The sequence below is a fragment of the Gossypium hirsutum genome, chromosome D13, assembly GCF_007990345.1.
Source record: "Gossypium hirsutum isolate 1008001.06 chromosome D13, Gossypium_hirsutum_v2.1, whole genome shotgun sequence".
Lineage (NCBI taxonomy): Eukaryota > Viridiplantae > Streptophyta > Magnoliopsida > Malvales > Malvaceae > Gossypium > Gossypium hirsutum.
Window position 1 is genome coordinate 57,607,462 of NC_053449.1, and position 58,264 is coordinate 57,665,725.

General features: G+C 34.0%; 4 protein-coding genes and 2 pseudogenes across 18 annotated transcripts; all 6 read left to right on the plus strand.

Moving 5' to 3' along the window:
• Positions 1–1,323: 1,323 nt before the first annotated feature.
• Positions 1,324–4,760, plus strand: LOC107919897 (cysteine synthase). Of its 6 annotated transcripts, XM_041109263.1 has the most exons (10): positions 1,340–1,535; positions 1,757–1,838; positions 1,935–2,044; positions 2,159–2,216; positions 2,565–2,828; positions 2,907–3,044; positions 3,139–3,190; positions 3,292–3,371; positions 3,785–3,844; positions 4,626–4,760. In XM_041109263.1, exons 2-10 carry the CDS (start codon positions 1,800–1,802, stop codon positions 4,665–4,667), a joined length of 843 nt encoding a protein of 280 aa, XP_040965197.1. In that variant the 5' UTR covers positions 1,340–1,535; positions 1,757–1,799; the 3' UTR covers positions 4,668–4,760. The 6 variants fall into 6 exon arrangements, 5 of the variants coding, with proteins under 5 accessions (XP_040965198.1, XP_040965201.1, XP_040965202.1 ...); XM_041109264.1 differs by having other exon boundaries at positions 1,324–1,838; positions 3,139–3,178; XM_041109266.1 differs by lacking the exons at positions 3,785–3,844; positions 4,626–4,760 and adding an exon at positions 3,519–3,625 and having other exon boundaries at positions 1,342–1,535.
• On the plus strand, positions 4,640–6,036 carry LOC107919899 (putative inactive cysteine synthase 2; annotated as a pseudogene).
• Positions 6,037–14,585: 8,549 nt separating this feature from the next.
• LOC107919896 (bifunctional L-3-cyanoalanine synthase/cysteine synthase D1) lies at positions 14,586–21,865 on the plus strand. 9 transcript variants are annotated; one of them, XR_005923080.1, is made up of 11 exons: positions 14,586–14,671; positions 14,768–14,877; positions 14,992–15,049; positions 15,398–15,661; positions 15,740–15,877; positions 15,972–16,023; positions 16,125–16,204; positions 16,355–16,461; positions 16,621–16,680; positions 16,776–16,856; positions 17,076–17,144. XR_005923080.1 is itself a non-coding variant. In XM_041109261.1 (10 exons), the coding sequence occupies exons 1-10, from the start codon at positions 14,633–14,635 to the stop codon at positions 17,163–17,165; spliced, it is 972 nt and encodes a 323-aa protein (XP_040965195.1). In that variant the 5' UTR covers positions 14,586–14,632; the 3' UTR covers positions 17,166–17,384. The 9 variants fall into 9 exon arrangements, 3 of the variants coding, with proteins under 3 accessions (XP_040965195.1, XP_040965194.1, XP_040965196.1); XR_005923081.1 differs by lacking the exon at positions 16,355–16,461 and having other exon boundaries at positions 15,967–16,023; XR_005923078.1 differs by lacking the exon at positions 15,972–16,023 and having other exon boundaries at positions 16,070–16,204.
• Positions 21,745–29,723, plus strand: LOC107919068 (bifunctional L-3-cyanoalanine synthase/cysteine synthase D1-like; annotated as a pseudogene).
• Positions 29,724–31,226: 1,503 nt separating this feature from the next.
• LOC107920261 (WD repeat-containing protein 48) lies at positions 31,227–39,754 on the plus strand. Of its 2 annotated transcripts, none has more exons than XM_016849876.2 (18): positions 31,227–31,336; positions 32,261–32,419; positions 32,763–32,828; positions 32,950–33,039; positions 33,221–33,526; positions 33,681–33,778; positions 34,258–34,293; positions 34,395–34,515; positions 35,456–35,692; positions 36,104–36,199; positions 36,287–36,352; positions 36,497–36,535; positions 36,629–36,763; positions 36,877–37,238; positions 37,615–37,708; positions 38,239–38,427; positions 38,650–38,770; positions 39,164–39,754. In XM_016849876.2, the coding sequence occupies exons 1-17, from the start codon at positions 31,238–31,240 to the stop codon at positions 38,746–38,748; spliced, it is 2,292 nt and encodes a 763-aa protein (XP_016705365.1). In that variant the 5' UTR covers positions 31,227–31,237; the 3' UTR covers positions 38,749–38,770; positions 39,164–39,754. The 2 variants fall into 2 exon arrangements, with proteins under 2 accessions (XP_016705365.1, XP_016705364.1); XM_016849875.2 differs by having other exon boundaries at positions 39,263–39,754.
• A 2,384-nt stretch (positions 39,755–42,138) lies between these two features.
• On the plus strand, positions 42,139–43,448 carry LOC107920715 (uncharacterized). Its single transcript, XM_016850542.2, has one exon. It carries the CDS (start codon positions 42,249–42,251, stop codon positions 43,236–43,238), a length of 990 nt encoding a protein of 329 aa, XP_016706031.1. The 5' UTR covers positions 42,139–42,248; the 3' UTR covers positions 43,239–43,448.
• Positions 43,449–58,264: the final 14,816 nt, after the last annotated feature.

The window sequence follows — 58,264 nt, forward strand, 5'->3', positions numbered from 1 at the left end:
TCAAATGAATTTAAGTTGAAGTTGAATTGGTTTGTTAACATTTTGTTACCATACCAAAAGTCATATTCGGATAGATGGAATTGGATTATTAGGTTTATATAAAAATTGATAGATTATGTTTAAAACGTCATATCATATATATTAAGTAAAAAGTCGATTAAGTCTTAGCTTAGTTGACATCGATATTATTGTCCGTGTAGAAGGATATGAGTTCAAGCATATTGAAGCACATTTATTCTCCTATTTAAGGGTCGGGGAGGGATTATGGGTAATTTTAGGCAATGATTCAAAAAAATATATTAAGCAAAAAGGGTTAATATAATTTTTAGCCCCTGAATTTTGTAACTAGGTTAACTTTTGTGCTTGTATTTTTTTTCCTGCACTAGGTCCTTAAACTTGGATTCTATCAAAATTTGATGATGTGATACTCAAATTGCGGTATTGATATATGACATAATATCAGAATGTCATGTCATCAATTTTTACTTTTATTAAAAGTGAGTAGTTCTAGGCATTGTATCAAAAATAAAATTAAGCAAAAATGGTTAATATAATTTTTAGTCCTTGAATTCGGTAACTATGTTCACTTTTGCACTTGCATTCTTTTGTGCATTAGGTCCATTTTGGTCCTTAAGCTTGGATTCCATCAAAATTTGATGATGTGGTACTCAAATTATGGTATAGATGTGACATAACCTCAGAATGTCATGCCATCAATTTTTACTTTTATCAAAAGTTTAGAGATGAAAATGAACCCAAATACCAAATTCAGATACCAAAATGAACTTAAAAATAGTACATATACTAAAATAGACCTATTATGGACTAAATGTTAAATTTACTCTAAACAACATAGAGGTTGAGTAATAGAACTCAATTTCCATGTCCAATATGCAACTTGGCTTGTACTATTGACTTGAAACAAATTTTATTATTTTATTAAGAAAGTGGGCAGACAAAGCAAACCGATGAGGATGCCAAGCAAGCCATTCACATAAATTGGAATGTAATCCTTTTAAAATGTATTTTTAACTTTAGGAATTTAATCCTTTTATTTTTCAGATTTTAAAATGTAATTGTAATTGTAATTGTTAATATAATTAAAATTTATTTATTATATTTATTAGTGTGATATTTTGAAATAAAAAATTAAACTTACATGATAATAAAAAATAACACTGTAATGAATTTAAATTTAATAAAATAATTTTAAAAATATTAATAATTTAATTTAATTTAATTTAATTTTAAAATCTGAAAAATAATTTTTTGTTACTCAATTCTATGAAAAGGATTGCAGTCTGCTAAGCTTGACTTTGAGAATTTGACCATAGTAAAGTAAAGCAAGAATATAAGCAGAAGTTGCTTACTTCAGAGCAAAGTGTGATGGAGTTGTGTAATATCAATGCATAATTGGTCTTCTTGTTCCTTGTTGAAACATCCAAAGGCTTAACCGCTGTTTTCCTTGTTTTTATTATATACTATTTGCTTTTATTAAAAAGTTGTCTTTTTATTTATTGTTGAATTATCCAAAGGTTCCCTCTCCTCCACCCACTATTTATTTTGATATTTGATTCTTTGACATTTTTGGGTGTTTTTTTTATTTTCTGTTTTCCGTTACCTGTTTGATTGAAGAACTTGGGAAACAAGTCTTTCTTGTTATCTCATCTGGTTGTTTATGCCCTTTATAAATAATTTCAGAAGCTTGGATTTTGCACTAAGAACCACTTGTTGTTTTCCTTTTGTTAAATTGCAGGGTCTTTTTGATTAAATTGAGGAAATTCAGTTTGGAATCGTTCATGGAGGGCAAATGTGCAATCAAGAAAGATGTTACTGAAGTAATGTTTCTTCTTCTCAGTCATTTAATACTGTTGGTGTTTTAAGCCATTAATGTACTGCAAACTTGTTTTTAATCTCCTTTTGGGTTTATGCAGTTAATAGGTAATACCCCTATGGTATATCTGAACCATATCGTCGATGGCTGCGGTGCTCGAATTGCTGCCAAGCTCGAGCTGATGGAACCTTGCTCCAGTGTTAAAGACAGGCATATGCTCTGTTTTTTTCATTTGCTTTTTTGATTTTGTACATTGTTCACAGCATCCTGGAGAAGTGTTGCCTGCAAATCAACACCTTTGGTCATTGTTTTATCTATGTGCAGGATTGCATACAGTATGATTAAAGATTCAGAAGATAAGGGCTTGATTACACCAGGGAAGGTATGGTTCCATCTTTCGGATTAATGCATATGAAGTGATTGTTTGATAACCTAACCAGGAAGAAATATAGATCCTATGATCTAATATAGTATGGTCTATTTTTCTGTTTTGCTTAGTATGGTACCTTATTCGGTTTACCGTTCGGGTTAATGCGTATGAAGTGATGATAACCTAACCGAGAAGGAAGTGTAGATCTGAGAACACTTAAATTTAAGATTGTTTCGTAAGATTTTGTTATCATGATATCTTCTGCAGTTTTGCTTCAGTTGACTTTTGATCCAATGAGGGGTATTTAAGCTAACAGATTTCTCATTTGTTCTGCTTATGTTGAAATAATATTGGTTAAAGAGTGTCCTTATCGAGCCTACCGGTGGTAATACCGGCATTGGATTGGCTTTCATTGGAGCAGCTAGGGGTTATAGAGTTATTGTCACTATGCCAGCTTCTGTGAGCATTGAGAGGAGAATCGTTCTTCGAGCTTTTGGAGCTGAAGTATGCCTCACAAACCCAGCCAAGGGCTTTAAGGGGGTATTAGACAAGGCTGACGAGATACTGAAGAACACACCTAACAGTTACATGCTACGGCAATTCGCAAACCCTGCCAATCCTCAGGTAGCATCTTTACTGTTGTAACATTTCTATTGTTTCATCAGGTGATGTTTAAAAGAAGTAACGAATTCTTTGTTTAAGATTCATTACGAAACCACCGGTCCAGAGATATGGAAAGACTCGGAAGGGAAAGTTGATGTACTGGTTGCAGGCATAGGGACTGGTGGTACAGTAACAGGTGCAGGGAGATTCCTCAAAGAGAAAAACTCAGAGATCAAGGTTTGTTCCCCATTCGAGACCGAAATTTAGACAAGGAGCCTATGTCCTTGTTGTTATATTCATAAGAGCATATTCTTCTTTTGTCAAAGTATAGGTATATGGGGTAGAACCTGTTGAAACTGCAGTCCTGAATGGTGGAAAACCTGGTAAATTTTCAAGTCACTTTCATCCTTTTTTATGTGGTTCGTGCTATATCTGGTACTTGACTATTTCCTTCATTGCATCGCCTGTGTGATGCATGTCAAAGGCTCTCATCTGATCCAAGGAATTGGTGCTGGTATCATCCCTGATGTTTTGGATGTTGGCCTTCTTGATGAAGTTGTCCAGGTAAGTCTCAAAGCATGTTCAATATTTCAAACAGCTCTTGGAAACTTGCAATTGGTTCGATTTCTGAAAAATTAATGAACTTTCGTTGTTGTCACAAGGATAGTACTTGTTTCCCTTCTAATAAACCGTTTTCCTTTGCCATGCAAGCATCAATCGTCTGATCCATTGATTATCCTGTATGATGGCCATGGTAGCTTCCAAGAAACAGTCCAATGAAACTTTGCACATCAATCACCCGATCCATTGATTCTCCTGTATGATGACTATAGTAGTTCCTAGAAACAGTTCAATGAACCGTCGCAATCGCTTCGGTTTCTGAAAAATTAATGATTTTTTCATTTCTGTCATGATAACAGTACCATTGATTCTCCTGTATGTTGACCATAGTACTTATTGCTGTTCTAACTTCTTAGGTATCTAGTGAAGAAGCCATTCAAACTGCTAAACAGATAGCCTTGAAAGAAGGTTTACTGGTATTTTGATTCTTTAATTTTTTCAAAGTATTCATGTTTGACATATTTGGATATGAGTATGACTATATGATGATATAATCCTCTAAATTTGTGAAAAATCTTTGGAAAGAAAAAAACCCTTTGTAAGATACCCATATTGGATACTCACTTGGAGTCTGAATTTGGGTAAGGTAGGATATGCTTGGATTTAGGTGTGGTTTCCGAAGATTGGTATGTTCAATTTCATTTAAGTTATCTTATGAATTTGAAAGGCATTTGGAGGTTGATATCAATATGCTCATGTGTCAAAATATTCAAGCAAAGTAAAAAAGAAAATGTTTTCCACATCAGTAGGCAAGCGCATACACTGTTGACTAGAACCATGGAAATACATTACGTTATTTTAAGAATGTAGGTAGAAATACGATTCTTTGTAACCTAGTGAACGAAAACAATTAAATAACAAAATATAATAAAATAATATAATATATTCTTACGTTTTTCTAAGCTTATCTTGAGACTTTAACCATACTAAAACAAGAATATAGTTTAAAGTTGCTTACTTCAAGGAAAGGTGTGATGGGGTAGGTGTAATTCATTGATTAGTGAGGTATCAGTGAAGTGGCCACTTTACATGTTCTTATATGTAATCTTTTTTTATTTTTGTCTTCTTGTTTATTGTTGGAATATCCAAAGGTATCACCACCAACTATTGATTTATTCTTTGATTTTTTTACATTCTTGGGTGTTTTCTATTTCCTTTTTCTCATCACATGTTTGATTGATTCTTCTGTTTCCACAGCTTGGGGAACAAGTATTTCTTGCCTATTTCTTGGTTATCTGAGCCGGTTTATGCCCTTTATAAACAGTTCAGAAGCTTGCGTTTTGCAATAAGAAAACCTTGTTTTCCTTTGTTAAATTGCGGAGATTCTGAGAATCCGCCATGGAGGACAAATATGCAATCAAGAAAGATGTTACTGAAGTAATGTTTCTTTTCTCAATCATTTAATTGTTGTTGATATTGCCATTAGTCTTCTGCAACTTGTTTTAATCTCATCGTGGCTTATGCAGTTAATAGGTAACACGCCTATGGTATATCTGAACAATATCGTCGATGGTTGCGGAGCTCGAATTGCTGCCAAGCTTGAACTGATGGAACCTTGCTCCAGTGTTAAAGACAGGCATAAACTTCATTTACATTTGATTTTTACCTTCTTCACAGCATCTTGCGAACTGTTACCTGCAGAATAATGCCTTTGTTCATTGTTTATCGATCCCCAGGATTCCATACAGTTTATGATTAAAGATGCAGAAGATAAGGGATTGATTACACCCGGGAAGGTATGGTACCGTATTCGAAGATGCTTTGCTCAGTTTAGCTTCCCGGTTAATGCATATGAAGTGATTGTTTGATACCTAACCAGGATGAAATATAGACCCAAGAACAGTTAAAACTTCAGATTGTTTTGGAAGACTATCGTAATATCTTCTGCAGTTTTGCGTCAATTGACTTTTGATCAAATGAGGGCAATTTTCCACATGCAATGGTCCAGACACGGAACATTTAAGCTAACAAATTTCCCGTTTCTTCTGCATATATTGAAATAATATCGGCTATAGAGTGTTCTCATCGACACTACCAGTGTAATACCGGCATTGCAATGGCTTTCATTGGGGCAGCCAGGGGTTATAAAGTTATTGTCACAATGCCAGCTTATATGAGCATCGAGAGGAGAATCGTTCTTCGAGCTTTTGGAGCTGAGGTACGACTCACAGACCCAGCCAAGGGCTTTAAAGGGCCATTAGACAAGGCTTTGGAGATACTAAAGAACACACGTAATGGTTACATGCTTCGGCAATTTGAAAACCCTTCCAATCCAAAGGTAATATCTTTATTGTTATAACATTTCCAGTGTTTCATCAGGTGATGTTTAAACGAAGTAATGAATTCTTTGTTTAAGATCCATTACGAAACCACTGGTCCAGAGATATGGAAAGACTCAAAAGGGAAAGTTGATGTATTGGTTGCTGGAATAGGGACTGGTGGGACGGTAACAGGTGCAGGGAGATTCCTCAAAGAGAAAAACTCAAAGATCAATTGTTCCCCATTTGAGACCCAAATTCAGACAAGGAGCCAATGTCCTTGTTGTTATGCTAATAAGAACGTATTCTTCTTTTGTCAACATATAGGTATATGGCGTGGAACCCGTTGAAAGTGCAGTCTTAAATGGTGGAAATCCCGGTAAAGTTTCAGGTCACTTTCACCCTTTGTTCTGTGATTCGTGCGATATCAAGTACTTAATTATTTCCTTCATTACATTACCTGTGCTTTGCATGTCAAAGGCCCTCATCTGATCCAAGGAATTGGTGCTGGTATCATCCCTGATGTTTTGGATGTTGGCCTCCTTGATGAAGTTGTCCAGGTAAGTCTCAATAGCATCACATTCGAATTCATTTGTCGAAGTTTCTGAATGTTTTATGTTTCATTTATATTATCTAATCACATAATATTTTATTTTATTTTATCTTATCTAATCACTTAATTAATATTTATAATAAATTAATCTTTATTTAAATAGTACAATTAGTGTAAACTTGACATTAGAAACTAATTGTTTATAAATTATTCATTAAGAAACGCAACTCATAACTATTCTTTGCAATCTACTTAAATAAAAACAATTAAATAACAAAATATAATAATTGTAATTGTTAAAATATACTATTAGTCCTTTTACTTTTTACAAATTTAAAATTTAATTATTATACTTTTACTTTTAAAAATTTAATCTTTTTATTTTTCAGATTTTAAAATGTAGATTCAATTTTAGTATGGTTAAATTTATTCATTAAATTTGTTGGTGTAACATTTTGAAATAAAAAAAAATTGTATTCATTAAGTAATTTAAAAAAATTAACGTTGTAAAAAAACTACATTTAACAAAATAATTTTAAAAGTATTAATAATTAGACTTAATTTTAAAATTTAAAGAATAAAGTAATTAAAATTTTTAAAATAAAAATATAAAAATTAAATTCTAAATTTACCAAAAATATGGAATATTTTAACATAATATAATATACATTTACAGTCTGCTAAGCTTGACTTTAGAATTTGACCATAGTAAAGTAAAGCAAGAATATAAGCAAAAGTTGCTTACTTAAGTGTGATGGGAGTTGGTGTAATATCAATGCATAATTGTTCTTGTTCCTTGTTGAAACATCCAAAGGCTTAACCGCTGTTTTACTTGTTTTTACGGGGAATATAGCCTTATTATTATTATTATTATTGAAATGGGCCAAGTAAAAAATTAATTACCGGAATGACTTATTTCCCCGAAACCGTATTCACGTCACCGCATTGTTAGGTGGCGAAGTAGAAAAACGCTTCCTTAAGGAAGCGTTTTGCCCGTGCCTCCTGCTAGGATTAGGGTTTAGGGTTTAGGGTTAAGGTTTTGGGGGTTTTAGGTTTAGATTTTTAAAGAAAAAAATTAAATAAATAAGGGATTAGGGTTCAGAGTTTCTTAATTAAATTAATTATAAATTTTTCAAAATTAGATGTTTTGTGTTTATGGTTTTTTTTAAAAATCAATTAAATTAGGGTTTAGAGTTACTTGAGTAAATTAATTAAAAAAAATTTAAAAAATTAGATTAGGGTTTAGTGTTAAGAGTTTTTAAGGAAAAATTAAATAAATTAAGGTTTAGGGTTACTTGAGTAAATTAATTATAAATTTTAAAAAAATAGATTAGGGTTTAATGTTTAGGGTTTTTAAGGAAAAACTCAAATAAATTAGGGTGTGTGGTTTAGAGTTACTTAATTAAATTATTTGTTAATTTAAAAAAGTTCTCATGTAGACGCTCTTTTGCTACAATAGCTCCTTAAAAAATAATTTCGAGAAGACGTTTCTGAGCAAATAGTGTCAAAAACGCTTTAAGCAGTATGCATTGTCAGCAAAAGTACTGAAAGAAGCTCCCACGTGGACGCGCTTTTGCTACAGTAGCTCCTGAAAAAATAATTTCGAGTAGACGTTTCTAAGCAAATAGTGTTAAAAACGCTTTAAGTATGATGCATTGTCAGCAAAAGTACTGAAAGAAGCTCCCACGTGGACGCGCTTTTGCTACAGTAGCTCTTGAAAAAAAAATTTTGAGTAGACGTTTCTGAGCAAATAGTGTCAAAAACGCTTTAAGCAAGATACTTTGTCAGCAAAAGTATTGAAAGAATCTCTCATGCGGCGCGCTTTTTCTACAGTAGCTTCTGTTTGGCCTGAGGCTATAAATGAGGCAGAATTTTTTCTCAGATTGCATAAGCTACAGGAAAAAAATTTAGAGAGGCTAAGAATGATAGAAATTGAAGATGAGTGAACGTATTAGTGCTGTTATTTACTATGATAGTGAGGTTCGTCACACCGAGAATGGTGTTATTTTTTTATCGGAGAATACAGTGAGACTGGTCTTTAACCAGAACATAGATTTGACAGAACTTCGTAAAAGAATTAGGCGTAAAATATTCGGAACGACGCCAACAAAAGTTCTGTCTATTACGTATCGGTTTTGTTCTTCTGTTGATCCAGTGACATACGACTCGTTCGACATAAAAAGTGATCGTAGCTTGGAGGTAATGGTGCAGACTCATCTCGCTAGTGGAACACCCTATATTGAGTTATATGTACAATTTACATCGCCAAATGATGCACTTGCGACTGCTGTTCGAGAGGTATACACGACCCCTGCTCGACAGTCGGTTAGTGGGTTACAAAACACGGAACAACCCATGTTTGGTAGCGGTATGAAATACGTAACCCTTGCACAACACTTTGTCAGTGGATGGGACATGCACCTCGGTGGGTCGATGTTTGATGTTGGAAATACGTACTGGGGAACGGTATCAACTTCTAGTGGTTGGCAATTTACATTCAATTGGGGACGTTATGAAACGCCCAGAAGAAAGGATGATGTACTCCCAATGAAATCCACTGGTGAGGGGACCTCGTACGTTGCAGATGATGGTGGGTTATAAGATGACTCCGATGTGGATCCACCTCGAAAGCCAGGTCCCGATGGTGCAGAAGTTGCATTATTTTCAGAACCGGAGCCTATTTCAATCGAACCTGAAGATGTTAAAGGAGGTTTAGATGAAGAAGAAGATCCACGATTCAGGGCATACTCACCTCTAGCCTACATGCATAATGTCGATCTATCTGCAGATGATGTGTTAGAGTTTCCAGATCTACCACACAGGTTACGTGATCGTACAAGTTCGCTACTGGATTCAGGTGAATTTGAAGTTGGTAATAAGTTTTTCAACAAGAATAGTTTTATTGGTGCATTGAAACAACATAGCATCAATAACGGCGTTAACTACCTCGTGGTTAAATCTAAAGCTGATAAGTTTGATGCGAAGTGTGCAGTGCAAGACGGTACATGTTCATGGAAAATTTACGCATCGTTGAGGAAAATGACAGGGTTGTGGGAGATAAAAAAGTACACAGGTCCACATATATGTGATGAATGTATAGTATTTAGGGTTTCTTAATAATACTGTTATTATGTAATGTTGCATTATTTAATGTACTCCGTTGATAGGTATTTCACAAGATCATTCAAGATGGATTCAGCTATGTTAGCTAGCTTGATACTACTCACGGTAAAGGTAGATCCCAAGACTTCAGTGCAGGTCTTAATTGCCAATATTCGTAGCCAAATGGGATACACGCCCTCTTACCGCAAGGCTTGGATAGTTAAACAGAAGGCGTTGGAAAAGTTGTATAGTGGGTGAGACGCTTTATATAATGAAATATGGCTGTGGTGTCAAGTGCTAGAGAGATACGTCCCAAGTTGCATAACAGACCTTGAAACGGAACATGCGTATTACAACGGCCGGTTGCTACGTGGATGCCAAGTGTTCAAACGCCTGTTTTGGACCTTTAAGCAATACCGAGATGCATTTTCATACTGCAAGCTATTGGTACAAATTGACGGTACATTTATGTTTGGTAGATATACCCATCAGCTATTGTTAGCAGTGGCATAGGATGACAGTGAGAGAATTCTTCCAATTGCGTTTGCAATAACACCGGGGGAGTCAGCTGATGACTGAGATTTCTTTTTATCTAGGTTAATGAGGCATGTGTGCCCCCAACCTGATATCTGTGTTATTTTAGATCGGGGCACCAGAATACTAGTTGCAATTGATCAACAGGGAAGCTTACGGCAGTGCATTCACCATCAGTATTGCCTAAAGCACGTTGCTTCCAACTACTACAAGTAATATCCATCTAAGAGTGAATGACGACAAGTGACCAACATGGGCATTTAGTCTCTATTAGTATAATTTCGTTTGTCATTTTGAATTTATTCTAAATGAAAGAGCGGTATGTAATATTCGCTATGAACTTATATTAGCAGGGTATGAAATAAATAAAGACCGTTTTCATGAGATGTTGGCAGTTTTACGTTCAATTAACGGCTAAGGTACAGATTACCTTTGTAACATACCTTTCGAACAGTGGGTACAAGCATACGACGGTGGCCTACAATATGGTCATATGACCTCAAACCTGGCTGAATGCATAAATTCTGTTCTAAAAGGAACGCGCCATCTACCGATAACATCGGTTGTGCGAGAGATATTTTCGTTTAGCGGCGCTATTTCCAAAGCGAGCAGCGAGTTATGCAGGCCAGATGTAGGGAGGCCATGTATGGTGCAGTAAGGTAGTGCAAGAAATTAATAAGGCCAAGGCACGGGCGAACATCATGCACACAGTGTGTCATGATTGAGACAACTTATGGTTTTGCATGACAGAGTTTGACAGACCGCACTAAGGTGTTATTGGCAGGCAATATCGTATACACTTGCGAAATAAGACTTGCGACTGTGGGATATTTGACGCACTTCGTTATCCATGCGTTCATGTAATTGCAGTTTGTCAGAATCTCCGTCTAGATTCGATGAGCTATGTTGACGAAGTTTACAAATTAGAAAACATGTACAACATCTAGAGACATATTCCCATCGGTCCCAGATGAGCGTAAGTGGTCATCTGTATCGCTTGCTCCCTTTAAGCTGTTACCAGATAGAGAATTGCGTCGCAAACCAAAGGGTCAACCTTGCTCGACTAGAATACGTAACAATATGGATATCCGAGAAACAACCAGTCAACAGAAGTTGTGCGAATGGTGTAGGAACCCGGGCCATACAAGCCGATCATGCCCAAATCGCAATAATTGAACGTTATTGTAGAAAACTTTGTATTATTTATATTTTTAAATCAAATAGTATAAAAATATTCAGAATACTGACTTATTTAAAAGAAAATCTATTTTATTAAAAATATTTAAGTAAATTACAATTACTTTATTCAAAACAACGTTTTATTTTATTAAATGAAATAATATAGAAATATTTAAAATATTGTGTTATTTAAAAAAATTTCTATTATATTAAAATGTAAAAGTAAATTTCTATTTTATTACATGAAATAATATAGAAGAATTTCTATTTTATTACGTCAAATAATATCAAAATGTTTATACAAATATATTAAAATAAAAAACAATCTCCGTGCCAACTGGATTCAGTGCCACATGGCGGCCGTCGACAGTTAAACGCTGGATTCCTCCTTTGTCCAGCTTCTGGCGGGGGTTGTGGTTACTCCATAGGGGATTTTGATTCCTCTAGTAGGGGATCTGGTTATCGGTGTTGGGACGATGAGCCACATTGATAGAATAGTGACTGTGGAGGTGTTTGCATCACCAACGACGAAGCTGCTTGAAACTCATACGGTGATGGGGATTGGTAAAAAGAAGAGCTCCTCGATGGCCCCTCCTGTGATCCCTCGTGCGACGGTGGCCTATACATCAACGGTCCACTCGGCATAATCCAAATGGAGATGAACAGGGTCATGGACTCCAACCTACGATATGACTAGAAACAGGAAACATATAAGGGTTTGGATACATAAAAGGGTTAGGATGCGCACTTGGTATCATCTGAAAAGGCTGTGCTGTGGGTGTCGTCGGTTGAAGTGTTGGGCCTGATGACTGTGTTAGTGTTGTTGCTGGGCCTGGTGATGGGCAGGGTGATTGTGATGGGCTTGCGTCGTCGTCCCTTCTTCTTAGATTTAAAGGGTCACGTCGTTCCCTTTGGATACACAATTGTCGCTGTCTCTCCTCTGCCGATAGTAAATATGGCTTACCATGGATCCTAAACCATGGCATGTATTTTGGCACGCACGTTAACTCTGAAACGATAATCGGTTCTTGAGTAGGTATATAATCATACTGATCTTCCCACATTTAGATGTAGTGTGACCAGAATCTCGGCCAATCCATATGCAATTGTCGTAGGTCGATTTTGTGATGATCATCCAACACCTCAGGTACTACAGGAATCGGTTGTCGAAATCCAAATTACCGTAATACTTTGTTTGACTGGTGCATCTCCACGGTCGTAAAGTTGACCAATGAGACTTTCACATGCCAAGTGTTTGGATTTTGGAAGTACTCATCCGAAATTACTGCCCGAATTGCCGGATCCTCGTATGGTGTCCATTGAAACTATATGAACATGATAAAAATATTAGTTACATACATAATACATAATACTAAATACTAAATACTAAATACAAATCGACTATCTCATGATAGAAATATTTATTTTATTTAATACTTACTTGTGCTTCCGACCGTTGGTCTAATAGAAGCCGTATATCTTCAAGAGAGGTAGGTAATCAAGCATAACTTGCCGAATGGTTCCACCCGATTAAATAAATTTTTAGCATACAATTATATTTTAAATCTACGTAATAATTGTAAAATCTAATATAAAATTTACCTCGTTATGAGTGAGAATGTATACGGGTGGTCCACTCGAGGGCGTAAAAATAGAAAGCGAAATCGTACCCATGACTGCAATAGTGATAGGCTACCTCCGATTTTTGTTTTATTCGGTTGCGTCGCCCCGCACATCTCTCGGTACAATGTTGCCAACAAGGCAGACCCTCAACTAAATTCACCAGCTGCTCTAAAATCAACGAGTTTCAGCAGCCATCTCAGATGTACTAGGTTCCGTGACAAGTCTGGCATCAGATAACCTCTAATTATTTGAAGAATGTATGCCCGAGCTTATCGAATTCTTTCTAGTTCGGTAGAACCATCATTCGCTTTGGGAATGTGTCTCGTAACCAACCCATCTCGATCTGACCTCCGTTAATATTATCCAGAATAGCGTTCAAAAGCTCATAGCATACCGCTCCCCAATCACCAGATTGAACAGACCCGGTGACTGCGTACCCGTCCACCGGCAATCTCAGTTGCAAATTTACGTCTTCCAAAGTGATAGTACACTCTCCACATGGAAGATGGAATGTGTGCATCTCGGGTCTCCACCTCTCAATCAATGCACTGATGAGTTTCGGGTCCAACTTGCATCCCCGGCCTACCGTCGCCACGTGCCAAAAACTCGTTTCCCGCAGGTAATTCTCTACCAACGGTGATGGAGGACCATGCATATTACGAATATAGCATTGCAATATCCGATCTATAGTCTTTTATAAGAAATAATAAAATAAAAATTATTTAAAATTGCATAAATCAAAAAAATCTTAAATAATATTTAACTATTAAATTTAACACTTACCATTTTCATTTGTTCGATGGATATGTGCTTGTTATTGAGACAAATTAATTCTTCTGCCATTGCTAACACGATCAAATTTTTATGATTTAAAAAAAATTCAAAAAAATAAAATTAAAGCTTTTTTAAAAATAATTAAAAAAATTAAAACTTTTTTTAAGAGAAATTTGAGAGAATATTGGAGAGAAATTAAGAGAAAGGATTTAGGTGTGAAAAAAATGAAAGGGGGTTTATAGTTTTTTTTACCGTTGGGGGTCACCAACAGTCAAAAAAGTAGCCGTTGCTACTGTTCACACGCGGGCAAAACGCGTTTTCCTGCCTCGTCACCTGACAACACGCTAACGTGGATACGTTTTCGGGGAATTAGTAATTTTACTCTTTACAAATTTAAAATTTAATTATTGTATTTTTAACTTTAGGAATTTAATCCTTTTATTTTTCAGATTTTAAAATGTAATTGCAATTGTTAATATGATTAAAATTTATTTATTAAAGTTGTCAATGTGATATTTTGAAATAAAATATTAAACTTACAGGATAATAAAAAATAATACTGTAATGAATTTAAATTTAATAAAATAACTTTAAAAATATTAATAATTTAATCTAATTTTAACATCTGAAAAATAAAATTTTTTTACTCAATTCTATGAAAAGGGTTGCAGTCTGCTAAGCTTAACTTTGAGAATTTGACCACAGTAAAGTAAAGCAAGGATATAAGCAAAAGTTGCTTAATTTCAAGGCAAAGTGTGATGGGAGTTGTGTGATATCAATGCATAATTGGTCTTCTTGTTCCTTGTTGAAACATCCAAAGGCTTAACCGCTGTTTTCCTTGTTTTTATTATATACTATTTACTTTTATTAAAAAGTTGTCTTTTTCTTTATTATTGAAATATCCAAAGTTTCCCTCTTCTCCGCCCACCATTAATTTTGATATTTGATTCTTTGACATTTTTGGGTGTTTTTTATTTTCTGTTTTCAGTTAACCATTTGATTGAAGAACTTGGGAAACAAGTATTTCTTGCCTATTCCTCTGTTATCTCATCTGGTTGTTTATGCCCTTTATAAAGAGTTTCAGAAGCTTGGATTTTGCACTAAGAACCACTTGTTGTTTTCCTTCTGTTAAATTGCAGGGTCTTTTTGATTAAATTGAGGAAATTCAGTGGGAACCGGTCATGGAGGGCAAATGTGCAATCAAGAAAGATGTTACTGAAGTAATGTTTCTTCTTCTCAGTCATTTAATACTGTTGGTGTTTTAAGCCATTAATGTACATCAAACTTGTTTTTAATCTCCTTGTGGGTTTATGCAGTTAATAGGTAATACCCCTATGGTATATCTGAACCATATCGTCGATGGCTGCGGTGCTCGAATTGCTGCCAAGCTCGAGCTGATGGAACCTTGCTCCAGTGTTAAAGACAGGCATATGCTCTTTTTTTTTCATTTGCATTTTTTATTTTGTACATTGTTCACAGCATCTTGGAAAAGTGTTGCCTGCAAATCAACACCTTTGGTCATTGTTTTATCTATGTGCAGGATTGCATACAGTATGATTAAAGATGCAGAAGATAAGGGCTTGATTACACCAGGGAAGGTATGGTTCCATCTTTCGGATTAATGCATATCAAGTGATTGTTTGATAACCTAACCAGGAAGAAATATAGATCCTATGATCTAATATAGTATGGTCTATTTTTCTGTTTTGCTTGGTATGGTACCTTATTCGGTTTAGCTTTCGGGTTAATGCGTATGAAGTGATGATAACCTAACCGGGGAGGAAGTATAGATCTGCGAACACTTAAATTTTAGATTGTTTCGTAAGATTTTGTTATCATGATATCTTCTGCAGTTTTGCTTCAGTTGACTTTTGATCCAATGAGGGGTATTTAAGCTAACAAATTTCTCATTTGTTCTGCTTATGTTGAAATAATATTGGTTAAAGAGTATCCTTATCGAGCCTACCAGTGGTAATACCGGCATTGGATTGGCTTTCATTGGAGCAGCTAGGGGTTATAGAGTTATTGTCACTATGCCAGCTTCTGTGAGCATTGAGAGGAGAATCGTTCTTCGAGCTTTTGGAGCTGAAGTATGCCTCACAAACCCAGCCAAGGGCTTTAAGGGGGTATTAGACAAGGCTGACGAGATACTGAAGAACACACCTAACAGTTACATGCTACGGCAATTCGCAAACCCTGCCAATCCTCAGGTAGCATCTTTACTGTTGTAACATTTCTATTGTTTCATCAGGTGATGTTTAAAAGAAGTAACGAATTCTTTGTTTAAGATTCATTACGAAACCACCGGTCCAGAGATATGGAAAGACTCGGAAGGGAAAGTTGATGTACTGGTTGCAGGCATAGGGACTGGTGGTACAGTAACAGGTGCAGGGAGATTCCTCAAAGAGAAAAACTCAGAGATCAAGGTTTGTTCCCCATTCGAGACCGAAATTTAGACAAGGAGCCTATGTCCTTGTTGTTATATTCATAAGAGCATATTCTTCTTTTGTCAAAGTATAGGTATATGGGGTAGAACCTGTTGAAAGTGCAGTCTTGAATGGTGGAAAACCTGGTAAATTTTCAAGTCACTTTCTTCCTTTTTTATGTGGTTCGTGCAGTATCTGGTACTTGACTATTTCCTTCATTGCATTGCCTTTGTGATGCATGTCAAAGGCTCTCATCTGATCCAAGGAATTGGTGCTGGTATCATCCCTGATGTTTTGGATGTTGGCCTCCTTGATGAAGTTGTCCAGGTAAGTCTCAACAGCATGTTCAATATTTCAAACAGCTCTTGGAAACTTTGCAATTGATTCGATTTCTGAAAAATTAATGAACTTTCGTTTTTGTCACAAGGATAGTACTTGTTTCCCTTCTAATAATCCGTTTTCCTTTGCCATGGGAAGCACCAATCGTCTGATCTATTGATTATCCTGTATGATGGCCATGGTAGCTTCCTAGAAACAGTCCAATGAGACTTTGCACATCAATCACCCGATCCATTGATTCTCCTGTATGATGACCATAGTAGTTCCTAGAAACAGTTCAAAGAAACGTCGCAATCGCTTCGGTTTCTGAAAAATTAATGATTTTTTCATTTCTGTCATGATAGCAGTACCATTGATTCTCCTGTATGTTGACCATAGTACTTATTGCTGTTCTAACTTCTTAGGTATCTAGTGAAGAAGCCATTCAAACTGCTAAACAGATAGCCTTGAAAGAAGGTTTACTGGTATGTTTGTAATCGTTAATCAATTCTTACGACCCTCTAGATCACTTGTTCTTCTTTTGTCCTTATTCTCTTGGTCATATGAATAATATTGACAGGTTGGTATATCATCTGGTGCTAATACAGCAGCTGCAATTAAGTTGGCAAAGAGGCCTGAAAATGCTGGCAAACTCATAGTTGTGAGTTAATTCCCTTCTTCAAGTTTATCTATATCTTATAGGCTATAATAATTCTTGATATTATTCGGATTCTTCATTTTTTTCTATACTATTGGTGATATATACTTGAACATAGGCATGAAACATAAGCAGGAGATATGACCCAAAATGCTCATGTTTTTTTATTTGTTTAATTGGTTACGTACGACTAACACTTGAGCTTCTCTGTTTTTATATCAGGTAATTTTTCCCAGTGCGGGTGAGCGTTACCTGTCGTCTGCAATGTTTGAGTCCCTAAGGCATGAAGCAGAAAACATGCCCATTGATTGATGCCATTGTTATCCTCAATCACAAATTCCTTGTACTTAGCATTCCACTATGAACTATGTCTACCTCTGCCTTTTTCTTTGTACTTTGTATTCTATGTTATTCGGGTTTAAGATAAATATTAAATATGGGTATGTGTATGGAAAGTCAGACATGGGATATTTGACAACATTTCTAACACTTTTTCTTTTAGCAATTGGAATATCTAGATTAGAAAATTCATTGGTTGGACTATGAGTTTTACCTGGACTTTTGGCAAGATCTTGCGGGTCGGATTCTTGGTGATGAATCTGGTGGATTCCACTTTCTTGATTTCAGTTTCTTCTTGAGTAAATTGGCAACTTCTTTCTTTATTCTCTGTTCTCATGGTCAAACTCTACACCTTCATACTCCTTTTTATTAATAACATTAACATCATTCAAGTCCTTTTTATTAACAACATTAACATCTTTAATTTCTGTCTTGATCATAAATTTGTCTTCCCCACTATTAGAATCCTTATGTTATATATTCCTTAGTTTTTTCTTGATCAATTATTAAATCTTCCTTACTTTAATTTCCTCCCTGATGATTAGAATCAAAGTAAGATTGTGTTTCAACAAATGTGACATCTATGGTAACAGTAATCTTCCTATCAATTGCATCATGACATTTGTAACCTTTTTTATTAGAAGCATATCCAACAAAGACACATTTTTTTGCTCTAGGATCTAGTTTACTTTGGTTGTGAAGATGAACAAAAACACTACACACAAACACTCGGAAGTGTAAATCTATAATCAATTTAGAGTTTAGAAAGACTGAAAGGAGTTCTATAGTTTAGAGTTTTACTAGGCATTCTACTAATAAGATATGTGGTCGTTAACAAGGCTTCTCCCCAAAGATCATGTGGTACCTGACTAGTGAACATCAAGGCTCTAGTTACTTCTAAAAGATGGCGATATTTTCTTTCCACAAACTCATTCTATTGTGGTGTATTTGTACAAGAGCTTTAGTGGACTATTCGATGTTTGGTTAAGAAAATGCCTAATTGGTCACTAAAAAATTTCCCACCATTGTCAATTCTAAATACTTCTATTTTTACACCATATTGTGTTTTCACCATAGCATAAAAAGACTGAAACACATTTTTAGCTTCAGACTTATCTTTTAATAAAAAAAATCCAACAAATGCAAGTATGATCATTAATAAATGTGACAAACCAACATTTTCCTTAAAAAAATTGAGACTCTCGAAGGTCTCCAAACATCACTATGAATTAACAAAAAAAGGTTTTGAAGCTTTATATTTTTAAAGTGAAAAGAATGACCGATGATGTTTAACCAATTCACAAAATTCACAGTGATATGAAGAATGACTTTTATTCTTAAATAAATTAGGTTACAAATGTCTTAAATAGTAAAAATTAGGGTGTCTAAGCCTATAATGTCAAATCATAACCTTATCAAAACTAGAAATAGAGTTTAAACATAAAGTAGTTATTGGTCAACTTAGATGGTCGTCATCAAAAAAGTAAATTCCACCAGATTTTTTAGCATTACCAGTAATCTTTCTCGAGACCATGTCTTGAAATTTACACATAAAAGAGTCAAATATAACACGACAATTTGAGGACTGAGATAATTTACTAATCGATATTAGATTACAAGCTAGATTTGGCACATGTAAAACCAAGAAAGGTGAGATTTTAATAGTACCTTTCCCAGCTATTGCCGAGGACGACCCATTTGCTACTTTGATCTTTTTGTTTCCTGCATAATGTGTGTAAGTTGAGAAAAAAAATGACTACTAGTCATGTGATCACTAGCTCCAGAATCAACGATCTATATTTTTATTTTACAAGGCTTGACACTAAAGAAAACAAAAAAAAATCAGTACCTAATTGGGCAAAGGAGGAAGAAGGACTATTGGATAAGTTAGGAACAGAAGAATTCATCTGAAACTGTGGTGATTGAAAAAGCTTGTGTAGAAGCTCTAATTGTTCCTTAGTGAATGGAGACCCTTCCAGAGAACTTTGCTACTCATGATTTTCATTAGCCATTTGGAAAGCTTTGCTATCCCCAGATTGTGAACCGCGACCATTGCCACTCTTTTTTCTCCCACTCGTTGGTTTTCCATGAAGTTTCCAACACGTTTCTCAAGCGTGCCAATATTTTTTGCAGTGGTCGCACCAAGGGTTTTCCTTTTTTCACTGTCATCATTATTTTAAACCGTCACAAGAGCATAATTATCATCGTTACCTTCAAATCCTGGCCTTAACATTAGTTTTCTCCTTGTTTCCTCTCTTCTAACATCAGAAAAAATCTCATAGAGAGTTGAAAGTAGTTTTTTTCCTAGGATTCGAGATCTTACTTCATCAAATTCTTTATTTAAACCAGCCAGAAATAAATAAGCTCGCTTATTCTCTTCTTTTTTCATAGCTTTTACACTGTCTCTGGGACACTCCCATTCATCATTATAACATTGATCCAGCTCTTGCCAAAAAGACATCATCTCATTATAATAAAAAGTAACTTGTCTTGCCTTCTAGAGTTCTATTTTTAACTCAAAGATCTGTGAAACCTTTTCTAAATTTGAATAGGTGTCTTTCATAGCATCCCAAACATCTTTAACAGTCGAAAGAAAAAGAAAATGTTTACCTATGGATCCTTCCATGGAATTAATAAGCCACACAATTGTCATAGAATTTTCTGACCTCCACGTGCTCATCTTTAGATCGCCCTCCTTTGGTTGCTTGACTTTTCCATTTAAATGACCGAGCTTGTCGTGCAATTGTTAACTTCACGGATTGCGGCTATTTGAGATAATTCTTGTCATTCAGCTTGTGAGATGTCAGCTGAAAAGAGAAGTTTGACGCCTCTATCCCTTGAGTCATTGCACTTTCAGTAGTTGTTTCGATGGTAGAACTTTCTACCTTCGCTTGGTTGTTGGATCTCTTATCTCCAGTGAAGGCTATTTTAACTATGATGTTATTGGAGATTTAACTTAACTCACATGCCATGAAAGTTTTCAAGAGAGCTATTCAATAAAACTGTTCTAAATTTTATTAAATAAAGAATTGAATTTAAATAGAAAAAATAGTTATAACCTAATTGGAAAAACAATTCATTTATTCTAGTAAACTACTAAAAGATAAAATAAAATATTTTGTGTTTCATGTATTTCAACATGTATGATATGTATAAGCTCAATTGTTTATAGTTTCTTTTTTCTTTAATTTCCATATTTGAATATTTGGAAGGTTGTCAAAGAATTATATTTTTATACCATATTTGAATATATGTTGATATCGAAACATGAATACTTCTAGAAATATAAAAGAAAATTTAATATAATTTTTTCTAATATAATAGAAAAAATGTGTCATAAATTAAAAAAAAAGTTAAACAAGGTATAAGGTGATTAGTAGATGCAGGGTTGCTTGGAGGGTTGAAAGACATGGGCGAAATGGGATTGGTAGGGTTAAACGATGTAGAATTTTGTGTTGTGGGGGCATTGAGGAAACTAGCGAAACGAGAAACAAATGGATCAGTAAAGGATGGAGCAATAGGAAGCGACTATGAACTCTTTTTTAGCAGGTTTTGATAATAACCAAAAGATGGAAGTCCAAGGATAAGGAGAATAATAACTCAGAGAAGAAGCCTATAAGGTGTCCATTGATGAGGATGTTAACACTGCAAAGGTGAATAAGCTGAAGCAACTTCTCATGACATTTTCTGTTTGGCAGAAGGCAGACTTTTGCATCCATGGCAAGAAAATATAAAGGGAGAATATCAGAAGTTACGGTATTTTGATTCTTTAATTTTTTTAAAGTATTCATGTTTGACATATTTGGATATGAGTATGACTATATGATGATATAATCCTCTAAATTTGTGAAATAACTTTGGAAAGAAAAAAACCCTTTGTAAGATACCCATATTGGATACTCACTTGGAGTCTGAATTTGGGTAAGGTAGGATATGCTCGGATTTAGGTGTGGTTTCCGAAGATTGGTATGTTCAATTTCATTTAAGTTATCTTATGAATTTGAAAGGCATTTGGAGGTTGATATCAATATGCTCATGTGTCAAAATATTCAAGCAAAGTAAAAAAGAAAATGTTTTCCACATCAGTAGGCAAGCGCATACACTGTTGACTAGAACCATGGAAATACATTACGTTATTTTAAGAATGTAGGTAGAAATACGATTCTTTGTAACCTAGTGAACGAAAACAATTAAATAACAAAATATAATAAAATAATATAATATATTCTTACGTTTTTCTAAGCTTATCTTGAGACTTTAACCATACTAAAACAAGAATATAGTTTAAAGTTGCTTACTTCAAGGAAAGGTGTGATGGGGTAGGTGTAATTCATTGATTAGTGAGGTATCAGTGAAGTGGCCACTTTACATGTTCTTATATGTAATCTTTTTTTTATTTTTGTCTTCTTGTTTATTGTTGGAATATCCAAAGGTATCACCACCAACTATTGATTTATTCTTTGATTTTTTTACATTCTTGGGTGTTTTCTATTTCCTTTTTCTCATCACATGTTTGATTGATTCTTCTGTTTCCACAGCTTGGGGAACAAGTATTTCTTGCCTATTTCTTGGTTATCTGAGCCGGTTTATGCCCTTTATAAACAGTTCAGAAGCTTGCGTTTTGCAATAAGAAAACCTTGTTTTCCTTTGTTAAATTGCGGAGATTCTGAGAATCCGCCATGGAGGACAAATATGCAATCAAGAAAGATGTTACTGAAGTAATGTTTCTTTTCTCAATCATTTAATTGTTGTTGATATTGCCATTAGTCTTCTGCAACTTGTTTTAATCTCATCGTGGCTTATGCAGTTAATAGGTAACACGCCTATGGTATATCTGAACAATATCGTCGATGGTTGCGGAGCTCGAATTGCTGCCAAGCTTGAACTGATGGAACCTTGCTCCAGTGTTAAAGACAGGCATAAACTTCATTTACATTTGATTTTTACCTTCTTCACAGCATCTTGCGAACTGTTACCTGCAGAATAATGCCTTTGTTCATTGTTTATCGATCCCCAGGATTCCATACAGTTTATGATTAAAGATGCAGAAGATAAGGGATTGATTACACCCGGGAAGGTATGGTACCGTATTCGAAGATGCTTTGCTCAGTTTAGCTTCCCGGTTAATGCATATGAAGTGATTGTTTGATACCTAACCAGGATGAAATATAGACCCAAGAACAGTTAAAACTTCAGATTGTTTTGGAAGACTATCGTAATATCTTCTGCAGTTTTGCGTCAATTGACTTTTGATCAAATGAGGGCAATTTTCCACATGCAATGGTCCAGACACGGAACATTTAAGCTAACAAATTTCCCGTTTCTTCTGCATATATTGAAATAATATCGGCTATAGAGTGTTCTCATCGACACTACCAGTGTAATACCGGCATTGCAATGGCTTTCATTGGGGCAGCCAGGGGTTATAAAGTTATTGTCACAATGCCAGCTTATATGAGCATCGAGAGGAGAATCGTTCTTCGAGCTTTTGGAGCTGAGGTACGACTCACAGACCCAGCCAAGGGCTTTAAAGGGCCATTAGGCAAGGCTTTGGAGATACTAAAGAACACACGTAATGGTTACATGCTTCGGCAATTTGAAAACCCTTCCAATCCAAAGGTAATATCTTTATTGTTATAACATTTCCAGTGTTTCATCAGGTGATGTTTAAACGAAGTAATGAATTCTTTGTTTAAGATCCATTACGAAACCACTGGTCCAGAGATATGGAAAGACTCAAAAGGGAAAGTTGATGTATTGGTTGCTGTTGTGCGGAAGCGTGTAAAAGAGTAAAATTATTGTACTAATAAATCACACTAAGTTCAATTCCCAGGAAAGAGAGGTGGATCGCAAGGATCGCTTAAGTACCAGGTCTTTCCTAGCCAGAATATCCCTCAATCGTAATTTAATAGCACAATAAATCACTACAATCACACACACAATTCATGCAGAATAATACAATAAAGAACACAAGAATTTAACGAGGTTCAGCAAATTTTGCCTACGTCCTCGGGCACTACCAAATATATTTCACTCCAAAATACAAGTGAGAATTTACAAAGAGAGAGAGAGAAAACAATGCCTTAAGTAGAGAATGGCAAGTTTGAGATACAGAATGAGAGATGGTTATGCCTATTTATAGTTGAGGTTCAGGGATCAACTTGCAAAGTCACTTTACAATTAGGGACCATATATTGCAAATATCTCAGATTTTATTATGCCAATATCTCGATACCCATATCTTTGACTTTCCAATATTTGATACCCATATCTTTGACTTTCCAATATTTGATACCCATATCTTTGACTTTCTATTATTTGATACCCATATCTTTGATTTTCCATAAATATGGATAATTCCCAATAATCTCCACCTTGAAGATTTGATTCGAGTAATCTTATCTTCACACAATTCTCTCTGCCTTTGTCAACAACACTTGATAGTGCCTTCTTCAACTGTTAAACATGCAGAATATTGATCAAGTTCAAACAATGTTCGAACTTGATTGTTGTTACCACATTGGTCATCATATCTGCGGGATTATCTGCAGTCTTAATCTTCTGAAGGTGAATTTTCCCCTCATCAATAATTTCCCGCACAAAGTGGAAACGTACATCGATATGCTTTATACGTGCATGATAGACTTGATTCTTTGCTAAATGAATAGCACTTTGACTATCACAATACACATTAATATGCTCCTGGACCAATCCCAAGGTTTTAACCATACCTTGTAACCAAATAGCTTCCTTTACAGCCTCTGTTACAACCATGTATTCAGCTTCTGTGGTTGACAACGCAATTGTAGACTGCAATGTAGACTTCCAACTTATTGGTCCTCCAGCAAGAGTAAACACATAACCAGTGGTTGATCTTCGTTTGTCCAAATCACCGGCATAATCAGAATCAACGTACCCAACAACACCTTTACCAAGTGTAGTATCCTGCTTGAACAGTAATCCAATATCCATGGTCTTATGAATATACCGTAGAATCCATTTCACAGCTTGCCAATGTCCTTTTCCAGGATTATGCATATACCTGCTCACTATACTAACTGCCTGTGGAATGTCGGGTCTTGTACACACCATTGCATACATCAAGCTACCTACTGCATTAGAATACGGAACTTGTAACATGTATTCTTGTTCCGTATTTGTCGAAGGAGATAGTTGTGCAGAAAGCTTGAAATGAGAAGCCAACGGGGTACTTACAGCTTTAGTCTGCTCGTTCATGCCAAACTTCTGTAGTATCTTCTTTAAATATTGCTTCTGAGATAAACTAACTCTGCCATGAGCTCTATCCCTACATATTTCCATGCCAAGGATCTTCTTAGCTTCACCTAGATCTTTCATCTCAAACTCAAGGTTGAGTTGAGTCTTCAATCTCTCAATTTCAACTTTACTCTTAGATGCTATCAACATATCATCAACATATAAGAGCAAGTATACGAAAAATCCTTCTTGTAGCTTCTGAAAATACACGCAATGATCAAATTTACTTCTTGTATACCTTTGCCCTTTCATGAACTGATCAAATCGCTTGTACCACTGCCTTGGAGATTGTTTCAATCCATAAAGCGACTTTGTTAGTTTGCAAACCCAATTTTCTTTATCAGCAACCTTGAATCCATCTGGCTGAGTCATATAGATTTCCTCTTCCAAATCACCGTGTAAAAATACGGTCTTCACATCGAGCTGAACTAGTTCAAGATCATATTGCGCAACCAAGGCTAGCAAAATCCGAATAGACGAATGCTTCACAACTGGAGAAAATACTTCATTGTAGTCTATTCCTTCTTTCTGAGCGTAACCCTTTGCTACCAATCTAGCCTTGTATCGAACTTCATTTTTATCAGGAAATCCTTCCTTCTTTGCATATACCCATTTGCATCCAATTGCCTTTTTTCCTTTAGGTAGTGTCACCAACTCCCAAGTCCTATTTTTATGAAGAGACTGCATTTCTTCATTCATAGCTTGCTTCCACTTTACACTATCAGAGTTACTTCTTGCTTCTGTGTAAGTAGAAGGAACACCATCATCTGCAATTGGAAGTGCATAGGCCATCATATCATCAAAGCGAGCAGGCATACGAATCTCTCTTCTTGGCCTTCTATATGCAATTGAATCATGTTGTTGTAGAAGTTCTTGGGTCGAAACTTCTTCATCATTTGGTCCTTCAATATTAGCTGGATCATCATTAACCTTTTCAAGCTCCACCTACTGCAAAGTGCCACTGGTTGTGTTATCCTTTTGTGAATCATTGTTCTTCATCATGGTTGATTCATCAAAAGTCACATCTCTACTGAAAATTATTTTCCTTGTATCAGGACACCAGAGACGGTATCCTTTTACTCCACCAGTTATACCCATGAATAATGCTTTCTTTGCTCTTGGGTCTAACTTAGATTCTTTTACATGATAATATGCAGTGGAACCAAAAATATGTAAAGAGTCATAATCAATAGCAGGTTTACCAGCCCACCTCTCCATAGGAGTTTTTCCATTTATTGCAGCTGATGGCAACCGATTAATTAGATGGCACGCATATGTAACTGCCTCAGCCCAAAATTCTTTGCCCAATCCAGCATTGGACAACATACATCGAACTTTCTTCAGTATAGTCCGATTCATACGTTCTGCCACCCCATTCTGTTGTGGTGTATCTCGAACAGTGAAGTGTCGTACAATACCTTCATCGTGACATACTTGTAGAAATGGATCATTCTTGTACTCAGTACCATTGTCTGATCGAAGTCGTTTGACTTTTCGACCAGCCTGGGTCTCCACCATCTTCTTCCATTTCAGAAATACATCCAAAACTTCATTTTTCCTTTTCATTAGATACACCCATACTTTTCTTGAATAATCATCAACAAAAGTAACAAAATAGTGCATACATCCCAAAGAAGCCACTTTAGTAGGTCCCCACACATCACTGTGAACGTAGTCCAGAATTTCTTTTGTATTGTGAATTGCTGAACCAAATTTTATCCTCGTCTGCTTGCCCAGAACACAATGTTCACAGAATTCCAATTTGCAAGAATTTGCACCTTTCAACAAAAACTCTGCAAAGCTTTTTCACCAGCATGTCCCAATCGCATATGCCATAACCTGGTAGCCTCTGAATCTGCATCTTTCGTAAAAGCTGTTGATGTTGATCCAATAACTGTACTTCCATTTAAATAGTACAGATTATTCCTTCTTGTGCCTTTCATCACCGTCAATACCCCAGCTACTACCTTTAGTAATCCATCTCTCAAAGTGATTGTGAGCCCTTTAGATTCTAGGACCCCTAATGAGATAAGATTTTTCTTCAAGCTAGGTATGTAGCGAACATCTGTCAAGACTTGAATTGAGCCGTCGTGATTCTTCAATTGGATTGTACCTACTCCCATTGTCTTACAAGCGCTATCCTTTCCCATAAAAACAACTCCACCTTCTAGTTCTTTAAGACTAGAAAACCAGTCCTTATTAGGACACATATGGTAAGTACATCCCGAATCCAAAATCCACTCATCTGTATGACATGCCATTGCCATGCCAACCAAGCTAAAGTCTGACTCCTCATCACGCTCCGCTACACATGCATCAGAAATAGCTTTACCCTTTTGTAACTTAGGACAATTCTTTTTCCAATGCCCTTTCTCACGACAAAAAGCACATTCATCTTTGGCAGGTCTCCCTTTGGACTTACTCCTTCTACCAGATTTGTTGCTGCGCGAACGACTTCTTACTGTTAAGACTTCTGTAGTTGTATCTCTGTGATCTTTTTTATCTTTCTTTCGAGTCTCAGATCTATACAACGCACTACAGACTGCATCAAATGTGATTGTATCCTTCCCATGAAGCAATGTGGTGGTAAGATGATCATATTCATCAGGAAGAGAATTCAACAACAGTAATGCCTTGTCTTCATCTTCAAATTTCTCATCCAAATTTAGCAAGTCTGCTAAAATTTTATTGAATGAGTTCACATGGTCATTCATCGACATACCGGGTGCATACGTGAATCGATAAAGTTTCTTTTTCATATAAAACCTATTTTCAAGACTTTTTGTTAGAAACTTTTCTTCCAGTGTATCCCACAACTTCTTCGCTGATGTCTCCCTCATGACAGAGTACTTCTGCTCTTTGGCCAAACATAGGCGAATTGTTCCACATGCCTGTCTATTGATCTTGGCTCACTCCTTGTCATCCATCTTGTCAGGTTTTTCTTCAAGGGCTATATCCAGCTCTTGCTGACATAAGACATCCAGGATCTCACATTGCCACATACCAAAATTATTGGTACCATCAAATTTCTCTACTTCAAATTTCGCATTGGTCACAGTAGTCTTTGACGATGACTTTTCCATTTTTTTCTCCTCAATCCCAACTACAGTACGTGAACAGTGCCGTGAACGATCGTATTCCCCAAGTACGAATCTAGCTCTGATACCAATTGTTGTGCGGAAGCGTGTAAAAGAGTAAAATTATTGTACTAAAAAATCACACTAAGTTCAATTCCCAGGAAAGAGAGGTGGATCGCAAGGATCGCTTAAGTACCAGGCCTTTCCTAGCCAGAATATCCCTCAATCGTAATTTAATAGCACAATAAATCACTACAATCACACACACAATTCATGCAGAATAATACAATAAAGAACACAAGAATTTAACGAGGTTCAGCAAATTTTGCCTACGTCCTCGGGCACTACCAAATATATTTCACTCCAAAATACAAGTGAGAATTTACAAAGAGAGAGAGAGAAAACAATGCCTTAAGTAGAGAATGGCAAGTTTGAGATACAGAATGAGAGATGGTTATGCCTATTTATAGTTGAGGTTCAGGGATCAACTTGCAAAGTCACTTTACAATTAGGGACCATATATTGCAAATATCTCAGATTTTATTATGCCAATATCTCGATACCCATATCTTTGACTTTCCAATATTTGATACCCATATCTTTGACTTTCTATTATTTGATACCCATATCTTTGATTTTCCATAAATATGGATAATTCCCAATAGTTGCTGGAATAGGGACTGGTGGGACAGTAACAGGTGCAGGGAGATTCCTCAAAGAGAAAAACTCAAAGATCAATTGTTCCCCATTTGAGACCCAAATTCAGACAAGGAGCCAATGTCTTTGTTGTTATGCTAATAAGAACGTATTCTTCTTTTGTCAACATATAGGTATATGGCGTGGAACCCGTTGAAAGTGCAGTCTTAAATGGTGGAAATCCCGGTAAAGTTTCAGGTCACTTTCACCCTTTGTTCTGTGATTCGTGCGATATCAAGTACTTAATTATTTCCTTCATTACATTACCTGCGCTTTGCATGTCAAAGGCTCTCATCTGATCCAAGGAATTGGTGCTGGTATCATCCCTGATGTTTTGGATGTTGGCCTCCTTGATGAAGTTGTCCAGGTAAGTCTCAATAGCATCACATTCGAATTCATTTGTCGAAGTTTCTGAATGTGCTTTTCTCCCTCAGAAACAGTTCTAGGAAACATTGCCATTGGTTTTATTTCTGAAAAATCAACAAATTTCCATTTCTGTCACGATAATGGTATTCTTTTTCCTTATATGAACTGATTTCATTCGCCATATCGATCATCAATCATCTGATCCATTGATTATCCTTTATGATGCCGTTGTAGTTTCCTACAAACAGTTCAATGAAACTCTGCAATGGCTTTGATTTTTGAAAATTTAAAGAACTTCCATTTCTGTCACTATGATAGTATTCTTTTTCCTCATAAGAACCCATTTTATTCACCATGGCAAGCATCAATCACCTGATCCATTGTTTATCCTATATGATGCATGGTAGTTTCCTATTCCACATATTTATACTTCTCTTGCTGTTGTAAGTTCTTAGATATCCAGTGAAGAAGCCATTGAAACTGCTAAACTGTTAGCCTTGAAAGAAGGCTTGCTGGTATGCTCATAATCATTACTCAATTGTTACAACCGTCTCGACCACTTGTTCTTCTTTTTCCTTATCTGTTTCCTCAAATGAATCGATCTTGACAGGTTGGTATATCATCTGGTGCTGCAGCAGCAGCTGCAATTAAGTTGGCAAAGAGGCCAGAAAACTCAGGCAAACTCATAGTTGTGAGTTGCATTCCCTTCTTCAAGTTAGATACATATCCTATATAGATAATAATGCCCATCCCAATCGAGCTAAGACTCAATTAATTTTCCAAACTCAAATTTTAAAATTTACTACATTACCGAAAAATCTTTCCAACTTTTCTTTTTCATACATTTGAATATTTAACTTATTTTGTTCGTATTCATTATTTTTCTTAAAATGCTTGTATATTTTGACCCTAAATAGTTATGCATCCCCGACACTTGAGCTTCCTTGTTTTTATTTTACAGGTAATTTTTCCCGGCGCTGGTGAGCGTTACCTGTCGTCTGCATTGTTTGAATCCTTAAGGCATGAAGCGGAAAACATGGCCATAGATTGATGCCATTATTATCCTAAGAATATGGATTTTAAATTATTATAATTATTAAAAGTTCCTTTTAACTTATATCTCATTTTTTTTAGTTTAAGGTTTTTCGTATAATTTTTATTTTCTTTTTTAATATTTAATTCAAAATTTAAAACAAATAAAACATGAAAGGATGAAATACATAACTAAGTATAACGTAGAATCACAGTTTTATATAATCTTTTATTATAAAATACACCGAATAAAATGCTGATAAAAGCAATGTAAAAAAGAAAATTTATGTTCTTAGATTAAATTGCACCTAAATTTTAAAAATATTTTACAGTTAAATAAAAATAAAAATAATTCTATTTGGATAAATTGAAATTTTCTTATTTAGATAAGAGTGGTCGGATTGTACAGCCAATCCAATCTGATCCAAGCTAGATTTTGAACAAAATGTTTTTGACTTTTATCGATATCTATATGGCCCAAATAAAAATAAAGAAATAAAATTTTAATTTAAAATTATAAAATATACTTTTTAAAGATACCAAAAATATTTCCGGACCATAGTTTGGCCCAAACCATTAACACGCGGCTATTGGACAGGTTTGGTAGTTTATCGGAAATGTTTTGATGTTTCCAGAACGACGCCGTTTGGACCGGCTATCTTACAACATCGATAAGCCAGCCAGAATGCCACTCTTCTTCTCCCCCACTCTCGTCTTTTGACTTTCAAGTTCAGTTTTTTCGCAGAAGAGTTTTTTTATTTTGAAATTTATTAATTTTATTCATTTAATGATCCTTCCTTCACCTAAATCTCTGTTTCTTCATTTCATATCTCTTCCAACATCGAAGGGAAAAAAATAATTAAAAAAAATCAAACTTCGAGACGCACTAGAAATTTTCTAGGGTTTAATTAAGCTCTCTCTCTCTCTCTCTTCTTTATCTCTGATTATTGTCAAACCGACGTCGATCTCATCTTCGAAGACCGTCTCGGTAAGTTCAAAGATTTAGTCTCCTCACTTCTTTTCTCGTTTTTTTAATAAAAAATTCTATCATTGAATTCAGGCTTTCTCGGCGATCATTTCAAGTTTGCTTATCTCTGCATTTATTTAGTTGACTTTTTTGTTAGATTTTCCTTTTGTGGAAATTTTGTTTATTTGTATTAATTCATTGATTCTTTTTAATATTAATTTATCTAGTTCGATCGTTTTGGTAAAAAAAATTTGCTTGAGTTTTCAATGTGTTCATCGTATTTTTAGAAACCGTGTTTGATTAAGATAAGAATTCAAATTTTAGTCGCAATAGTTATGGTTTTGAGTAGAAATTTGGTTTTAATGAGAGTTTAGTTGTTTGTTGGTTGAATCAGTTTCTGTATAATTTTTTTGGAAAGTTTTAATTTGTAAAAAAAAATATTAATAATCTGATATATGTAGATAATTTTGGTCTACTTAGTCTATTTTATTTCTTTCATTGACATTTTATTGCAGAATATAAGTTATTCTGACCTACTGTATCTAGTTGATATCCAAATATTTCCTGGGCAATGACTTATAGGTGCTAAAGTTTTTAATTTTCATTTGAATGATTATCTAGGGGTCACTGCAATGCATCGAGTTGGCAGTGCTGGGAACAATTCCAATTCTAGCCGCCCACGTAAAGAAAAGAGGCTGACATATGTATTAAATGACTCTGATGACACAAAGGTAAAGTGGTTTGTGTGTGTGCGTCTTTTTGCTTATAATTATTTTCCTTTAACAAGTCCTCTTCCTTGATATCGGCAATCTCAAGGAAGTTGCATATTCATATTCATATTTTGTTAGTATTCTAATTATTTATGTTTTTCATTGTAATGCCACATTTATATTATTGGTGTTTCTGCTATTTTAGGTTTTTACGTCTTTGCTTTTATGCATTTGTTGCTAAAATATAATTTCAAGAATCTTGTGTTTGCTTTTCATCAAATCGAGTAGGAAATTTTGATTTTTATATTTTTTATGATTAAGTTGGTGGATTTGAAATTTATTTGGGGTTGGAACTTGTAAACTTCCTTCTCCAAGATACAGCTTTGCCAGTCTCATTATTGGATGCCTTTTATCCTTAGGATCGACCACAATTCACAAGAACATTTTTGTATCTTAGTAGAAGAGGGAAGGTTAGGATGTACCTGGTGTGAGATATCACATTGTTTGAGTGGCATTTTAGTGTGTTGTAGATTCTTATCCAAGAAATTTATCATTTGATGATGCCATGCGCCTGTGTAAATTGCTAGAAACATGAAAGTGTATGCTAATCAATAATGTAAAGGGACTGGATAGGCTACCATGAGACAACACAAAAAATCTTATTTATATATGTTATACTAAATTAGAATGGAAATGATTGTTTGTAATTCTCAGTAACTAATTCTTTATAGTATCCGTGCATTCATCATTATTCATTAATGTAGGACCATTTTCACTATAAACTTGAATAATTTTGCTTATGCTTTACTTTATATTGTTAATTATGTCATTATCTTGAATTATAAACTAGTCAATCATTTTATCACTTTATTTTGGGTATGGGAACTAGGCTCTGATGTTTCTCTACTTATGTTTTTTTCTTTTTCTTTTTTTCTTTTTTTGCAGCATTCTGCTGGTATAAATTGTTTGGCTGTGCTAAAGTCATCTGTCTCTGATGGGTGCAACTATCTCTTCACTGGAAGCCGTGATGGCACGCTTAAGAGATGGGCACTGGCTGAAGATGCTGCCACTTGCTCTGCTACATTTGAGTCACATGTTGATTGGGTACCTTCTTTTTGCTTCTTGTTTTTACTATGAGCAGGACCATCATACTTTAGACGGCATCTTTTTATTGCTAATTTTTTGTTCGGAGCATGTGATAATTTAATTAATTAAATTTTTGGTTTCTTGATGTATTATCAGTATGAATGATTGCTTATTAACCAACCTGCTCACCAGAAGTAACATCTATATCAAGTATTCACTGTGCACTTCAATTACATCAGTAGTCAGTTTGAATGTTGATGGCTCCTTTTTCTTTTTTCTGTTTGTGAATGCACCATCCAGTTATCTTATAAAATTTATCTCTGTAACTATGTAAATTATGATGGAGAATTTCCTTGTGCAGGTAAATGATACTGTAATTGCTGGTGAAAATACACTTGTTTCATGCTCGTCAGACACCACATTGAAGGTTTGTCATTAATTCGTGTATTAGATTTAGCTTTTCTCTTTTTAACTTATTTTGTTAAATATTTTTTTGGCCACTACTTTTGTTAAATGTTGACATGTGCTCTTTCTTTGTGATACACCAGATATGGAATTGCTTGTCTGATGGGACTTGTACCAGGACTCTTCGTCAACACTCTGACTATGTTACATGTCTAGCTGCTGCTGAAAGAAATGTAATTCTTATATCAAATTTTCTTTGGATTTTATTAGGTGCACGAGTGAAATGTTCTTGTCGGTGCAATATTGCTATTTAGGTTTCATGTTTGATTTGGCTGCTTAAGTTGTGCATCAAGGCATGTTTTTTAATATTATAGAAGTCATTTTCTGATTCTTTTTTAGTGCCATACATTTTAGGCAAATGTGGTTGCCTCTGGGGGTCTTGGTGGGGAGGTTTTTGTATGGGATATTGAAGCTGCGGTTACTCCACTCTCAAAGTCCAGTGATGTAATGGAAGATGATTGTTCCAATGGTATCAATGGTTCTGCAAATTCATTACCCGTATCCAGTCTGCGACCAATTAGCTCGAATAACAGTATTACTGCTCACACAACTCAATGTCCTGGATATGTCCCCATCGCTGCCAAAGGCCATAAAGAGTCAGTCTATGCATTGGCAATGAATGATAATGGATCCCTTCTTGTCTCTGGTGGAACTGAGAAGGTAAGTTTTGCTTCTTCTGAATTCAATTTTTATGTAATTAACATGTTTCTCTCCACTTATGACATTTTGCCAGTTGCCAGGGATGGTCTGTTGATAATTTGTTTTACCTAACAATTTCAGTAGCAATTTAATTTCCTGCCACAATTTCATATAGGTTGTGCGTGTTTGGGACCCAAGAACAGGTTCAAAGACTATGAAGTTAAGAGGGCATACAGATAACGTTAGGGCTCTCCTTCTGGATTCTACTGGCAGGTTGCTACACTGAATTTAGATCTGTAGAGTTAAAAATAGTATTAGTTTGATTTAGTTGGAAGCCTTACAATATGGTGCTTAATCTGATTCTTTTCTTTTGTAACTGCTGAACTCGTGTAGCAGTTGAGGAAACTGGTTGATAGGAAAACTTTGGAAATTCTGGAAAAGAAAATTTCTGTTTCTTATCGCGGTCCTATGATGCAAAATATTTTGAGAACAATGAGCGTGGTTGTAGGGTGGAGACTAAATCATGTTATGGCTTCATGTGTGCATGTTCACATTTTTTTTTAACTGCTACATTGTTTTCAAGTAAATTTGGGTGAATACTTTTTCTTTGAAAATATCAAGGAGTTTTTCGTTATCTGATGGGTTCTTCCCTTGATTGACTTCTAGTGAGTTCTTTTATTTGCTTGTGTGTTTTCCTGCAGTGTATTTATTTTATTAGTGAAAAGTTTGACAGACATCTCATATTCTCTCAGGTATTGTTTATCAGGGTCCTCTGATTCTATGATCAGGTATATAATCTGTGCAAGTTTTCACTGTTGATAACATGTCATTTTCAGCCATAAAGAATCTAAGTCCTTTCCTTTTAAATAGTCATAATTTTATCTTGTAGGCTATGGGACCTTGGTCAGCAGCGTTGTGTGCATTCATATGCTGTGCATACAGATTCTGTTTGGGCACTTGCGAGCACCCCAACATTTACTCGTGTTTATAGTGGTGGTAGAGATCTTTCTGTAAGTACATATTCATGCCAAACAGTTTTAGCAGAATCTTTGTCAATTTTGCCAATGTTTTGATGTAGAAGTTGAGAAGAAACCTATGCTGATATAGCACAATTGGCTTATAGTATTTTAGGATTGATTGAGATTAAAGGATCAGAAATTATGATAATAATTAGGGGTTCTAATTATTGGTATCGATTGAGATTGGATGGAACTACTAAAGGATTAGAAAGCAATTCTGGCTTGTGCTGGTAAATGGTAATTTTAGCAGTACTCTTAACAAGTAAATTATGGGTCAAGGATTTAATTTCATGATGAATTTGTGTGAGTGGGATCGGGATTTATTGGAAGTATTCCTGGTTGGCTTGAGATTGAAATCAATGCAAGTAATTAGAGATAAGGAAGAAAAGTGATCTAGGTTCACACCTAAGCACTAGGGCAAGGGTTGGTACAACAGTTGCTGCAGTTCTCATCAGTTGTCTGGTAATATAAAATAGATTGTGCTCATTTGTAGAGTTCTGTAATATTTTCCTAGAAAGACTGTGATCAGTAGGAAACTCCAAAATTGACTTAAACGACTCCTAAGCAATGGATAAAAACCTAATAAAATAATACAAATTCAAGTAAATATGGTTCCTAGCATCAAATTCTTTAACTTCCAGTGGATTTTGAAACTATCAGCATATCTGTAACTATCTAGGAAACCCAGAACAGAATATAACTTTGCAAGTTAAACTCAAAGAAATGTAATGTTAATATCTATTCAGTTTAAGTTTCTGAATCATTCTGACATCAAATGAAGACAATACTTCTAGGTTTCTTCCGCATATGATCTTGACAGTTCTTGACAACCTCGTATGAAACTTCTAATAATTAGCTTTAACTCTTATTTTGCACTTCTAATATTTAGCTTTAACTCTCAACTGGCTCTTACTTTTTATACATACACCAGTTGTATTTGACAGACTTGACAACAAGAGAGAGTCTTTTGCTTTGCACAAAGGAACACCCAGTTTTGCAGTTGGCGTTGCATGATGATAGTATCTGGGTTGCAACGACAGATTCTTCAGTTCATAGATGGCCTGCTGAAGGAAGAAATCCTCAGAAGGTCTTTCAAAGAGGTGGTTCATTCTTGGCTGGAAACTTGTCTTTTTCAAGGGCAAGAGTTTCCTTAGAAGGGTCTACCCCTGTAAGTATAGTTTGTGTGCTACTGTATTGTATTTGCTATTGCTTACAGCGATCATCTTGTTTGTCATGAAAATTTTTGTCTCATAAATATCTCTTTTCTCCTTTTTTTTAATTTTTATCAAGTATTATTAAATATACAAACTCTGCATTGTAGTAACATTTATTTTCTTTATATGCTTGAATTATAGGGAATTTTGCGTTGCTCGTTTAGTTATTAATTGGTTCTGTTTCATTTGTTCTTTGCTCACTCAACCCCAAGGAGAAAAGAACAAATATTAGAATTTGTTTTTATTACTCATGATGTGATTTGTTATGGATAACTCTTTGAGGTTTGACTGTATCTGGAATTTGTTTTAGCATCTTCTTCCATCACTTGCCCTTCATTAATGTGCTTACATTGTCGGTTATTCAGGCTGCTGTTTATAAAGAACCAATCTTTTCCATTCCTGGAACTCCAGCAATAGTTCAGCATGAAATTTTAAATAACAGAAGGCATGTATTGACTAAGGTAAATGTGGTAGTACATATATTTGTTGTTTCAAAGATTTTGTTTTGGGATTTTTTTGCGTATATGGTATTTATGCTTCTTGAACAGGATAGTGCTGGTTTGGTAAAGCTCTGGGAGATAACCAGGGGTGTTGTGGTCGAGGACTATGGACAGGTGAACGAGAAACTAGAATTTTTTTTCCCTCTTTCTGTCTTTGTTTCTTGAGTACAAGTGGATTGCACTTTGCTTTTCCCTTACAAGTTTTGTACACATAGACACTTGTATATATTTATCTATTCTTTCAATTTCAATGGCCAGGTTTCATTTGACGAGAAAAAGCAGCAGTTGTTTGAGATGGTACGCTACCTACTTATTTGAATTTATATCAGTTAAAACACAATGCATCATTTTGTAAGGAAATTGCTTTTTTTTTATTTTTAAAACCTCTAGGTAAGCATTCCAGCATGGTTCACTGTGGATACCCGGCTTGGAAGCTTGTCTGTTCATTTGGACACACCCCAATGCTTTTCTGCGGAGATGTATTCTGTTGATCTAAACATAACTGGGAAGCCTGAGGATGATAAGGTTTTAGACTTTTTTTATTGATTTTGACAATCTTAAGACATGCATATCTACAGGAAGTGGTTGAGGAACTCTGTGATTATAATTTGCATCTGGTGTTAACTTGTCTTTGGCAGGTTAATCTAGCTCGTGAAACTCTTAAAGGTCTGTTGGCTCATTGGATGACCAAAAGAAGGCAAAGACTTGGCTCCCAAGCTTCCGCTAATGGAGATGTTTTATCAGGAAAGGATAATACTGCAAGAAGTCTTGCTCATTCAAGAATTGAGGTAGATGGAAATGCTGAAAATGACTCCATGGTCCATCCTCCTTTTGAGTTTTCTACGGTTTCCCCTCCGTCAATTATCTCTGAGGGTTCCCAAGGAGGTCCTTGGAGAAAGAAAATTACTGAATTGGATGGAACTGAGGATGAGAAAGACTTCCCTTGGTGGGTTTTGGATTGTGTTTTAAACAACCGGCTACCACCACGAGAAAACACCAAGTAACTTCCACGGCTCATTAAACTTTCCCTTAATATAATCTTTAAGTAACTAGTTTTCAACGAACTGCATATATTGAACTGTTTATCGGTTGACCTTGTTGTTGATATACTTGTTACACATGGATGAACTTAAGGAGTGTCATTAAATTCATGGTTAACCATGCTTTTTGTTTTCTTGTGCCTTTAGTCCTTACTCTCTGATATTTTTCTTGTGAAACGTCTGCACTTCTCTTCTTTTAGGGGGGGGGGGGAAACAGTACCTTTTGCATTTTTGCACACTACTGCTACATTCAGAACCATGTATAATCATGCATTTTACGTGAGTCTTTTATCTCTCTCTCTCTCTTGATGAAGTTTTACTTTTCATTTATTTCAGGTGCAGCTTCTACCTTCATCCATGCGAAGGTACAGCTGTTCAGATCCTCACACAAGGGAAGTTAAGTGCACCTCGTATATTGAGAATAAATAAGGTATGCCTGTTTGGTTTTTCCGTAGGACTTTCAAAAGCTTTTTTTTTTTTTGGCATGGCATGCGATTGTACAAAGTTGCAAATGTTGATTCTATGCTAATTTAGATCACTTGGGTTAATACATTAGAATCTGTTTCATGCTTTGGAGCATGAACAGCAAAAGGGCCAAAAGAGTAATGTTCAGTTAATGAAAATGCTATTTTAGCATACATATATATTGATAGGACTTTTAACTTTGTTATAGCCAACACAATATATGAATGAATTAGAATAATCTTCTGTACTAGCTGTTGTTGAGTGCTTGTTTGCTCGTATGTAAGAGCAAGATGCCTTTGTGGCCTTTTAGGTTTTATTTTCTTCTCTTTTTAAATTTTGGATATGGAATGCTGATAGGTGTCATATTGGAAAAACATATTGTATATCAATGTATATTAATGCAGAACAGTTTGTCCTACACTGTATTTGTACATCAGTATTTTATTTAATTTTCTGGTATAGTAATGTACTTTCACCCCGTTATGGTTTATATAGGTTGTTAATTATGTCGTAGAAAAGATGGTGCTTGACAAACCAATTGATACTGGAAGTACCGATGGGTCACTTGCTCCTGGACATGGAGGACAATTGCAGCATTCAGCTGTCGCTGATGGTTCTTTTAAATCTGGATTGAAGCCTTGGCCGAAGCCTAGGCCTTCTGTTGAGATTTTATGCAATAATCAGGCAAGTAAGCCACATATTAGATGTCATGATGCCTTTGGCTAGGAGCCTTGACCCATTTCTCAAAGCTGTGTGGTTTTTTTTCCATCATTTTCTGGTACCATTAATAAATCGTACTATGCAGTGTTTGAAATCAACAAACTAAAATTATTCATACGAACTTTTTAGTTCAAGTTCGATCATGCTATACTGATCACGTGTTTGATTTGCTACTATATGTTCCAGGTCTTATCTACAGACATGAGCTTAGCCACTGTGCGGGCCTACATATGGAAGAAACCTGAGGATTTGGTACTTAATTACAGAGTGGTTCAAGGCAGGTGATTTTATCAACTGCTGGGAGCAGGTGAGTGGGTTACCTGTGTTGCTTTTAACTAGGGTTGAGAAAATTTTGGTCAGAACTCCTTACCCAATGTCCCGACCAAAACTGTTGTTAGTATCAGTTTTAGTATTAAACCGACCAACTTGATCAAACTATTATAAATTATTATATTTATATATTTTAAAATATTTCATTATATAATAAATATTTTTAATATATTAATATTCTTACCCTGACCCAATTAAACCCACCCAATCCATTACCCAATAAACTCGTTACCAAATTTCCAAAATAGCTGAGCGAACTAAGTTGATCTGGTTATTGCCGGTTATCAATATAAAGTTTGGTTGGTTTCAGTTCAAAAGTCTATGGAGTTCGGTTTATTAACATGGAACTAGTGTTGGCTTTGTTTGATAGGTGAAAAAGACATCATATAGTTTCTCTTTTAGTCTGCAGATTGGATATCTGTATGAAGCAATCATCTTAAATAGAACTGTATCCTCTCTTATCTATCAGGCTGCAGTGTCTGTTTCGGGAAATCGAGATGGAAATCTCATACTGTTGTAAAGTGTTGGGAATTGTATTTGTTCGTCAGAGGTTTGCCTATATCAGAAGCAAATGTTGGATCCCATGTATATTTGGAAAGACAATTGGTTTTCAATGTGGGGGCGTTCTCCGGGGTTCAACAAGATGATCGTTGTTAAAGTCGAGCAGATGGTATCATAAAGTTTTGGTCTTTGTGTAGTGCATGCTTTCGCCATACATCCGAGAAAAAGCTGTAGGGTGGAAATGCAAGCGGTAGAAGGGTTTGCATACTCCGGGGGACAATTAGCTGAAAGTAAATTGGGGGGAAAAAAAGATTAGGCCATAAGATGTCGAAGAAAGGTCATGTAGATTTGTATTTTGAGGGTGATACAATATCTAGTCATAGAAACTGTTGTTACGAAATTGGTCTTTTTTTTATTATTTGTCCTGGAAATAAAAAAAGGACTGTTAATTTGTGTTTTTTTTTCTTGTGCATTTGAAATTTAATTTTTTATTTTTAATTTTAGGAATTTAGTTTTTATTGTTTAGATTTAAAAAATTATTCTCTTGTAGTTATGTAATAATAAAAATAGCATTGAAGATACCGATTAGGATTTTTAAAAAAAAATACTCGTTTAAATTCTTGATGATAAAGGATTTTGTTGTTCTTGGGGTATTCTTAAGAAAATTGAGGTTATAAAATAAAGGAATTAAATTAGATAAGAAATTAAAGCATATAGATTAAATCTCAAGTTTTATAGCAAAGAATAAGAAGATCATTGTTTATAATGTTAAAAAAAAAAGAAGTAATGCAAACTCGAAAGAATTGGGAGGTTTCGTGTTAGTCTCTAAAACTCTAAAAGATATTTAAATTATATATAATCACGTGATATTTTAATAAAAAATTAATAATATTAACTATTTGAATTTATTAATAACATTATAAAAATATATGGATTAAATTACATTAGAAATTAAAGAGATTAAATCACAAATTTAGATATAATAGAAAGACCAAAATTGAAATTTATCCTCTAATATCTAGTGTAAAAGAGAGAGAACAATAGCAATATAGTATAGGCACCTGTTAATTTGGACCTTCCTTTTATATATAGTTTATAGTTTATAGATTCATGAAGGGATGAATTGGTTCAATTCAAAATCAATAATTTTCGATTAAATCAATAAAATTAATAAAATTTGAGTTAAATTAAAGAAAAAGGTTATTTTTATAAAATAAAATGAAAGTAACAAGATTTGACGGTAATAATAGACAAGCTATGTACTTTTGTTTAACTAATTTGGAGGTCCCTTCCATCCCATCTTAATGAAATCTTCCCCATTTGATGTAGTAAACATCAATGTAGGGAGATCAATATCAAGTTCCTCCATCTCTATAGAAACTTCTTTCATTTCCAAAAAGGCTTCAAGAGATGCCTTTCCATACTAGTACTCTACCCAAATCTCTATAAACACTAGTAGTAGCTTTTAACATCATCACAGTGTAAACAAGATGTAATCTCCATCACCAAATATTGCTTCAACACACAACTATATTTAATACCTAATTTATATTCTTAACTAAACTAACTCCATAAATTCGACACCCGAAATAAATATTGGTTTTGTATTATTTATTTATTTATTTATTTATTTATTTATTTATTTATTTATTTTAATGGTTGAGTGAAGAAGGAATCTAAAGATGTGAAAGGGAATGTTATAGCAGTAGCATATAAAAGCAAGCTTTGTGATTATCTTGGGGAGCAACAAATGAAGAATACCCAAACTTAGGCAAATTATATTTTATTCCTGTTAGTTATGGAACACAGACAGCCACAAACAAACGCAATGTCTTAGCACCATTGCCCACCATAAACTTTATTAATGGTAAATTTTCTCTTAGCTTAAAGTTTAGAAATTTAGTTCATTTATTTTTTTTAAGATTTTAAAATTGAGGTTTAATTTTTTTTGTTAATTTTATCGAAGCAGATGGTCATATAATTCAAAAAATAATATTGTAATGACCTTGATTTTAATAATATAATTTTAACACTATTAACAATTAAATTTAAATTTTGAAATATGAAAAATAGAATAACTAAAATTTTAAAAATAAACTTATAAAATGTAAATAAACTAATGGTATATTTTAACTTTTTATAATTTTAAAGATTCGTTAAGTTGAAAGCTAAGTCTACAGACCAAATCAAGCATTCAAATCTTTGTAGAGCCAAGCTATTGTATTTTATCTTTTGAGAAAAAAAGGTTACAATTATAATCTAGTAAACAATCATCACTAAAGTTAGATTTGAAATCTGGTCAATACCTACACTCATCAAACCACGATGATTGACCACCTATAAGACCTTTAAAATATGTGTTTAAGATATGATTTAAAAAAAATTATCCATTTTTTAAAATATGCTCATAGTAAATTTAGATAATACAATTAGATTATATATATATATATATTATATATGTTTGAGGTTAACAATATTGCTTTCAAGGTTCAAACCGACATTCTTCCCTTAAAAATATGATGTGCCTTACCATTATACCCATAATATAATTAGATTTTGATTAAACTAAAACTATTTATCTTTTGTTTGGTAAGAGATTTATCAAGCTAAAGTGATTCTTTTCTTCTTATTCCCATAAGATAAGAACACCATATTCTGCATTGTGAAGGTCAATTTCATTTCAGAATAGCATAAAACTTTCATATTTTCAGACACATAATGGAAGTCATTGTCCCAAAAATTGAAAAGAATGTGATTCTTTACATAGTTTTTTCTCAAAGAAAAATACTTGGGATTCTTATTGTTTTTAGCATAAGATCCTAACATTGATGATGTTATTGAATCTTTCGTCATTAAATTTAAGATTAAAAATAACACCAAATTTTCCTATATAAAGAGAGCTTCAAACATCAGTTGGTAATTAAGGAACAAGTGCAAAGAGTTTCTTGAGAACCATGGCTGGCTATGGTTATGCATACAGAGGTGGCTACACGACCTACAATGGCGGCGTTGCTCCACGAGGTGGCACCGAGGGGTGGAACAAAACAAGCTATAGCTCAGATCATACGTGTCAGCCTGTGTTCATTGATGCAGAAGGGAGGAGGAAGCCGATCACGTCTTACACTGGTCCGCACGGTAGCACCGAGTATTACGTTACAAAAACCGAGATCGTCGAGGTTCCATATATGGCCGAATTCAAGCAAAGGGCTCCTGTAAGAGTTGAGGTGGTGAGGGACCATGGTGAGGGTAAGCTGATGACTAGGCCCTTAAGTCCCGGGGAATGGCGGGAGAGTTCAAGTCCTGTTCGGTATCATACTGAAGAGAAATGGAATAAGCCTTCTAGACCCGTTCAGTATGACGTCGAAGAGAAATGGAATAAGCCATCGAGTCCTGTTCGGTATCGTGTCGAAGAGAAATGGAATAAGCCATCTAGTCCTGTTGGTTATGGTGTCGAAGAGAAATGGAGTAGGCCTTCGAGTCCTGTTCGGTACCATGTCGAAGAGAAATGGACGAACCGGCCTTCAAGTCCGGTTAAGGAACGTCCACAACAAGTTCCGGATTTCATTACCAAAGTTCAAACTCAAGCTAGCCGACCAAACAAGTTCGGTCCTCTCAGCGCAACATATTGGCGCCAGACACCAGCCACGACCACCACAACCGTTGGTGGTCCGTGGAACAACCAGAGTCATGGTGGGGGATGGTCCAAAGGACACGAGGCTAACCTTAGCCAACCAACCAGCAACATCAACACTGCCGTGGAATACTTAAAGGAAGCTGTTAAACCACCTGCTCCCAGGTATGATGGATATCCTAACACCATTGACAGCAGGGAAGCTGAAAGAAAATATGGCGACTTGGCTGTCGGAACGCCGCCAATCGGAAGTTATGGCAGAACCATTGATAGCAGGGAAGCTGCAAGAAAATATCGTGGAACAGCAGTGTGAAAAAGGCAAACTATTTGGGATAAATTTAAGTGTGTTTTAGGATATAATAAGCTTTGGGCTTTAATCCAAGGCTGTGTCAGTTTGTTTACACCTAAGTTTGATGATGATGGAGATGTTTCAATGAAGTTAGTTTCTAAAGATGGCCCCTTTTATGTACTGCAATAAGTTATCAGTTCATGAAATAAATTTATAGATCATATTTTTAGTTTATCCAATTCAACTTTATTCTCTAACTCTTTTTAAATATTAACAAATTAAAATTTATTAAGTTTTAACTCAATTGATACGAGTATTGTTATCAATGCAAAAATATATAAGTTTAAGTGTGTTAGAAACGGCCATTATCCTTGTAACGACTTATTTTCAGTGGTATCGGAAACATAATTTTAAGACCCCAATTCCGAAAAATAAGTCAGTATTTTATTACTTAATTGATATTTATGAAGTTTGATGAGGCTTGTATTAAATTTTTGTTAAGTTATATTGACGTTTGGGTAATTAAATTAGTTAAAGGATTAAATTGTAAAAGTTTTAAAAGTTAGTTTTAAAAGTTAATAGTATTAAGTAGTTAGGAATTAGAGAGTTGATGGACTTAATTGGCCAATGTTAAAATTACTGGTCGGTTTTGAAGTTTGTTTTAAGTGGTTTTATGACTAAAATTTCATTAAAATAAAGTAATAATAATAAGAATAATAAAACATTATGGGGCAACTATAATTGTAACAATCTGTCTTTTAGTGGTGTCGAAAATAGTAATTTCGGGGCCACCAAATTCGACGAGTAAGTTCGTAAATATTATTGTTTAATATTTAAGAGTTAAATGTGACTTTACAAAGGTTTTTAATTTGATAATTTATGATATTTAAGTGATTTATTGAGTTTAAGTGGTAAGACCTGAGGTCAAGTGATTTTAAAAAATGAGGTATCGGGACCTTGTTTCTATAACCGAGTTGTAAATATTTTTATAAATATTTACGGAGTATCATTAAGGTAATATTAAAGTTTCGTTGAAAAATTTTAACGTTTCGCTAGTTAATTAATTAAAAAAGACTAAATCGTAAAAGAAGTAAAAATTGATCACTATTTGATTTGAATGATTAAATAGTTAATTGAATAAAGGAAAAAGGACCAAAATGGAAATTAAACCATGGTCAAAGTTTCCAAGCGGTGGTGTCATGATTTAAATCCACTAAATTTTGGATTATTTGCTCTTTTAGTCCTAATTAGTTTAAGATTAAATTATAAATAAGTTTATTTAGTTAGAATTTAATTTTTTTGAAGGATCAATTGTGCAATTAAACCTTCCTTAGATGGTAATTATGCCATTTATTTATGTTATGGACTATTATGGACGTGTGTTAGTGATATTATAAGTGTATTTACCAAGGTTAAAATGGTAATTTGATAAATTAATTAAAATAAAATAAAAACCAAAATGTTTTATCATCATTTTAACGTGTCTTCTTCCCCGAATTTGGAAGGAGAAAAACTCCATGGAAGATTTGAAGCTTTGGCTTTCTTGTTGATGATGCATGTAAGTCCGTTTTATCCCCGTTTTTAATAATTTTGTATTTTTGAGATCGTTGCAACTAGGTTCTGTTAACCCGTATTTTCAATTTCGAAACTATTAAAGATTGTGAATGTTGTCATTGATGAATATATATGATTTTAGTTATTAAATGATGAATTTGAGATGTTGGTTGATATTTAAAAGTATTTTTTAAGTAATTTTGATGAATTTTTCGATTAGGGACTAAATTGTTAAAATAGTAAAATTAAAAGGATTTGATATGAAAATGTTGCAATAATGTGCTATATTGGATGCCATGAATATTCAGATAGGCTCAATTTTGGGTAAAAATGGTTATTTTGCATGTTTTGGGCTCAGGGACTAAATTGAATAAAAGTACAACTTTAGGGGTGATTTTATAAAAATTTCAAAAATGGCTAAATTGTATAAATTATATTGTTTTACTATCTAAATTAATAGATTGAATAAAATTATTAATTTAGATCAAGATCGAGTGGAAAGTCAAGAGAATGAAAAATTACCAAAATGCCCCTAAACTTTGTCATTTCTGTGATTTGGCCAGATAAGTTTGTACAGTTAAAAATTTAATATTTATTTAAATTGAGAATGGTATAACATGATGTATATATTTATATATATTCTATTGTTGGAAATGAATTATTATTTGAGTTATAATATTGAAATTTGATGTTTGTTTTGAATTGAACAAGGGATAAAGTACATTTGTGTTTTTGTGTATTATAGGGGTTTGGAGTGGTGATGGTATTGGAGGGAGATATCGACATATTACCCAAGTAAACCGAAGTTCAACATTTGTTGTAAACTCTCATTTTATACTTTCTGTTTGGCGCGATTCGAGTGGATCAACTCTTTTGAGCTTCTGTTCAACTCTTTCGAGCTTCTATTGGTGTGTTCGGGTGGACTAGCTCTATGAGCTTCTATTGACAATATACTTTTATCCGTAATTCGTTCTTCGAATAAAAAATCTCAGTAAGGTAATCTGTTTAATGAAGTTGAAAGATCTATTATTTATTGAATATTGTTCTGAACATAAATAAATTCAACAATTGAGATTGTGGATGATGCTTAGGTTTAAGTTAAGCTTATAGTTACATTATACCATGTTTAATATTAATGATATACTGTGAAATGGTAAATGACAAAAATGGGAATATGTTTATGTTCATGAAAAGCTGGTATGATTCAAAAGGTGTATTTTCTTATAAAATGGTTTATCATGTGATTAATTCCGAATGAGTTGTATACATAAATGTACTAACTTGTGTATTAATGATGGTGATTAGGCTTATGTCAAGCTTGAGATCATGATTGATGTTTATGCTTATGTCTGGTATTGTACAAATGAAACGGGTAACAAAAGGTAATGAAACGGTAAGTTCATTATTGAAATGTGATATGAAAAAAAAGGGATTGATGAATTGAATGATGTACTTATATATGAGAAATTACGTATGTTGTAACAACCCGACTTTTGGGTCTAGTCGGAACAGTGGTTTCGGGACCACAAATTCGACGAGAAAAATTTTATTTTTATGGTCTACAATTTCACGGAATGATTTCGTGAAAATTTCGTTCGAAAATTTCGACGTTTGAGCACTCAATTTATTTAAAAAGTCTAAATTGATATGTGATCCCGAAAATTATTACAGTAAGAGAGTAGGTATTCTTGATATAGTAAAATAAGGAAATTTCGAGGACGAAATTTATTTTAAGGGGGAGAGAAACGTAATACCTCGAAAATTTTTACAGTAAGATAATATATTTGATATAGTAAGGAAATAAAGTGACAAAAAGGAGAATTTTGAGTTATGACAACATTGGGAAGTGTATTATGACATATTAATTAAAGAAAGGATTAAATTGCAAAAGTGAGAAAAGTTTTGTTACCCAAGAATAAATACTTAAAATTTGAGGGGTTAAAGTGTAAATATGAAAAATTTGAAGGACCAATAGTGTAAATATTTTAAGGGTGGAACAATCTAGAAACTAAAGAAAATGGATGAATTCGAACCAAATTGAATAGATGAAGAATTATGAGTGACTAAATCGTAATTTTATCAAATTAAGTAATGACTCAAGGATGGAATTTTAAAAGATCTAAAGGGAAAAATGGTTAATTAGAATAAAGAGAAATCTAGAAAATAATGATGATGTTAGAGATATTTTAGATTAAATAAATAAATAAATATTAGTTTATTAATATTTTAATTTGATTTTTAAATGACATTTTATCATTTTATTATTATTTTATTTAGTATATATATACATATGGAAGAAAAGATGAAGAATCATCATCTTCTCCCATACATTCCAACGTATGAAGAGAAAAGAAAGAAAGAAATTTTCTTTTCTTTACAATTTGGTCCTCTCACTAAAAATTCACCATTTTTACTTAGAAATCAAAGAAATTTCCATAGCCAGCAAGAGAGAAAATTGATAAGGAGACCATCGGGAGCTAGAATGTCAAGCTAGATTCAAGAAATAGAGGCTGGAGGAGAGAGAAAATCAAGTTAAAGATTGAAATCAATAGAGCAAGGTAAGAACACCAAGATTTCAATATATTTTTTAGTTTCATATTATTGAAAAAGTATGAAATTGATGTTAATGTAGGGTTTTATTATATAAGGTTCTATGTTCTTGATATGTTAGTAAAGGGCAACAAGAGGAATTGATAGAAAATATTGTAGAGAAAGGAAATGAGGGTGTTATAAATTTGATTATCAACATCTTGCACTAAAAAAGTTTTAGACAACAGCGGTAGGTTAATTTTGAAAAATCACCATAAATCGTGGAAATTTAATTAGAGGATAAAAAAATATGGAATTAAATCTTATTGAGTCTATTTTCTCATAGAAGAAACGGTGTAAACAATGGAATTGTAAATCATGAGTTATAATAAATTTTGTGAGATAAGGTCAGAATGGTATCGAGTTTCTCTATTCTGACTTTGGAAAATTATAAAAAATTGGATAAAAATTAGTATGCACTTAAATTTATATTTTTAAAATCTTGAATGAGTTTATTTTCAATAGAAACAAACGGGAACATCATCCGAATTCTGTACAAAGAGATAATTAATTTTTTGTGAAGAGGGGTTGGAATTGTCAAACAGTGAAATAGGGGAAACTTTAAAGAATAAATTGTACTTATTGGATAAACCAAAAATTATGAAAATTTTATGGTAAGAATATATGTGAGTCTAGTTTTAGATAAAATTTTTGGATCTCAATTCAGAGTTCTGTAGCTTCAGATATAATTAATTTAGTGACTATGACTCAAGTGAACAGCTTGTTATGAGTAAACAAGTAAATAGTGGTATTATGTATATATCAAGGATGTGGAATGGAGTGGAGGAGGAGGAAAAATATATGTGAATATTCAGCTAATATGAGTTTATTTTAAAATAGCTAATTTACATGTTTTAGGTTCAGGGACTAAATTGAATAAAAGTAAAATTTTAAGGGTAATTTTGTAAAAATGTCAAAAATGACCAAATTGCATGAAATGAATTGTTTTATTATTTAAATTAATAAATTGAATGAAATATTAATTTAGATCAAGATTGGGTGGAATTTAGAGGAAAATGGAAAATTTCTAAAAAGTCCTTGAATTTTGGTATTTCTGCAATTTAGCCTGGTAAGTTCGTGTAACTTGAATTATATTCTTAAATGCTTGAAATGTTTGTTATTGATGTGAATATGATTTGAATGTTAATTGTATGAAAATTGATGAAACATTGATATATTTGATAAAAAGGGGAAGAAATCCTAGTTGAATGGAAGGAAAATTCGATGGATCTCTGAAAAAAAATTGACGGTAAAAAGGATCTAGCCCAGACGGGTGATCCTATTCTGATATAGCCCTTCCAAAGAATATGTGGAAAATGGATTTAGACCAGACGGGTAATCTAAATTAGGGTTTGAATTTAGCCTGGACTGGTAATATAGATCCAAGCTCATTAGAGTAATTGTCATTGCAGGGGATTTAGCCTGGATTGGTAATCCCGACAATACTCTATGAGTTTATATTACAGGGGATTTAGCCTGGACTGGTAATCTCGCTGTAAGGATGAGGTTCGCGGGAGTGTGCTCTCTGAAATGGAAATGTGCGCACATGAATATGAAATGACGGACCCAGATTTGTACACTAAAGTGTACCCCTGAAAATCCATCGAAATTCCGAGAAATTCAACGGGATAAATATGAAAAAAAAACAAGGAAATGGAAATCATGGTATTGATGAGCTCATCAATCATGGTATATATATTATTGATACATGGAAATTATTGAACTAACTTGAATGATGAGTTTGTGCATGTTAGGGGAATAATGCATTGAATGACATTTATAAGTTAAATTGGCCAACGTTACCTCATTAATGTTTTGATTTTGTTTGGTTTTAAATATGAATGCTTGATGAAATGAAATATCTTTAAATTAATTTTTAAACTCCGGTAATGCTCTATAACCCTATTCTGGCAATAGATATGGGTTAGGGGTGTTACATATGTTATGGATGAACTTACCTATGATGTGAATAAATATACTAATTAGTGAGTTGATGTTGTTATTTAAGTTTATGCTTAGTAAATGGAATGGAAAGTAAGTAAAGGAAATAATTCACAGTTTTATGAAAGGGTTAATGATGGTGTATAATGTTTATAAAATCCTATTAAGTTAGGAATGAAAAATATATATGATGTTGATAGACTTACTCATTTATGAGTTGATGGTTATGTAGTAAATAAATCTTGAGGTATTGGTATATGTTTATATTTAATCTATAAAGTTCATTGTTGAAATGGAGCCGTTTTATTTCATTTGATTACTCATGCTTATTTGAAAGCATTGTTGTTTTTAGCATCCGGATATATTATTCATTCCATGGAAGCTATTGTTGGATATTCTCCAGAGAAAAGCCAGAATATGGTTTTTATGGGCGGTTTAAGAAAGCATGTGACCATTACCCAAATTGCTTTTTTAGTAGGTACACTTTCTCTTTGTGGTTTTCCACCCTTTGCTTGTTTTTGGTCCAAAGATGAAATTCTTAGTGACAGTTAGTTGTATTCACCGATTTTTTCAATAATAGCTTAGTCCACCGTTGGATTAATAACATTTTATATGTTTCGGATCTATTTACTTACTTTTGAAGGACATTTAAACGTTCATTTTCAAAAATATAGTGGCAAAAAAAGTAGCTCTTTCTATTTAATAAAATTATGGGGTAAAGAAGAGCAAAAAATAATTAACAGTAATTTTCTTTTATTTCCTTTATTAACATTAACAATGAATAAGAACGAGTAGTCATATACAATTGGTGGAAAAAAAGAAGCTCTTATTACTATTACGAATTTTGGCTACAAGAAGGCTTTTTCTTATCTTCATGAATCAGATAATACTATACTATTTCCTATGCTTATATTGCTTCTATTTACTTTATTTTTTGAAGATATAACAATTCCTTTTAATCAAGAAGGAATGCATTTGGATATATTATCCAAATTATTAACTCCATTTATAAATCTTTTACATCAAAATTCAAATGATTTTGAGGATTCTTATCAATTTTTTAAAAATGTAACTTTTTCAGTGAGTATAGCTTGTTTTGGGATATTTACAGCATTCTTTTTATATAATGTTTAAAGTTTATACGAGCTTACTAAGCATTTACTACTTATGTAGTTATTTTCCCTTACTTTACAGATTATCGGAAGCTTGATCGGGTTGGAAGCTTATCGGAGATCTATCACACTATCCAGCTATAACATCGATAGATTTTGACGTTTTGGGTCATGGTTATAATGGCATGTATAGGTGGACTTATGTTTAAGGTTTAGTTAATGTTTATGACTTGTAATGTTGTTTTGAAGTGTATAATTAATGGTATTTTCATACCTTGATGATTTGTATACTTGTGGTACTTTGATGCTAAATGGTTTATGTTTATTTGGTCAAGTTGATGCAAGGTTTTATAACCAAACTTGGTATATGATGATAAGGCTTCATTGTGATCATTTGAAGTAAGTTTTGGTATGGAAATAGGTTAGATATAAATGCCAAATGAATGATCAATTATGCATATGTTTTGGATGAATTTGATGAATTGTGTTTGAGGTGCCTAAATAGCATATTGGTTATATGGATTTATGGCATATTGAAAGTGGTCTTATTATGCATGTTTTGGCATGTTTTGGTGTTTTGTTCATAGATACTTTTGGCTTGTAGATTTAACGTTGATTCGGGTGAAAGGAATGGCTTAAAATTGACATATTTCTTGTCCACACGGCTTAAGATATGAGCGATTGTCTCAGCCATGTGTGACATACGGCTACGCGACACGGCCATGTATCCCTTGTAGGTTTTTAAGGTTGCATTTCGAGTGTTACACCGCCTGGCACACGGGCGTGTGATTTGGCCGTGTGGCACAAGTCAGTGAGTTACACAGGCAAGGACACGGGTTGGGACACGGCCGTGTATCCCTATTTCAATTGTTACACGACCTGAGACACAAGCATGTGTCTCAGCCGTGTGACCCCTGCAGTCTAAATTTTTCTAACTTTTTCTTAAATTTTCCAAATGTTTTTGATTTAGTCCCTGATTGTTTCTATTGTATTTCTATTATCATTTCTCATTGCATGTAAGTGATCTCTTTATTGTTTCTTAATGAATTTTATGATTTTGTGTTAGTTGAGTTGAAATCTATCTTATTCGAGTGTTAATTTGTAAAATTAGTAAAGTTGAGAAAGTATACTCATAATGTTTTTTTTAAGCTTTCTACTTGAAAGAGTTTTCCTTGGGTGCTTGATACGGTCGTTGAAAGCACCAAAAATATTCTATCCCTAATAAATAATGAAAAAGAATAGTAAAAATGAAGTAAGGTCGAATCCCCAGGGACTGGATTTGCACAATATCTTGTTCCGTGAAATCCAAGGCAGAATCTTTCCCAAGAAAACCTGCGTTCCTGGAAAAAAATAAAAAAATAACAGAATTAAAGGTTTGGATCTGGAAACGAAAAATAAAATAAAAACAGAATCAAGAATATTAAACCTGCCTCCAGTTGTCTCGTTTCGCCTTGGGTTCAATCTTCGGCTTTTAGATGATCTTTCCTAAACTGAATAAGCCAGTTATAGTGGAAGAGAACGCCTATGACCACCAGCTCCAATGATTTAGACTTACGATTTAGTAGAACCTGACTCTAGCCAACAATCGCTTCTGTGGGATCGTCTTATGCTAGATCAACGCTTCTCAATGGCGAATCCCACGCCATGTTGTCTCTTGGGCTCGCCAACCTCTGACACAACAAGCTAACGAACCGACTGTGCAACCTTCCCAAAACATACAAAGCGACCGCCTTTGCATATGTTGAAAAGCTTACTTCTTAAGGGGCATGGATGGAAGTGTCAGCCCCGTAGTGCGGAGAAACGATGAATACTTAGCGATGAGGCTAAGTACGGACTCTAAGCCTCAAGAACCCTTTTTGGGGAATATCGACCACTTTCGGCTAGATGGTGTAACAGCCCGTTTTTAGGGTTAACTGGAACAGTGGTTTCGGGGTCACCAAATCCGACGAGTAGGTTTGTAAATATTATATTTAATATTTACGAGTTAATTGTGATTTTTAAAAATATTTTTGATATTGTGATATTTGTTTTATAAGTGATTTATTAAGTTCAAGTGGTATGACCCTAAGGTCAAGTGGGTTTAGGAAATGAGGTATCAGGACCTCATTTCTATAAATCGAGTCGTAAATATTTTTATAAATATTTACAAAGTGGCAAAAAGATGGTATTAAAGTTTCGTTGAAAAATTTTATCGTTTCGATAGTTAATTAAGCAAAAAGGACTAAATCGCGTAAAATGCAAAAAGTTACATTCTAATTGTTTAAGTGTTTATTTTCCATGTTTTACTAAAGTAGAAGTCCCTATTTATCAATTAAACCATTACTTTATGATAGTGGAGATTGGTGGTTTGGCATATATGAAATTATGTATTATTATAAAGGACAAAAAGGTAAATGGAATATTAAAATGTATTAAATAAAAATAAATAAAGTAACAGCCCAATTTGGACCTTAATTGAAACGGTGGTTTCGGGACCACGAATCCGAGTTAGAATAATATTTAAATATCATTTTCTATGTTTAAAATGTGTGAAGTTGCTTTTGTGAAAGTTTCGTTTAAAAATTTTAGTGTTTGGAGGTCGATTGATGAAAAAATGGTTTAATCGTGTAAAATGGAAAATTTAAGGGTTAATGTATAAGGGCCAAATTATGATTGTTTTTATATTATGGAATATTAAGGTTGCAATTTGGCCATAAATAGGAATTGGTGGCCGACCAATATGCATGGATTAATGACTTGAATTGTTTGTTATATTTTATGGCATTATGGTATACTTTAATATATGTTAATATATTATATTTAATAAAAGATGAAAGTGTTCATCTTTCTTTTATTTTTACTCGGCCGAAACTAAGAGAAAGAAAGGAAAGTTTCAGCTTTGATATTTTCGGTCCTTGCATGTTCAATTAGGTAAGTGATTTGAGTTTGGTTTTTGTTAATTTTTACACTTTTGAGATAGTTGCTTTGAATACTATAAAGCCCATGCTTGAAATTTTGAAATTGATGATATAGTCATGAAGTGTCATTGTTAATAGTTTGATAAAATTTACATTTGATGTGAGAAAATAAAATAAATGTGTTAGATTAACATTTTGGTATTGGGATTTTTGGTAATTTTGAGCATTTAGGGTTAAATTGAAAAAAGTACTAAATTGAAGGACTAGATTGTGAAATTAGTGAAATGGGAGGATTTATATAAGCTTAGTGAACATTCGGCCCTAGCATTGTATATACAAATTCTTCATATTTTGTGTTTTGAGAAAATTGGATTAAATTGTAAAAGTGCATAATATTAGGGGTAAATTGGTAAATTGCTCAATTATGTGTATTTGTACCTAAATGAAGGAAATTCTATTTGAATGAGATTAATTTCGAAATTTTTAGATCAAGAACCAAAAAGATCGGACGTGGATCGAGGAAAATAAAAAAAATCGTTGAGTAGTCGAATTCGACTGTCCGTCGAAATCCGAGGTAAGTCGTTAAGCAAATATTTATTGTTGGTTTAAATAAATATAATTTATATATTTGTGTGAGCCGCGTTGAAATATATAAAATCTTGGTGTTGTCGAATGCAAATAGAAATAATAAATATGAAAATTTCACTAAGCATGCGAGTTTGATTATCGAGCACTAAGTGTGCGAAGGAAAATATTAAGCACTAAGTGTGCGATTTCATGGCCTTTCTAGTTAAACAATAGCACTAAGTGTGCGAATACAACGGGTGAAGGAAAATGATCAGACGATCTAATTATCAAATGCAAGAGTAGTAGTGTAATATTTATGTTCGTAATAATGAAGGTACGTAATCAAACCTTTGTGGTTGATATTATTGAACTTGAAATTATATGGTGGGTAGTTATAAATATAATATGTATGATAGATTTGGAAAAATGAGAGATGGATGAGTTGAAAAGTATAAAATAAAATAAATAATGATAATAATAATAAAATGATATGATATATATATAATAATGTTTGATTATTTATTTATATATGAGTGAACATTCGACTAGGTATTAAATGGTAAGATGGGAAGTGTTAAGTAATTATTATTATTATTTTTAGAGTTTATGTATATTCGAACATGTTAGGTATTAAACTTGACTGATTGATATATATTGGTAGTCAAGTTTGGTTGAATATGTGATTTTAGTAGCAGGACTTGGTTACTCAAATTGAGTTTTTAATGTCTTTTAAATTGTTTAAATTGCTTATAACCAAGCTAAAATAGCTTACTTTGAGAATGTGAAAGTGTATATATGTGATAAGGCCTAATGGCCGATGTGATGAATGTGAAAGTGTATATATATGTGATAGGGCCTAATGGCCGATGGGCCTAATGGCCGATGTGATGAATGTGAAAGTGTGTATATATGTGATAGGGCCTAATGGCCGATGTGATGAATGTGATAAGTCCCGAAGGGCATTTGTGTCAGTACTATATCCGGGTTAAAACCCCGCAGGCTTTATGCGAGAATATTATCACTGATTAATGTCCGTAAACTTCGTGCTCGTACTATATTCGAGCTCTAAAGACCCGATGACTACGTGTGGGGATTTTGTCCGGGTAAGACCCGATAACTTCGTGTGGAGATTATGTCCGGGTAAGACTTCGTAATAAGAATTGCTTATAAATATATTCAATGCGAAAGGTTAAACAGGTATGTACTCCAAGTTTATATGTGAGCTTGATTTGCACTAAATCATAAGGTAGTTATGTGACGCATACGGGAGCAATCTATGAGACTATTCCTATGATTATGTGACATCGGATCAGAGTGAGAGGTTATGTGAAATCATACGATATATCTATGTCACATGAGCTCACTTTTATGTGAAAGTTTATCTGCCTATTGTATATGATGAGATGTGCATATTCGGTAAAGGAATGGTATGCCCGAAGGAAGAGTGAAATAAAAATACGAACAATTATGTTATAATTTGATTGTTATCTGTTGACACTGCTTAAAACTTACTAAGCATTGTAATGCTTACTCCGTTTACTCTGTTTCCTCTGTTTTATAGATCTCATTGCGAAGCTACAGGCTCGGGGATCGTCAGCAACTAGTCATACTATCACTATCCACTGTTTGGTACTGCTATGTTTTGGATTATCTTATGGCATGTATAAAATAGACTAGTGGCGGAAGAATATTTTGGTTAATGTATATAGCCATGCGAAAATGACTTATATATGTTTGAGCATAATGTTATAACCATTTGGTATGGAATGGTTAATCACTATCATAATTTGTGCTATTCATGCTAAAAGGGCTAGTTGAATCATGGAAACTATGAAATAGGTAAAGTCTACCTTAAAGGCAGATGCTGGCAGCAGTAGTGATGTAGATTTGGAAAATCACTAAAAATAGTAGGATTGGAATTAAATAATGAATAAATTATGTAAACGAACCTTGATGAATCTATTTTCATAGGAAAGTAACGAAATGATCATATGGACAGTATGTTAAGAGATATTCAGGTTCTCGTGAGACAGGGACAGAACTGTTTCTGGATTCCTTGTTCCGACTTTGGAAATTCATTATAAATTAACCAGAGATAATTAGGAGTCATGCCATATATGTATAGATTCCTCTCTGAGTCTAGTTTCTATAGAAACAAACGGCATCAGTATTGAAGCTCTGTGCAGGGAGATATCCAAGTCGTAATGCGAAAAGGTCAGTGTAGTCGATCCCTGTAACATGGGAGACTTTGACTAATAAACTGTACTAATTGGCCCGACCAAAAATTCTAGAAAAAAATAAGTAGATGGGCATATGAGTCTAGTTTCAGGAAAAAATTACGAAACTGATTTTCGAGTTGTGAAACTCAAGATATGATTTTTAAGGTGACAGTGTCGCAGTTAGCCAACTGCCTGGAAAATTTTAAAATGGATTGCGATAGTAAGCGAATTTAGTCTGTGAACCCCTCGTGTCCGACTCCGGCAACGGTCTCGGGTACGGGGTGTTACAGATGGGTTTAGTGGTTCATGGTTATGATAGAAAAGAAAATAAATATAATAAAAATGGAGATTTTATTGAAAGGAAATATGAGAAAAACAAAAGCCTAGACTTTTGGGGAGAATGTTTACAGAAAAAAAAGATGGATCTTTTTTGAGTTACTTCACCCCCTATTTATAGTGTTAGGGGAGATAGTCTAATCCTACTTAAACTCTCAAAAGATAAATACATTTAATTGAAAATAAATAAAGATAAATAAAATAAAATCCTAAAATTAGATAATCCTTAATAATTATTTTAATATTAATCATCCTAATATAATTAAAATAGAGTTTGATAGAATAAAATCTCTTCTTTTTGCATTTCAACCCTTGTGTCCTTCATGCTTGCACTTTTGGCATTAACTTTTTTTTGTGTCGCACATTGGCCCATTTTATCTCTAAATTCACACTTTTGGCCCTTAATTTTGCTTTTGCCTCAAATTTAGTCCCTATGAGATAAAAGATCATAAATAGCTCAAATTAGTAGGATCATACTCAGAATAAATACATAATTAATACATAAAAATACGTTATTATAGAGTGTTATCAGTGCTTGATGTTGATTTTGTGTTATTTTATAAAGTAAAATTTTAGAAATTTAGAAATTTGGGATTTAATTGAGTAGTTTGTAATATGAGAAGGATTTGTTATAAATTTAAGGACATGTAGGTTGTATAATAAGGGTAAGTATTCGGCAATGTTGAGTTATGTATTAATTGTGGAATTGACTTGTTTAATTCTATGGATTAAATTGTATGGAGTGTAAATATTTAGGGGCAAATGAGAAAAATTGAAAATAAGGAATTATGTGTATTGAATTGAATTAATATATGAGATTAAATTAATTTTTTATGTTGGGGATTGAGTTGAGTATTGACCAATTAATAGGAATTAAATGTGGAGATATGACTTTATGATAGATTGTCTAAATTGAATTATTGTAGTTTTGAATTAGTAAATTGAATTAGATTATCATTTTTAGGTCAAGAAATGAGCAAAGTCGTCGCTAACTGGGAGAAGGAGAAAGTTGTTGATTAATCCATCTCGTTCACTAGAAACTATTGTAAATTCGGCAAGTTCGTAGTCCTTAAACTCGAACTTTATTTAGTTAATTAGTTTGATTATTAGTTAAATTGATAGACAATTATGTGCATTCAAAATGATTAATATTATAAATGAAATGCTATGGAAATATATAAATGAAAATGGTTATGAAGTGGATTATAGAGTTCTAATATAGAAGCGTTGTAACACCCCGTACCCGAGACCGTTGCCGGAGTCGGACACGAGGGGTTCACAGACTAAATTCGCTTACTATCGCAGTCCATTTTAAATTTTTCCAGACAGCTGGCTAACTGTGTCGCTGTCACCTTAAAAATCATATATTGAGTTTCACAACTCGAAAATCAGTTTCGTGATTTTTCCCTGAAAATAGACTCCTATGTCCATCTACATAATTTTTTCTATAATTTTTGGTTGGGCCAATTAGTACAGTTTATTAGTTAAAGTCTCCCCTGTTACAGGGTGTGACTACACTGACCTTCATGCATTACAATTCGGATATCTCCCTGTACAGGGCTTCAATACTGATTCCGTTTGTTTCTATAGAAACTAGACTCAGAGAGGAATCTATAAATATATGGCATGACTCCTAATTATCTCTGGTTAATTTATAATGAATTTCCAAAGTCAGAACAGGGAATCCAGAAACCGTTCTGGCCCTGTCTCACGAAAACCTAATTATCTCTTAACATACCACTCATATGACCGTTTCGTTTCTTCCATATGAAAGTGGATTCATCAAGGTTCATTTAAATAATTTATTCACTATTTAATTCTATTCCTACTATTTT

What these genes read in the sequence shown, in the direction of transcription:
- LOC107920715 (XM_016850542.2), top strand. Translation starts at nt 42,249, where the DNA reads ATGGCTGGCTATGGTTATGCATACAGAGGTGGCTACACGACCTACAAT.
- LOC107920261 (XM_016849876.2), top strand. Translation starts at nt 31,238, where the DNA reads ATGCATCGAGTTGGCAGTGCTGGGAACAATTCCAATTCTAGCCGCCCA. An exon ending in GTATATTGAGAATAAATAAG is followed by an intron (nt 37,709 to 38,238) that starts GTATGCCTGTTT and finishes TGGTTTATATAG; the next exon opens with GTTGTTAATTATGTCGTAGA. An exon ending in AGATTTTATGCAATAATCAG is followed by an intron (nt 38,428 to 38,649) that starts GCAAGTAAGCCA and finishes TATATGTTCCAG; the next exon opens with GTCTTATCTACAGACATGAG.
- LOC107919897 (XM_041109263.1), top strand. Translation starts at nt 1,800, where the DNA reads ATGGAGGGCAAATGTGCAATCAAGAAAGATGTTACTGAA. An exon ending in GCTTGATTACACCAGGGAAG is followed by an intron (nt 2,217 to 2,564) that starts GTATGGTTCCAT and finishes TATTGGTTAAAG; the next exon opens with AGTGTCCTTATCGAGCCTAC. An exon ending in TTCTTGATGAAGTTGTCCAG is followed by an intron (nt 3,372 to 3,784) that starts GTAAGTCTCAAA and finishes CTAACTTCTTAG; the next exon opens with GTATCTAGTGAAGAAGCCAT.
- LOC107919896 (XM_041109260.1), top strand. Translation starts at nt 14,633, where the DNA reads ATGGAGGGCAAATGTGCAATCAAGAAAGATGTTACTGAA. An exon ending in AGAAAAACTCAGAGATCAAG is followed by an intron (nt 15,878 to 16,069) that starts GTTTGTTCCCCA and finishes TGGTTCGTGCAG; the next exon opens with TATCTGGTACTTGACTATTT. An exon ending in TCCTTGATGAAGTTGTCCAG is followed by an intron (nt 16,205 to 16,620) that starts GTAAGTCTCAAC and finishes CTAACTTCTTAG; the next exon opens with GTATCTAGTGAAGAAGCCAT.